General features: G+C 37.0%; 2 pseudogenes across 2 annotated transcripts; both read left to right on the forward strand.

Annotated features, from left to right (window-relative positions):
- Positions 1–736: 736 nt before the first annotated feature.
- On the forward strand, positions 737–23,817 carry LOC306652069 (flavin-containing monooxygenase 5-like; annotated as a pseudogene). Its single transcript has 7 exons — positions 737–820; positions 13,460–13,647; positions 15,553–15,715; positions 16,959–17,098; positions 18,295–18,497; positions 21,410–21,737; positions 23,767–23,817. The product of its transcript is annotated as a flavin-containing monooxygenase 5-like (transcript).
- Positions 23,818–35,118: 11,301 nt separating this feature from the next.
- On the forward strand, positions 35,119–48,595 carry LOC306652070 (5'-AMP-activated protein kinase subunit beta-2-like; annotated as a pseudogene). Its single transcript has 6 exons — positions 35,119–35,273; positions 39,008–39,174; positions 41,141–41,235; positions 41,466–41,586; positions 47,689–47,817; positions 48,479–48,595. The product of its transcript is annotated as a 5'-AMP-activated protein kinase subunit beta-2-like (transcript).
- Positions 48,596–72,089: the final 23,494 nt, after the last annotated feature.

A 72,089-nucleotide genomic window follows, 5' to 3' on the forward strand; every position in this document is an offset into this window, starting at 1 on the left:
ATTATCTAAGGAACAAGCTAGAACTATTGTCAAAAATTGTCAACATGTGTCACTTATCTCCTAGTACCTCAAAATGGTGTTAACCCTAGAGGATTACAAGCCAATCATATATGGCAAATGGATGTTACTCATATCCCAGAATTTGGAAAGATTAGATACATGCATGTGTCCATAGATAGTTATGCAGGATTTATTATGGCCTCCTTACAGTCAGGTAAAAAAACAAAAGATATTATAAATCACTGCCTATATACCTTTTCAATTCTGGGCATTCCAAAAACAATAAAAACAGACAATGGTCCAGGCTATACATCCTTAACACTTAAACAGTTTTGTTCTATATTTGGTATATATCATGTCACAGGTATTCCTTATAACCCCTAGGGACAAGGAATTATAGAAAGATATCATCTAACTATTAAGACCTTATTAATAAAACAAAAAGGGGGAATAGGGGATTTATATACACCTAAGAACAGATTAACCATAGCCCTTTTTACCTTAAATTTTTTGAATTTGAATAAATCAGGAAAATCAGCAGTGGATTGACATGCTACAGTTGACACTGACATAAAGCCACAAGCTTTATGGAAAGATGTTGTAACAGGAGAATGGAAAGTACCTTCCCCGGTCTTGATTTGGGGAAGAGGGCATGTGTGTGTATTTCCACAGGAAGAAAAGATGCCAGTTTGGATTCCAGAAAGGTTAGTCCAAGCAGTTAAGATGGTTCGTCAAGATGCAGCAGAGACCTCTGGGTATCCTGCTGCTACTGATGATGGTGAATTTCATCCAGGGTGAACAGTTCTGGACAACAGTCAGGGTACTGCCTTGACTGGTTCCAGACTCTCAAGGTGGTGCAGTCTTTCCTCAGTTCTTTTCCACATATGAATCTACTGGGCAAGTTACCCTTAAGTACACACCACCATTGGACTTCAAGTTTACCCTGAATTTATCACTAGAGAATGCATTATGCCTCAGCTTTGGCAGTGGCACAACTTGTGTGCAGTTGATCGATCATACTTTGGCAGATATTACCTTAAATAAATAAAAAAACTCCAATATAAATGTCACTGGTTACATGCCCAAAGCTATTAATAATATCCATTTGGTCCTTAAGAGGGCCTAAGGCATGTGTGCATATAAGCCCCCTGGATTTGTAAAAGGAGGGTCTATAAGTAAAGGAAAGTGCACTAATCAAAAGGTTAATGGAGTTAATACTGAAATATGTAGAGAGAGTGAAACAATTACTCTTTCATATGCTCCTGTGTGCCTAGCTCTCCCTTTCCTTTTTGTGACTTCTAATCAGAACTTCTCTAGAGAGTTATTTTCCCAGATCACACAACAATGGACAGATAGATTCGACAAGCTGGTAACAAGGCTTCGAGGGCAGATCCTCACCATGAATTCCACTAATGTGGAGGTCAAACCGGGAGGGCTTATCACAGGAGCATTAGATAAACTAACACAATTTAGCAGCCAATTTGGGGGACTCTTAAGTCCCACAATAATAAGCTTGGGTATGCTTGTGTTAATTCTATTCTACATCTACAAACACCTCAAAGCCAGTCAACAGGCTTATAATGTGATCATAAAATAGGCCATGGCCACCCTTGAAGCATGACAATCTCCCAGTATATGGCTTAGTATGCTGGATCGGTAGTCAAGGACGGGTAACCATGGGAAAACACTGTACCAACCTAAGACAGAAAGACCAACCCCGCTTTGGTATCCTTTGATGATGGGTAAGGACAGGATGTTGATTCCCGGGACCTAAGCGAGACATGATCCCTGCCAGCTTCCTTTTCATTTCATATAAGGAAGGGGGAGATATTGGGGGCTATGCCATAGGGACTGCACTGATATTTCACCTGGCAGCCAATCACAGGTTGCTTTGACCACATCGGTGGTGAGGAGTTTGAATAGCATAAACACACCCAGGTGATTTGTCATTGGCCATATCCAATTAAGTCCACACACACAACATGGGCACAGGTGTTCCTGAGTGCTCCTGATCGGTCCTGCTCATTTTGACCTTTACCATTATTGGGAAGCTAGCTCCTCACCTAATATTTGCATAATTGGCATCAGCCCTAACCTTCACCTCCTGGAGGGGATATAAGCCAGTGCTACTCAAGCGCCGGGGGTTCGAGGTTCGAGGCCCTAGGTTTGAGGTTGCAGGATCCAGGTTGGAGGTTCCAGTTCCCGAGTTTCCTGATTCATCAATAAACCATTCCGAATTCAAGAGCCTCACTACTCTTCTGTCCCCCACACCAAATTGACTCCACTGGATGGTGCCAATCCAACCCAAAGTTTAATAAGGTAATAAAAGAGAAACACTAAATGAAGACAAAGATGCCAAATTTATCCTGCTGTTAGTTACCAATTGGGCATCAGCAAGTCCAAAAGAAGAGACAGGACTTTTAGCAAAGGCAGCCTAAGTTCCTGTTTTACTCCCCTATTTCGGTGTTTTCTCAAAACCTTATGTTTTACATCCTTTGGTGGCTTCTCTGGAAGATTCTCTATTCTATGAAACTGCTACTGAGTGTTTTTTGCATCCTATTCTCTGTTTGACTTATTTCCTCCAATCCAGATTCTAATGCACTATATTTATCTATCTGGTAAAGCAATGATATCAAACACCTGCCACTTAAACAAGAGGATGCTGATTATTTTTAACTTAAACATTTCAGAGATGGGGTCCTAGCTATAAGCAAAGTAGAGCATTGATATATTGAGTCTGACATTTAAAATATAGTTGGGAAAGGCTAGCTGAGAGACTCCAGGTGTGCAAGTCACATACAACATTCAGAAGTTTTACTCTGAATGCTATATAAAATGAGCCTAAAGGGGAGAAGCAGAGACTTCAGTTAGGAGTATATTGCAATAGTCTGGGGAAAATAAGATAATTTGGGGCTCAGCATGGTAATAGTGTTGTAGTGAGTAGATATATTGAACAGGTAATGCCTAGAAGATTCACAAATTGATAATTGGGGAGAAATAGGAGAATAAAAGGTTATTTCAAGGATTTGACATTAGCATGTGGTAGAATGGAGTTGCCATATGGAAGGAGGAAGAAAGAATGAAGAGTTTGGGGAACATGATGAGTTCCTTTTTGTGCTGACAAGTATGCAGACATAGAAGGACTCTCATACATTGCTAGTGGGAATGTAAATTAGTACAGCCATAATGAAAATTGTTATGGGGAACCTCAAAAACAACTAACAAAGGCTAAAAATAGAAATACCATATGATCCAGAAACTCCATTACTGAGTGTGTATCCAAAGGAAATGAAATCAGTATGTCAAAGAGATATCACTTCCATGTTTTGTACAGCACTTTTTATAATAGCCAAGATATGGAATCAACCTAGGTGCCCTTTTGTGAATGAATGAATAAAGAAAATGTGGCATGTATATACAATGGATTATTTTTAAGCCAAAAAGGATGAAATTCTATCACTTAGAGCAACATGGATGAGCCTGTGGGACATTAAGTGAAATAAGTCATGCATAAGAAAACACTGCATATTTTCACTTCAATGTGGAAACTGAAAAAGTTGATATCATAAAAGTGGAGAGTAGAATAATGATTACCAGTCTAGGAAGAGTGAGAAGAAGAGGGGAATGGAGAAAGGAAGGTTAGTGGGCACAGAGGTGCAGCTGGATAGGAGGAACTTCTAATGCTCCCTAACACAATGGAGTTCTTATGGTTGATGATAATTAATTGAATATTTTAAAATAGTATAGAGGATAGTGAACGTTTCTAACAATAAAATGATAAATATTTGAGGTAATCGATAAATCAAATACCTGGATCTGATTATTTAACATTGTATACACATAATGAAATGTCACTGTATTCCATAGATATGTACAATTATTATGTCCATTAAAATTTGTAAAATATATGTATTGAAAGCTTTTTTCTAAAGGAATTCATGTTGAGAAAAAAAATTCAATTTTGGACAGAGTATAATGAGACAGTAATACAGATCCAAGTACAGGTTTTGTATAGTTTACTGGATAGACTATTAAAGAGTTCAGGGGAAAGGGTTAGAACTGAGCACAGATAAGGAAGTCATAATTTTAGGATGGAGCTAAGTTATAATATCCCCAAGACCATGACTGGAACTATAAAAAAAATACTAATCCTTGGTCAACTCATATTTCGAAATTGAGAAGAGGACGCAGCTTAAGAGACTAAGATCAGCCAGTGAAATAGTATGAGAACTAAGAATATAGTACTTCTAAGACCAAATAAAATAGGGTTTCAAGAGTGATGGTCTGCATCTAATGCAGTTAAGATGTGGAGTAAAGTTAGAATAGAAAGTAACCACTAAATTGATCAACATTATGTTTTTGAATGGTCTTGGCAAGGAGTCCAGTGCCTGACTGGAGTGATTACATAAAGAGAATGAGAGGAAAGAAGGTGGAGACAGCCTATATCACCCCTTTTGAAGAGTTTTGATGTAAAAGGAAGCAAAAAATTGGCAGCAGTAGCTACCAGTTCAAAGGCAGTTTATTTTGTTTTAAGATTGTGATGTTAGAGCATATTGAATGCTTATGGAAATGTTCCAGTGGGGATATAATCAAATGATAGCAGGGTAATGTTCTTCAGTGAGAGAAGATGGGATCTAATAATGCACAAGTAGAGGGTTTGGCCTAGACAGTAAAAGGCAGAGTATGAAAACAGATTTGGTAGTGACAGCACCTGATCTCTCCTGACTCTATTTTCTAAATGAAATGAGAAAAGATGGCATCTGGTGAGCTTGTGTGGGAGGGGTGTTGGGGGTTTGAGGACAGAAAGATGTGAAATAGTTGTCTAGGAAAATGGAGCGTGAAAGCACGAGAGGAATATGGTACCATTGCCAAGCAGTAGTGAGGGCCACTTGAAGTTGATGGTCAGAAAACCAGGCAGCATGGTGTGTGTTGGCTTCAGGTGGGGAAGAGTTAGGGAATTGAGTCTTACCAGGGTTGGATATTGGCCAGATGAATAGAGTAGAGAGTGATAATAAAGTTGGTCATATCCCCAGTGTCTAGAATAGAAGTGAACATGAGAGATAATGTCCCTGTAATTGTGGAGCTCAGGTTCTAGTGATGAAGAAATATAAAAAGTAAAGAAAGTACAAATAAACTGTCAGGTAGAATAGTGCTAAGAAGGTAATGATATTGAGAATAGGACTGCGGAGGAGCTGAGTGGGTGAAGAGGATGTCACTGGAAAAATGACATTCAAATTAAGGTCAGAATGATGGGAAGCCAGCTATATAAAATAATAGAAAGAAAGTTTAGGTCAGAGGGATCGCAAAGGCAAAGCTATTGAGACAATATTTATAAGGGATAATAAATATATCTAAAAATTGGTGACAGAGCTGTGTACAGTGGAGCACACCTGTAATCCCAGCTACTTGGGAGGCTGAGATAGAAGGATGGCAAGTTCAGAGTAACCCCGGGAAACTTAGAGAGACAGTCTCAAAGTAAAAATTACTGTAAAATGAAATAAAAGGTATGTAAAATGAAAAGCTATGTAGCTCAATGGTAGAACAATATCCTATCATGTGTGGGGCCCTGGGTTCAATCTCTAATGCTGAAAGAAAAAGAAAAAAAAAAACAGTGAAGATGCATTTGAAGGTATTTGGCCATTGATAAGCATATGGTTGAAAGTGAGAGAAACAGATTCCAGGAGGATTACCACAGGTGTTTACCCTGGGATATGGATGTTTGTGCTGCCTCTGAGGGATTATAAGAGAAAAACTCTGGTTTGAGGGAAGGAGGATAATAAATTCATGATTATGATGTATTGGATTTGTACCTAGAACAGTGTCTGGCCCATAGGTAGCACTGAGAAAGTATTCTTAAATACTTGAGTGAGGGGCCTTTAGAACAATTTGAAAATATAGGACCTATGATTGTTATAACCCTGAGGAAAAGAGAGGGCATTTAACAAATGGGCAAACTAAGGCACAGAAAGTTTAGGAAACTTGTTCAATATTTTCTAGTGAGTCAGTATTAACTGCCAGAATGAAGGCTAGCTCAATTCCTTTTTCATTCATTGCTCAGGCCATATAGTCATAATGCTTTTATTCTGTTTTATTCCTCCACAAAAGGGAATGCCCTTTGACAACAGCAACCCAGTAACATTAACAGTAACCAAATCATGCGTTTGATAGATCTCAGCATCAACCCCAACCAAAGCAACATGATTAAAGCTCAGGTTAGTGTACAGGTTATATTTGCTGCCCAGTATGTTCTTGATCTACTGGGTTACAGTAGGATACTGGTTGGCAGCATCTACTGCATCAGATATGGAGCTTCAATAAAAGATGTGACCATACAGAAAAATGTTTCAGACCTCTTCTTGCATTCATGAACTTGGATTTTTGGGCTAAGGTTAGGATTAGGTCAGTGCCCTACACTGAGTTGAAAGCAATTTGGGTTTTCTTTCTCCCAAGCAAGGAAATACTACACTTGACTTTGATGTAATTATATATCTCAGGCATCAGATTTATATAATAAATGTAAAACCCACAGAGCCCAAGAGCCTGAGAAGATATACCAATGAGACTGTGCATTTAAGTATGGCAGGAAATGTTTTACAGAAATCTTGCCCAGTCACCTCTGAGAATTGTCACTTCCTTTCAATACCAAAGGTAAGGCATACACTAAAAAAGTATCAAAAATTTATTGAGAACATAGGTCAGAGATTGTAGATAACTTTGCACTGAAACTTGTCTGTATCTTTTGTTTGACAGAGCAGTTCTTGTTTTCCTATTTCATTTATTTAAAGTATAGGAATTTAACCCAAAGTTTTATGTGTGTTAGACAAGCACTGTCCTACTGAGCTACATCCCCATTCCTTTTTATTTTATTTTATTTTATTTGGGGCATGGGTAGTCTGGCTAAGTTGCCAAGGCTGGCTTCAAACTGTGATCTTCCTGCATTAGCCTCCTGAATAATTATGATGACAAGCTTGTGCCATTTTACCCCAATTTTTTTCATTCTAATTTAATACTTTTTTCAAATTTGTTACAAGTAATTTCACTCTTTTTGGTCCAGCAGGAAAACATTTATGCAATCTACCTAGCTGGTCCCTGAAGGCTTTGAGTGTACTACTGTTGGAGTTCAACTTTGCTGACAGATTTTCATGTAAGGAGCAAATCATCTCAGCAGTAAAATTGAATAAAACCAAATGTTCCTCCTGATTCGGCCTATGCTGAAATCCTAAGAACACTCTGTTACCTTCCTCTTCCTCTGGGTTTATAAGATCCCAAAGCCATCTTATACCCTAACTGCACAAAGCCTTGGTCTTAGGTTTGAAAAATGAACATACATGTTGCACATATATCTGTATTCCTGAGGTACAGTTGTAAAATTTAGCCAAGGGAGTTTCCCATTTTGATACCCATAATGCTCAAAAATGGAATGTAAAATAATCTTCAACCTTATCAGACTTAAATAATCTGAGAGTGCTTCCAAAAGGTCCATGATCCATAGTAATTCATAGTGAGGACAATAATCGTAGTCCTATAGCATTGTTTAGAACTAAATAGACCACTTTTTTAAAAATTATATTTTAGATGTTGATAGACCTTTATTTATTTATTTATTTTTATATGCCATGCTGAGAAATGAACCTAGTGACTCACACATGCTAGGCAAGGGCTCTACCAGGGAGCCATAACCCCAGTCCCAACTTTTTTTAAAAAATAAGAAACAAAATACAAATTTGAATCTCCAGGGTATTGTTAAAGACCAAAATACTTTAGCTGGAAATATATCTGGAGATCACCCAACTGTCTGCATCTCACCAGTAAAGACACAAGAGATGAGAAGTTATTCTTCAGGGTTGAGGTTCCATGGTAATCTCATTAGCTTGTGAAGTCCACAGGCATAGTGTTTTCCCCATTTTCACGACCCATAGATGTGGTGTCTGAAAGCAAACAGAATCACAGAGGTTTTAGAAAATGTAGAGTGGTTGCTTCTAATATGTCTTAAAGGTAAATGAGCTAGAATTACCTGCTAACAACTCCTTCCAGGAAAACCAACCTATAATCTTCAACATTACTTTTTCTATTAAAACTCCAGGTATTTTTCTGACATGTCTTATCCTTGCATAAGATATAAAATTTGATAGTATGGTTTGCTGTAAACTTCTTGCTTTGAGAAATTCAAAGTCCTTTGTCTTCTAGAAGAGGGTAGAGGGCACATGCAAAGTGGTTTTCTTGCCTTTACACATACTCAGTTTTATAGTTAAATTGTATTAATATGCACATCTAAATCTGCCACTTGTTAGCAACCATTAACAATTTTATCTATTTAAATGGTATGCTTATTAAGTGCCAAAAAGTATCAGTCACCTTCATTGATCTCTAACTTGGTTTACTTTTAAAATCATTTTCTGAACAATCTAATGGAATTGAGGTGTCACAGGTGTATTTCACATCATAAAAACTAACACAGTGTTGGCCAGCTACTTAAAAGTGGCCTTATGACATTTCTTAGTTGAACAAATGTGTTGTTTCTTGACTCCATTTTGGGAACTAATTCTGACTATAGTCTTATTCAGATATAAAATGCATACCCTCAGCAAATCCCTATACATTTATCATAATCAGGTGTGGTCTGAAACCCCTGTTAATTTGTTTTTAGTAACATAAAATTCTACTCTTGAAATCCAGTCACACCCTAGTGTAGAGGATAAGAGCACCGTTTATATTCAAAGACTGTCATTTACAAGAAGTATGCCCTTGGGCAAATAATTAAACCTCTCTGCCCACTGTTCTTTAATCTTTAGAAAGGGATAATTGCAATACCCCCTTTGTACAGTGATCATAGGGAGTAAGTGAAAGAAAAATTACATCAATCACTTATAAAAGTGACAGCTCCATATATGGTTACATGTCAGTTATTATTCATGCCTAGAGTGAGACCCCCACATTTTGAGTCTCCTTAAGCATCCTAGCCAGGTTTGGCAATTACTGAACAGCAGTGAAATGAATTGAGGCAGGGATGATTTTGGGAGGGTAGCCATTATTCTGCCTGATTATCAGTTTTATGGTTTTTAACCTCTAAATGGTTTTGAAGTTAAAATCTGCTGAATATACAGCATGGGGATTTCTTTTTTATTATCCTCTGGGCAAAATTTCAATACCTTATGAATTGCTTCCACAAGAAAAATAAACTTTCATCATAATGCTCTGATTTCTCTGACTTTTCTTAACACAGACATACCTACATGATTCACTATTATGTTCTAGAACCAAGAATGATACCTGGTATATATTTTCTACCCAATATATTTGTTTAATAAGTGGATTTCTGAAAACGAAGCTGTCCTGAGTGGCTGCTAAGAATGTTTATGGAGCTATAGACCCTCCTTTTCACATTTTTTAGTTATATAGCTGTGGAGACTAAGATATTATAAACATCCTGTAATGGACTGAATATATTTTGCATGTTGCTGATGGCTACCTTGAGAACTTTTTCCTGAGATATACTTCTCTATCAGTCCCATGATCATTATTTGGAGTCTAGTTGTCCTTCCATCCCCCAAAACATTTTTTATAATTTTTTAGAGGTTTCATATGTAGAATTGATCTAAGAACTTTGAAATTCCACCTCCACTGGTAGGTGTCCAATAAGAACACTGGGAATTCAGCGTTTCTACTTTCTCATTTCTTGTGACATTTTTCTGGGATTCAGTATATTTTTATTTTCTCCTCAGGTAGTGCCACTTGCACTTTCCTATCGTGGTTCTTCTTTCATTTTTCTATCTGCCAAACAAGTGTTTTCTCAGACACCACCATTTCTATTTTCTGATCATGTTCCACCTACCAAACTGGTATTGTCTCCTCCTTGTACAGCTGAAAACATTCTAATAATAATTACATTAGCTTTCAAGACATTCATTTCAATCAATTCTTGATCTCTTCATTAACATTAAATAAGATTGATGGTAAAAGTAGTTTGTGATATGATATATATATATATCAGTTTACTTTGCTGTTACCTTATGAATGAAGTTACGTGAAAGTTAATAAATTTCTTTTAAAATGACAAGGATTTAATACGTACTCAATGCTATAAAATAATCTTGATATTTTTTAGTCAAACTGCATATCTAAAAATTATTAAACCATGCTAAACTGTGCTTTTTAAACTTTAATGTACACATGAATTACTGGAGTTTCTCATGAATTAATTTGGATTATATCAAAATTCTCCATTTCTACCAAGCCCTAAGTGATATTTATGCTGATGATCAGATAACTATTTCACATAGTAAAGTTTTAAAGTATAGACAGATAGACAAATTGATGCCATGTGGGCACAATATAATATAAAATGTTACTGTTACTCTTTAATCAGAAAATTAAATAATATACAACAATAAATGAAATGTTTTTTAAAAAAACATAAATTTCATAACTCTTCCTTTGTCAAAAAATGGCAAAAAAAGAGAATAAGACAATAAATGTATTAAAAAACAGTTTAAAGGGTGTAGTTGTCCACTTTTGCTAAATATTTAAGAATTAATCACTGGGAGAACATTAACAAAAAATGATGTAAACCCATTCATGAGATTCTGGTTGTGTTGATCTGGAGTCCCAATAAAGTTCTCTGCTAGGTAATATAGGAAATATAAAGTGCTAAAATGTTAATTAGGGCAGAGATATAGTCACAACCACACCTTAAATGAATACTTTTGTTGAAATACATAAAATAAATAAGAAAAGACTTGAAAGGAGACTCCTGAAAATCTTAATACCAGTCAAAAAGAAATAATTATGGGGCAGACAAATGAGTATGATTAATTTTGGATTCCTACACTAAATAATTCCTTAATAAGAATTGGGAGAAAAATGAACCTGAAAGTGGACAAATCCAACATTCTGTTTTGTGGATATTTAATGCTTTGTAATACCTGCTTTCCTAATATTTATTCATTTCTGTAATACAAAGGAAGGAGAGGGTCTAAATTGGTTAAGGTGATTTTCTATAATCAGAAAGAATTTAAATGTAATAGATTTGAAAACCTGTGGTGTGTGACATTTCAGTGACAGAATAATAGGCTGGATTCATATTGCATTATTTTATTGGATTACCACCTTAACCCCTTGAAGTAATTAACTGGAACTTTTTGAGGAAGCAAAAAGTTTGTGGTAGGAAGGAAGACACTGAGTTAGGGACAAATGTCATCTGAATCAGTGCTTCTCAGTTTTCATGTGCATCTGAATCAGTTGAGGATTTTGTTATGTTAGTTCTGATTCAGTAAGTCTAGGGAGGGGCCTAAAATTCTGCATTTCTAACAATGCCCCTAGTGAACCCCTTTGTTCTGGTCCACAGACCATACTCGTTGGGGGCGGTGCCATGTTGACAGCGCCAGGGCGGCATCTGATCACATCGGCAGCGAGGAAGTTAATTGACATAAGCACACTCAGGTGATTTATCGTCCACGTACACAAGGTATGCACATGTGTTCTTGAGTGCTCCTAATTGTGCCTGCTGGGATATCTAGCATCTTGCTAATCTTTGCGTAAGAGGCGTGGCCCTGCTCTCCACCTCCTGGAGGTGATATAAGTGTAGGCGGAGTGAGACAGAGACACAGCAGCCATTTGCAGAAAAGCAGTAGAAGAAGACACGCATGGAAGCAGCTAGATATGCAACAGCAGCCAGAAGAAAGGAAAAACATGCATGGCAGCAGTGAGTAGGGGCAGTGGCGGAAGGCAGATGGCAGAGCAGAGAACTGAGAATGCATCACTGAAGCACCTTAGGTAGACACACCCTAAGTTCACAGGATGCAGGACGCACCAGTAAGAAGTAGCAGGCCTTAAGTGAGGCATAGAAGTCTCTCTTCCTCTAAGCTCTAAACAAAGTCTGTCCTTCTCTCAGTGTCTCTCTTAAGCAAAGTCTCTCTCTCCTCTCAAAGCAAGTAAACCTCATTTCCTCTATCCTCTATGAACAAACAAGCAAGAAAGCAGTGCACTAAAGAGAAAGATGGAAGTAGCTCAGTTTCCAGTCCACCACCCATAAGACTCGTGCAAGTTGTTGCTGCAAGCAGTGACAAATATCCACGGACTTTTTACCATAAAGAGTCAGTAACAATACTTTGGGTAGCAAGGATCTAGAACAGTGGTTCTCAAATTTCAGTTATTTTTCTTAAGCATTTAATGTGTTTTCTTTTTATTTTAGGAATAATGCTGACAGTAACATCCTTTAATAATAATCTTTGTTTGAAAGTCTGAATATTTCCTTAAAAGGCTATGTAAATTTCAAGGATTTTTATATATATTGCAAAATTACTCAGAAAATATTATACTAACTTATACTCTTCCTTGTATGTTTTGATCTAACCCATTTTTACTCATTTAAATGACTGTTACCCAGCAATAGTAACAATGGGGTAAATAACAACTTATACTAAAAAGAGACTTAGTACATTTTCTGAGAGCAATGTCTCAATATATATGAAAATTTTTGAGACTTATTGATTCATCTGGGAAGTTCTCACTTGGAGTTTCCTGTGATTGCCATCCAATGAGTGCTAAGACTGAATTTAATGTGACTACATTGTTCACATTTTTAGAAATTTAGTTGGGATAGATAGAATTTCTGGGGGCTATTTGAATATTTCTCTATCATAGATATTTCCTTCCATGTGCCTAGGTTGGGCTTCCTAACAGTATTGTGGTCTCAATGTATTTGGAGTTTTTATAGTAAAGATTTAGAATTTCCCCCAAAAGCCCAGGTGTTCAAGTCTTGGTTTCCAATGCTGCATTGTCCAGAGGTGGGTCTTTTGGAAAGTGATTCATTCCTTAGTTTCTGACATCATCAATGAATTCATTCATTGACAACTGAATGGATTACTAGGCAGTGGTAGAAACTGTAGGCAGGTGGGACATGGTTGAAAAACAGATCACGGGTTCAGGGGTGGTTACCTTTGGGGACTCTATCTTGTCCTGGGCCTCTTCCTCCAACCCCTGCTTTCTGGCTACCATGAGCTGAGAAGATTTCCTCTGCCATACCCTTCCACCATGATTTTCTGCCTTGCCTGAAGCCAAAAGCAGTGGAGCTGAATCCTCTGAATCCATGAGCCAAAATAATTCTTTCTCATTGGGTTTCAGCTACAAAAGCTAACTTCTTACATGGCTGCTAGGTTCCACCAAAGTAAGTCTTCTAAAACACCTTAGAAGCTACAAGGCTACTTATTACTTAGTATTGAAAATCATTCAGTGGCATTTCAACTGTATACTTTTGGTCAAAAGCAAGTCATAAAGATACTGAGATTCAAGGGGAAGGAACTACACAGAGGCACAAGTACTGAAAGATGTATGGAGGCGGTGTATGTGTGTATTTGTTTGAATTGGCATTTATTTCAGGAAATTTTCAACTGTTCACAGGCTATTCGTAAGTCAGGAAATTAGTTCTCAAGTTGTCATGAATACTTCCAATTTACTGCAGGAAAATCCTGAAGGAGGGAGACTCAGTATTTAAAATTGGTGATCATCAATTCTTCTAAGGAGATTATGTGCTTCAGTGACTACAGCATCCCAGATCATTATCTTAACTTCATGCACAATTCCTAGGTCCTTTAGTATTTCAGGATGTATGCAAAAGACTTCAAACTTTTAAAGTTTATCCAGTTCAAGGAAGGCAGTTTTGTGGGTGTCTTTGTGTTGAAGTTCTTCATCATGTAAATGAATAATATGGCTTCATTTACCAGTGGTTATGTGTAAATATTAGGTTGAAATGCTCAAGTACAAAGACTCCACTCTTTGTTCTCTCTCTAAAATACCCCTGGAAAAGTCTCTCATATATTTTGGCTGCAGATACAGAAAGATACCTGCCACCAGTATTTTCATTGTCTTCACTTCACTCTCTGCTTATAATAAAGGAGATGAGGGGAATGAGTAGGTATGAGAATTTTAAATCTTTCTGGTTCTAAAATTTTTCCACTATTGCTTTATTCTTTTATACATTCTGAGGCATTTTTCAATATATTATTTTATGTGATCACCAAAACCACCTGGTGAATTACTTAGTGATTGGGAAGTTATTGAGGAAGCAAATAAGTTAAATCTGGTGGAGAGAGTAGAACACTGAATTAGGAAAAAAAACCCTGAATTCCGGCCCTTGTTCTTACTACTAATTAACTTGTGACCTGAGATGAGTTAGTTTCTCAACTTGAATTTATTGTAATTTTCTTTTTATGTAAAAGAAGATGATTGTACTGTATGACTTTTGGTTCCTTTCTTCTCTAATGTCTGCTGTGATTTTTCCATAGTTTATAATCATGACCATAAACAGATATATCATCTGGCTTAAAGCCCAAACCTTTCACCTTTTTCTGTTTAGCAACAATAATAAAATGGTATTATCTGGTGACAATTTCCAAAGGGAGTCATTTACAGCACAGTGGTGAATCTCTGACCTGTTTAAGTGACAGTTCTTGAACAAGTTTCTTACTGTCCTAAGTAGTGATGATGCAAAGAGAAAAATTAAGTAACTTAACCAAGTAACTGTGTTTAAAGACACAAAAAAATGAAAAAGAAAATTATTATTATACATATAAGTAATAAACCAAGTAATAAGTACTATAGAGATCTATACATTGTGGCTCAGAAGAGGGATGATTAACCCATCAGGGAAGAGGAATCAAGTTCCAGGAAAGATTTTTAGAGAAGATAATGTCCAGGCTGAGTCTTGAGTAGAACGAAGTCTGCCAAATGAAAAGGAATAAATGGATGATCCAATAGAAGCACAAGCTTGTGTAAAAACACATGACGGAACTGTAAATAATACAGGATGGTTAAGTATTTGTGTCTCTATTATTCCACTAAGACATTATAGCCAAGGCCCTGGAAGCTCATTGGAATGCATTCTTGATGTTTCCTTAGGCTGGCAGAGTAACCCATATTTATTGTTTTTTTTTTTAACTAAAAATTATACCACTATTTTCCTATATCACAGCCTCTTTCTCTACAGTTACTTGTAAAGTGGGCATATTTAAAAGACAAAGAGAGATTCCTTTAAAGAAATAAGAGCCACTGAAAATTTTACCTACTCTAACATGAAAGAGAGCCTCTTAGTCACATGTGTGAGGTTAGTCAAAGAGAACAGTATTTTAGTGTCAGAAGACATCAGGCAACTTGGGGATGTCCGGGGATAGTGGAGGAATAGATGTTTAGTGCACAGAGTGTCACAGAATTACAGGAGAAATTCAAGATTTATTCAGGTGCTACAATGCCTTAAGGCAGAGACTAAAAATTCTTTCAAATCTTACTTCTTTAGAGGCACAGGAGAGTACATTCATCTGTCAACTCCATTTTACTTTATCTGCCTTATAGAAGTCTTCTCATTTGGACCACAACCTCAAACAAAACTGTTCTTTATGGACTATGAAAATCAAATATTCTTACAAGGACCCTAATGATGTGATGGTATCTGTAGTATCAACCTTTTGTGTAAAATTTTGCAAGATAAGTCATGTCTGGGAAGATATACATTGTACTGGCTATGGTTACAGTCCCCTTTGTATGTTACTTTGCTTTCAGACCACTGTGTACAGTGGGAAGAAGAGGCCTGATTTCTGTACTTCAGGAAAATGGGAGATGGTCACTAAGTGAGATGGGAAAAAGAAGGTTAATGTCTTTGATGGAGTCATGCCATGCACTGGCCATCACACTAATGCTCACTTACCCCTGAAAATCTTTCCAGGTGCATGACCTACCAGAAAGGAGGTTGACCCTCAAGCCATGCCATTGACACTGAGGAATAGAAGGTTGTGGTCTGAGTGATTTTTACTATGGGGTAAAATAAGGCTTACCCTAATTGTGCTTGTTCCCTTGAAAATGGGATAATTTGTTTTATTGCCATTTGGGCAATGGTAATTTTAGAGTTTAGAGGTCTGTGAACAATCATATCACCACATTATGCCATTTCAGTCAAGGCTGGAAAACATACAGAATGGTGATCACATAAGATTATAATGTGAACTGAAAAATTTCCATTGGCTGAGTAGTATCATAGCCATTATAATATCATGGTGATGTTGATGTATAAACCCATCTGCACTGTCAGTTGTATAATATTATAGCTCACACAATTATGTATGTGGTACATAATAAAAATAAACCCCCATGTTACTCTTTTATTTATTTACTGTACTACATTAGCATAGAGTGTACCATTTCTACTTACAGAATCATTTACTGTAAAGCAAACTGCCATGTTACACCAACTAGCCTCACATGTCTCATGTTTATTATGGGTCTTGATAGCATCAGGAGGTGAATCGAGTGACTGGCCTAAACAATCTATTCTTGTGTAAGTACTTCTGTCATGTTTTCACAATAATGAAACCAACTGACAGCAAATTTTTGGGGACGTACTTCTGACAAGTAGAACATGATTAAATTTAGTTTCACAATGACTTTGGTCTTCTTAAGGATCAAAAAGGAAGACTGTGGATCTCTTACACAGCATTGGTTCAGATGTGGAATTTTTCAGTGATCTAGGAAACAAACATTGAGTTTCTTAGGGTTAAATGAAAGCTTGAATAATTTAGTTTCACTTTGGGGCCTGAACTTTCTTTTTCTAAAAAATGCACTTTATGTATACTCTAGAGTATACAGAAACATATATACTCTAATTGAAATGGGACTATTATCTAAAGGAATGAAAAGACAAAAGAGAATGGCAGTTTTCTGAGGCAATTTGGATTTGTGAGTCTGCAAATACAAAATAAATACAAAAAAAATACAAAATAAATACAAAATAAAAAGTACTTACAATAAAGGAATCACAAGTTACTATTCTGGAACTATGGAAGAAACAAATAAGCAAAAGTATTCAGAATGACAAGAATAGCTGAATAAAGGGAGAACAAATGGATATGTTATTCAACTTTAAATTCTACAAAAGAATGATTATACATTGATACCCATCACATAAACTATCCTCAATGAGAAGTTCAAAGGACAGTACTTCCATAGTCAAGACTATAAAAACCCAGAGTCATTTGCTGGAAACAGAGTCTTTATAATTTTGGGGAATTCTGGAGGAGATCTGACTGTAGAGATGAGCTAAACAGCCAAGAAGGTTTGAGTGAATGATTTAGTTTGCTTCATTCTATCTTCAGTCTTATCAAGAAGGTAGGCCCAACAGCTTATGGATGGCTGCACATTGCCCATCAGTGCCAGTGGCAAATAGGGGATTTGGTTTCATTGCCTCAATTGGCATCACGATTGATGCTAATGGAGAGGCAAGATGACTGGTTAGAGTTCCACTATTCAGTTGGCTTTATGATAAGGAATAAGTTCACTGCTTCAGACTGCACTCAGAATCCCAGTTAGGGCTGGGGCTGTAGCTCAGTGGCAAGGCCTGGCATGTGTGAGGCACTGGGTTTCATCTTTAGCACCACAGAAAAATAAACAAATAAAACAAAGTCATACTGTGCATCTACAACTACAAAAAACTTTTTTAAAAGATTCCTAATTAGCCTCTCCCTGGTTTTGATGAAGACGAGGTATTTGCTGGAAGAGTTTGTGTAAATGCAATATTGAGAGTGTGAATTGTCCATTGACCAGAAGAAATGCCATGTTCTCATATAATGGAAGGCACATTTTGGTAAGTAAATCTTTTACTTAACAGGATGGTGGGTGAGTTTCCTTTTTGCCACTCAAATGGAATAAAAAGAAGCAATCTAATCTTTCCAAAAACATATGGATATCAGCATTTACCCACTGAGCCACTTCCCCAGCCCTTTTTATATTTATTTAGAGACAGGGTCTCACTGAGTTGATTAGGGCTTTGCTAAATTGCTGAGGCTGGCTTTGAGCTCATAATCCTGCAGCCTTAAGCACTTGAGACACTGGGATTATAGGAATGAACCACTGAGCCCAGCCTATGCCATGATTTTTTAATGAGTCCTATAAGTGGTAAGTGGTATTGAAGTTCAGAGGGTGGAGAGAGAATTCTCAGCCTGAAAGGTCAGTGATGTTCTCATAGAGGAAGCCAACTTGATCTAGATCTTAAAAATGAATGGGCTGAGGAGAATTTAAAAGAGGAGAAATTTTCAAGCACATTAACTTTAAACAGAAACATAGTGGTGTATCACAGTGAGATATATTCTTGGACAGTGTTTGGGAAGGAAAATGGCAGGAAAATTTTTTAAAAAGATTGTACAGAACTAAAATGCCACACTAGTGAGTTTGAACTTCATCTTGAATAAAGTGGGAGTGCTTTCAGATTGTAAGCCAGTATGATAAAAGTAAATGGTATTTTCCATGCCTTAGGTATTCCTCAGTACCAGGAGTGGGGTTTGGATCCTGAATTGTGAAGGGGACCATGGATATCCTTTAGATGCGGTACACTTTTCTGAACTTAAACATCTTATATCAAAGATATGTGGCCAAGCATTAACAAATACATTTTTGGAAAAAAAGTATGAGTCAAAGATTTGATTATGAAATGTTTGGCCTGAAGCCAAAACACAGGTATGTTCTCAAGATGGGAATGGAGTTGATAATGGCTAAGTACAAGATCAAGGATTGTTCACACAGGCTAACAGAGCTATCTCTACCCATACATTAAGAAAATCCAGAGAATTTAAAATTCAATTTTTACCTTATCAACCACAGAAGAACAAGATCTGCTGATCTAAAGGATTTCTGTAAATTGTTCTCATTGGCATTAACCATTTTCTTGTTCTTTCAGGTATCAATTCATTGTATATTGTGCCCAACAACAACAAAAAGGTAGTACAGGGCAGTGCATCATTCAGTCAGTCAACAAATATGGGGCACCTGTTGTGAGCAAGGCATTATATTGGGCATGAAAAACAGAGAGAAAAGGCATGATAATACAAATAATACCTTACCTTTTTTGAAGAGTTTTTAAAGACAAGCACAGTGATGAGTTTTTATGTATTATCTCATTTAAACCTTACAAAAGGCCCTGGGGGTCCATACATTTTTATGTCCATTTTACAGAATTAAAAAATTGAAACTAAGAGAAACTAAGTAATTTGCAGAAGGAAAACATGAGTAACAAATGGAAGACTTCAGAATGGATCTTACCTTAAAAATATAAATGAGAAGACAGACAACAGGACATGACAAAGAAATGCATAGGATTCAGAGTTTAAAGAATGAGGTTCTCATACAGCCAGGAGGACCATTGTGAAATCATTTCTATATACTGACTTTAAATATTTTTTTCTGTCTAATTTCTCATTTTTGAAAATGTTCAGATCTGCAGAAAAGCAGTTCAATAATAAATACATTGAACATTCATATATCTTTTACCTAGATTCACCTATCAAATATGGCCATATTTGCTTTTTCTGTTTTCTCTTTTAGAAGATAGGAAGATCCAAAAAATATGTAATATACATATATACTTAAGTTCATTTTTTTTAAAGTAAGTCAAAGTCATTAATATATACCTAAGAAAAAGGGCACTCTGCTATATACCATAATACAATTATCACATTTGGGAAATTTAACATTGATAAAATACATTATCTACAATGTTGGCATATTTAAATTTTCACAGATGTCCCAATAATATTCTTTTTTTTTTCCTTTGGGTACTAGGGATTGAAACCAGAGTCACTTTACCACAGAGTTATATTCCCAGCCCTTTGTATTATTTGAGATAGGGTCTCACTAAGTTGCTTAGGTCCTTGCTAAATTACATCAGCAATTTGAAATTAATTAGTAAGATGATACTTGGATGCTGTGTTCCCCAACAACTTTTTCATTGAGTTATTTAAGTATGAATATCTTTTGTAATTGCAAAACAAATTGAGGTGTTATGGAATAATAAGAGGTAGGTAAATAGAGTTACCATGTATCATTCTAATTATAATATCTTAGAATAGCAAAAGGAACATTATAGCCTGAGACCTGCTCATAGTCTGATATATCTAGGCTATATTGCAAAATTAGAAGAGTAGTTGAATATATCTCTAGGTCTATCGGGTAAGAAACATTTTGTACGCTCTGCTAAATAAAAAGTTTGGGGTATTTAGCTGAGTGGCAGAGCACTTGCCTAGAATTAAAGCAAATGAGTAATATAATAATAAATCTGTAATAAAGGTATTGTAGAATGACCACAGATCCTGACCAGATAATATTCTTTCTAGCTTTTTATTTTCTTTTCTACATTGAGTATCCTAAAATCATGTTTACTTGCCTTTCTATTCCATGGCAAATGGTATAGAAGGCAGATAGGAAGGGAGGCCTAAAGACAACTATAATAGTTCAGGAGAGATAGGGAGGAAACAAAACTCTTCTGGGTAATCTTCCTTTTTAAGGGATAAAGAGCATAGGCTTGGTAAGCACATATGAGACAGTTTTGTGACTTGGCCATCTATGTAAATGGTTGTAGTGCTAGTGAAAGGGATTAGGTTTAGAGAGAAAAATGAAATCATGAGGTTGGATGCAGAAAATAATCTTCCAAAAGGTAAGAATCAAAGCAAATTAAATTCAACAAATCAAGGATAGCTGTAAACCATATAATATTTCTGAGGCTCGATCAGGAAGATAATAGAATGAAGACTGTCACAACCTACTGACTTAAAATTCAGAAATTAAGACTGTTTTAAAACTGAATTAAGACTTTTTTTTTTTAAAGACACAAGATACTGGAAGCCTGGCTTCATTATTCTGACACCCTTATTCCATGCTGTCTCTAGAAAACACTACTTAATAGGTCCAAAGTATCCTAACAGAGTTTATAGAAAGCTATTTTAATAGAAATTCTAAAATACTAGGCTGTATACCATTGGTCAAGTCACTTCACTTCTCTTGACTTCAGTTTTCACATCTATACAACCTAGATAATTACCCCTATCCTATCTCCTTCATAGAGTTTGTGACTGTCAAGATAATGCATGGAAATGTAATTTAAATTCTAAATTGCTATATGGATGTAATTTATTACACAGTTTGGGAAATGAAATTCTAAATCTACCTCTTGGGCCTTTGGAACTAGAAATGGAAATGAACAGAATAATAACAGACAAGTTCTGCCAGAGTTAATGATATGTGGACAGATACTATTAGCCTATGGCCTTATGATACCACATAGGGTTAGTATTACTTAAGAAACGACATATGCATTCCTCAAATAAGACTCTTCTTCCTTCACTTCTTCAGTACTTTTCCACTTTCAGTGACTTTTAGGGTTCAGCTTTTGCCCTGAAAAGCTGATGTAAAGTAGAACTGGTATAAAGTAGAACTTTTCCAAATTTCATTGGTAGACTGAGTGGAAACCATTGCTGTTGTTTAACCACCTCCACAAAAGCAAAAATTTACTTACATAATTTTTTCTCTCTTTCCCCTTCTTTCTCTCTCTCTTGGTTACTCTCATTTCTCCTCTTCACCTTTATTGGCACTCATAAAGCTCTGAGCCAGCATCCAACAATAAATGATGATCTGCCAAATATATAATTTCTGGCTTGGTAAATGTGAAAGGAAATGTGAAGAAATTCACAGAGACAGCTGCCATATTTGAGGATGGCTCCAGAGAGGATGACATTGATACTGTTATCTTTGCCACAGGCTGTAGGTTTGCCTTTGCTTTTCTTGAAGTTTCCATCAAAGTGGTCAAAAACAAGATATCTCCATATCAAACGTCTTCCCCCAACCGAGAAAAGTCAATTCTTGCTATCATAGGCCTGATTCAACACTTAGGAGCCATTATGTCCATTGTAGAGCTCAAGTATTTAAAGGTAAGTGACTGTACAAATTGACTACTTAATTACTTGATTATGTTTCATTGCATTTATGTACTTGCTTTTAAATAGCAGTATGTATGACTGAAATCTTGAGGGTTGCATAATATCTGGCATAAAGTTATTACTAGAACATTTATTTTTAAGTGATTCTAAAGTAGTAATTGATCACCATAAACTTATATTACAATCACCTGGGATATTTTCCAAACTTAGAGATGCTTTGATCTCATCCCTGGTGATACTTATTCAGTACATCTGGGTGGGAGAGGCATAAGATTTTTTGACAAAATTGTTCCCCAGATGATTCCACTCATCTAAATTTTGGACAACTGGCATGTATTTGTGAAGTAAAAGAATGCCATCTTTCATTATAGAAAATGTCTAATATAGAAATGGTGTGACTTAATTTCAGACAGCAAGTTAACACCTGGTAGGAGACTAGTCCAGAATGTAGAATATTCAGCTTTCAAATCCTCACACCCTCTTTACATACCTTCTTTCAGTTTTGACTAGGAGACTAGAAAAAAACTTTGAGGTTTGGGATAGTAGGTTCAACATGAGTCGGCAGAGGATAAGGATTCTAAAAGGCATGATTAAATCTAGCATCATCAAAAAATTATGTCCCAGAACACATAATTGTTCTCTAAACTGATCAGACTACCACCTGAAACACTATAAAATTGAAACTGGAATTCAATGAATAAGGAGAGAGATAAGAATGATTTAAGGAATGTGAAAACATATCATTTGAAATGCAGATGAATTTTCTAGAGAAGTTTAGGCAAAATAAGTTAAGATCTGGAGGAGATCTGAGAGTTCCCTTCAAATATTTGAAGGAATAACCTACTTAGTAGGTCAAAGTAGGTTAATACTTCTCCAGTATCCAATTCTTCCATGGCTACATACTAAAAGAAAAAAGGAAATTTTGATATATGAGTGGGAAAATCACCAATATTTATATAAAGTTAGGGGAAAATGACAGTAAATTGAGTTCTGAGTATTACAAGTAATTGAGAATGTTGGGAAATAATGTTATAGGAATTAAGGAAAATGAAGTCAGGGTTATTCATAGAGGTGATATCTATCTATCTATCGAGAAAGTTCTTCGCTGCCATGCAAGAAGTTTTTTTTTTTTTTTTTTTTTTTTAATGTACGCTCTAGAGAGCGACTGAAAGATTTTAACTGGGAGAGGAGAACTCAAATAAGATTTGCAATTTAGAATTAGAGGGAGTAAAATTGGATTGTCAGTCCAAGTAAGACCTCTTGAAGCCTTTAAACCAAAGCAATGGCAATGTAAAAGCATGGACAAATTTGAATGAAACTTCATAGGAGCTTTTAAAAGGATTTGGTGGCAGAATACATGTTGAGGATAAGAGAGAAAAGAATCTGCCCAGGTGCTGTGGCCATTATTGTAAACTAGGACTATAAAACGGGGAGCAAGATTGGGAGGGAGATAAGAAATATGATGCAATATGTGTCTAAACAAGATAATACTGAAAGTTAATGAATTCAAAGAGAACTGCATCATGGAATGTTGTAAATATCTTTGTCCATCAAATCTTAACAGATTTTTGTTAATGTTCATGAACTGACTCCCTGTCACCACCAAGAAATAGATCTCCACCCCCTCCTCCTCCATAAAGTTTCAAGCTAATAAATGCAAGTAAATCTGCATTTATTTACTCACTCTGACATGTATTCTAAATTGCAAATCTGATTTGAGTTCTCTTCCAGTCAAAATTCTTCAGTGGTTCTCTATAGCCTACATTAAATGCAAATTTCTTCCATGGCAGCCAAGAACTTTCTTGATATCACCTCTATGAATACCCTGTAAGAAGTAATTAGAAATAAGCTCTCAAAATGTATTTCTTGAGCATCCTAAAAGACCTGTGATTAATTTCAAAGGAAATATTCCCATTCTTCCTTATTGGTTTATAATTAATAATCTCTGTAGCTAAAATGAGAAAAGACATCAAAAACACAGTAAGCTCTGAGTATTGAATTTCTGACTTCTGTGTTTCAGGATAAGCATATCAGGATAGATAATTCAGTGTGCCCAGAAAAGGGCAACTAGAATGGTAGAGAACATGAAACCTGTTATATAAGGAACCTGTGCTGGTTAACCAGATAATGAGATGGTTAAAGTAGTTATGACAAGTGCTTTTCACATATTTTAAGATCTGTCAGGTGTTAAGATTCAATTCTGTGGCTCCAGAAGGAAGAGCTAGTTCCCATGATGCAAGTAGAAGAGAAATACATTTGGGGATCAGTACAAAAAATAATGTTCCATCAACTACAGCAATCAATTTTATCATCTTAGATGGCAATGAGATCTCCAAGACCAGAGACTTTAAAGGAGGAATGAGATGATCACTTGATATTGTATTATAGAAAGAAGGATTGGACTGAGTAAGAAACATTCCTGTACTGAAATTCTACATTCCAGAATTTTATAGAGTAACAATTTAGGATTGTGGCTTAAATTTTCTACATGGCATAGTGTCTACATATCTGGTCATAAGGCTATATATATTGGCAAAAGGCTAATTGTTTGAACTATAGTTGTTTATATAAACTTAAATGTGATTCTGCCTTTGTCTAGCCATGTCCTTGGTGTTAGATCCTAGTACAGGAACTGTTTGTATATTAATGCTTAAATTTATTTGTCAAAGTTGGGTATTATGAGTTACCCTTGGCCTTACCCCCCACACAAACTCCTATCTAATAAAAGAGTACAGAAGGTGAGGCTTATCTTCCATAGGACTTTAGCATAAAATGTGATTGAGAATTTATGTTTACTTCCTTTAATCTCCATTGCATAAAATACATTTGATTTTAAGATACCTGTGTAGGTGCATTTCTCCAGTCCCCTCCTTTTTTGAGATGGTCTTTTATTACATTGCTCAGACTGATTGAACCCCTGGACTCAAATTATCGTCTTACTTTATCCTCCCAAGTGCTGGGATTGCAGGTTGTGTCACCACACCCAACTTTCCTTTGTCCTTGTATCTCATTTTCCATGTGATTTTTGAGACCATTTGTCATTTCCATGTGCCCATATTTCATTTACCAACTCAAAGACTATGTTAGGGAGGAGGCAGGTATTTGTTGGAAAGCAGAGTACAGTAAACATGTTAAGACAAAGCAGAATAAAGCTACACATATTGATAAAGTTGAATATTCTTTATCCAAAAATGCTTAGGACTACAGGTGTTTTGAACTTCATGTATTTTCAGAGTTTGAAATATTTCCATATATATAATGGCCTATCTTGGAGATGGAACCCAAATCTAAAACTGAAATTCACTTATTTTTATATGTACCTTATAAATACACACATAAGATAATTTTATTCAATAGTTTTAATGTGCCTGTTTTTTGACTGTGAGCTATCACATGAGGTCAAGTGCTGAATTTTCTACTTGTGGCATCTTGTCAACATTCAAAGAGTATTGAGGTTTGGAACATTTCAGATTACTGTTTTTCCAATTAGGCATGCTCTAATTATTATATTTTGATGGTGGCCAGATTGGGTAATCAAGCAAACTATGATCTCTTTGAGTACAGAAAATTATTCTATATTTCTTTGAATTTCTCATAACACAGTAATTGTTAATAGGATCATTGTTTTTACTGAGGTAAATTACACTCAAATTTTAATTTTTTTTTTCTTTAGGGCTAAAAACTTTTCCTCACAAAGTGAAATGATGGCAGGTATAACTAAAATTCAAGAGTAAATGCCAGAAGGATAAGAAATTCTCCCAGGATGATATATGGTAACTTTTTCTACATATTTCCTAATTAAAACAACATTTTACCACATTTCAGTTTCCTCTTGTTAATTTGAGAATTCTGATTAAAAAGGGAACAATATTGGTGACAACTGAATGGGGAAATATCACTAACAGTTTCAATGTGAATGAGAAAGGAGAGAAAACTCAAGAAAAGTGTATAAAGACTATGTTTAGGACTTAAAAGAAAAGTTAGATAGAAAAAAACTCATGGAGAAAAAAGTTAGATATGTTATTTTAGGAGGAATTACTTGAAGCAGTAATAGAGCTGCCAAAGGAAGGAAGAATATGTTGAATTAATGATAATTTCATATCTGTTAAGTAGATTTACAAATCTGAAGCGACTGCTTTGCTGGCTATCATCAGGTGAATAGCACATGCAGGTTAGACTGATTTGGAGCCTGAAAAGTCAATGTGACATGGTAAGGCAATAATATCAGCTGGCTGCTTTGTACTTTGGTGATCACAGTGATTCAGAAGTCTGAACTTGAGCTCAATCCTAGGGTTATTTTTATTCAGAAAAAGTGAAAATTGATTGTTGAAGTCCCCAAAATGGTGGTTTTCTGCAACTGACTTTATTAGCATAACTCCCCTATATTGGAGGAAGAGAAAGTAATTTTTTATTTAATCTTCTTATCCTTACCAGGTGCTCTCCTATTTTCTTCTCCTCTTTGTTTCCCAAAACATCTAAAGTTTCTACATCCTATGCTCTCAGGCCTCTCCCTTTGTTCCCCAGAGTCCCTGTGTTTAAACTCACCTCCTTACTCCTGACACTGTTCCCTTGAAAGTCATCCATGACCAGGTTCCACTCTCACTACTTGGCATTTTTAAACATTTTCCCTTGGAGTGCTTTCCTTCCCTTCTTTTCTGGCACTAAAATTTTTTATTTGGACTTTTCTGCTGTCGTTCCTTTGACTTATTTTTGTCCCACCACCTTCTTACTATTAGCAGTCCCCAAGGATATAATTTGAACTTTATTAAGGATTGACAGTTACATTCAACATTTCATGTACATGGAGGTTATTTAATCCTCATAACAATCCTGCAAGGCTGGAACTAGAGAAGCCTTTTGTGAAACCTTCATGAAACCTCCAGCTCTTGACCTACTGCTGTAAGATAAATAAAAGCACGCATACAAACACCTGAGTTAATATCATCTCCAGAAAGCAAAGCTCTCAAATTCTCTCCTATTTAATCTCTTCAAAACTCCACCCCAATTTATAAAGTACTACTTGATCATCTATCAGTTCCTTCGGAATTCCATCTCAAGAATTCTACCTAAAATTTATTTTCTAATCATTTTTTTCCAGTTCTTGTTTTTGGATCCCTCAATCAGCTTAATTTGACTTTCCTCTTCTTTCCTTTGTGTTCTGTTGTTCCTTCTTTTTATTACAGAAAGTAGCAAGTGAACGTCTCCTTGTCACACTTCTTCCACACATTTTACTGTTCACCACATTTTCCCACTAAAAAATCTCTTTAGCTCTCCAAAATCACTTGGTATAATAATTTCATCTGGTTCCATCTGGAAGGCCAATTCCTTTTGTAGGATAAGTCACCCTCCCTCATCCTTTCAGGATTCCAAGTTAACATTTTCCTGGGAAGCCATGATCTGTGGACACCCACCATCCCACCACCATTGCCCTCATAAAATAATTGAGAATCCCATGTTTGAGGATTTTTGTGGTGATTTTCCTCTTTTTCATCAGTCTTATGAATCTGGATTGCTGTCCATTCTTGTTTTCTACTAATTTAGGCATTGACCATAAATATTCTTTGACCCATTCCTGCTTTATTCTTTCACTTAGCTGTTGTTCCCTGATTTTTAATACTTTTCTTTGTTCTCATCTTATCTATATCTTTCACATCCTTCAAGGGCCTAGTATAACTCTCTCTTAAGTGCCCTTTTTTACATTTCTCTTATCAGCCAAACCCACAATATTTAGCAAAACCCTTGAGTTCTGTGATGTGTGTACATATCTTAATTCTTACTAGTAGATTTGTAAGATTTTTAAGGATGGTGAAAATATATTTTTTCACTATTTACTACACCTAATAGTCCAATATAAAATCAATACCAGCATTCATAAATCACTGATTGATTGATCATATAATTGATTGCCTTGTTGATAGGCCATGGCTTCTATCTTCTCTACTTTTATGTACATGGAGAGCCAATATCATACCATTCAGGGAGACTACATTGATAGCATGGAAGGGATTACTGTTTTGGTGGCAGTCAAGCCTAATCTGTCTCTGGCTTCACTGACCCCAAGCTAGCATTACAGTTATTTTTTGGACCCTGTACTCCACTCCAGTTTTATCTACATGTCCCTGGAAAGTGGAATGGGGTTAGAAAAACCATCTTAACCACAGATCATTATATCTGGAAGCCCATGAAGACAGGAGTAATTGAAAAGAGTAATTCCATAGCTTCAACAAAGACAATGGGCAGGTATATGTTAGCTGTTATTTTCTTTGAGGTGATTCTGGTTTATTTTAAGATGTCCCATTGTGAATTCCCTGGCTTTCATTGGGAAGCTCAATCTAGAGGTGGCTTCCAAACCTAACAAGATGGAACAACTCTCAGCTTCAAATTTCTCAGAAAATACTTCAATTTCTCTTTCAGAATTATTGATCCTCTTTCTGCTTTTTTTCCACAATGAAATCCTGGGTTTTCATTTGTGTTGATTAATCCCCCCTTATGCTTGTAATCTGTCACATTTTTCCTCCAATAATTTCTAGACTATGAGCTCAGGGTCTTCTTTAGTCATTTTTATATTATGTCCTTAGGCATATTGATTACCAAATATGATGGTGGGGACCCTAAATCAGCATCTCTAAAAAATGGCTGACTCCATGTAATTTTTCTGATAGGATTTGATTTTCTATTAAAAGCTCAATTTTTGTTTGTTTTTAATATTATAACTATATGTTTTCTGAGAGATAACATAAATAATGGTCTTAACATAGTTGTCTATGATAAGACATTGCTTTACTTACTATTTACTAATGTACCGTATAACTGGTCATTTATGCTCCTCTCCCAAAGCAACATGTCTTTATTTTCTTAATAAAGAAATTACTTTCAAATTTCGAGGCTCATAGGTTGTTTTAATAATTTAGCATCAACCCATGGGTTCTACTTGGTTTAGACTATTAGGATTTTTTTAAACTAGTTGTCCTATGTTTTTTGATCTCTTAGTTCCTAGATTGAATCTAATCAGAGTTTTACTTTAGGAAGTAAGTAGCTGCCAACTATTGTAAGGTGAACTACAAATGTGTTCTTTCTCCTCCTACTCTAATTTTCTCCCATTCCTTCAAGTAGATTCTAAGAAATAAGAATTTAAAGAGGTTATGTCTAAAACATAGGAATATTTTTCTAATACCTCCTTTTCTTATGTCATACCATGTATTTCTCAAAAACAGAGCAAAGAAATAGAAAGCAGAATCTTGGGTTTACATCCAGTGCTGCTGCTGATATTTTTTTTCTTGTTTGTTGAAATTTTGCTTTGTTTTAATTCATGAGAAATTGCCAGCTGTCAAGCACAATGAACTCCATAGGGAAAGGTGCTGAAAGTACCAGTCAAGTGTATATTCATTAATAGCTGTTGCACAATATGTTTATAAGTTTGGATTGCTGCCAATTTTTTAAGGATAGGATAAATTTGAACAACTAAAAGGACATCCAACAAACACAAATGTACATACAATTAGAAATGTGAGAGTTCAACCTTCTTAATCACATAATTATTTGTTTTTTGTTTTTTTTTTGTTTTGTTTTTTGTTTTTGTTGTGCTGGGGATTGAATCCAGGGCCTTGTGCTTTCAAGGCAAGCACTGTACCAACTGAGCTATAGCCCCAGTCCTCACATAATTATTTGAACAGCTGCCTGTCATTTCACTTTTTCAAGAACTAAAGTACTGAAATTTGATATTATTTCTTAGGTCTTTTTCCTTCTCTAATATTTATGATACAGGGGATTTGTCATCTATTAAAGTAGAACTAGTATGTCTTTGATCTGCAGATTATTCTTGTTCAAAAGTAAATTGAAGTTCTCCTCTTAAATTTTTCCTTTTATAATATAAACTTACCTCTGTTTTAGAAAGTAAATGCATTCAATTAATAATCCTCTAATAATTCCTAATTATTACTAATAACATCCAATTTCCTCTTTAAAGTGTTTATTATTAAATTGATTTGATTTCTATTATGTGAGGCTACCAAAAATGAAACCATTGCTCATTTTCTCAACCAAGCTGAAAGCAAGATGTGAATAGAATATTGCACTCACAACAACTCAAGATGCAAAGCCTTAGTTATTGATGCATATGTACTAATATTCTACTTACATATTTTGCTCTTTATATTAAGATCATGTACATGTATTCATATATATTTATGTAAAATTTTTCCAATTGTGTTAAATCTGGTTACCAAAGAAAAATGCATTCTTGTAATGGCAGAGAGTAAGAAAATGCTCAAAACAGCAACTGAATAAGCATATGTCAAAGGGACACCAGAGCCATCATATAGTGGAAAATGTGAACAATAAAATAGATAACCTAGTATTAGAATATAAGACATAAAAATACATGAGTCTTTAGTGATACAAATAAATGAATAGATTAATAAATGATATGAAACAGAGAACTCTCCCATAGAAAATAATTCTAAATTTATATAGTTTCTTCTGAAGGAGATGGAACACAATTTTCTACTTCTAAAATGGGCTGCATAGATTAACTTCTTTCCAAAAATTACAGTATGGAAAGGAAGAAAAGGTGACTGCAGTGGAAAAATTTGAAAAATACCACTGCAACTAGGTGATCAAGATTAACATCAACTTGATAAGTCATGCTGACAGTATGTACCCTTGAAATGATATGATAAGAAGGTCACTTACTTCTGTGGTATTCCTCCCCTAAACCATAACCCAGTTTAACCATGATAAAAGTATCAATAATCTCAAGTTGATGAATATTCTACAAACTACCTTACCACCTCAAAACTTTCAAGGTCATCAAAAACAAGGAAATTTTTAGCAACTGTCAGAGTATAGAGGAGCCTAAGGAGATCTGTCATAAAAATGTAATAGATATTCTGGAATAAAGAGAGGTTCAATTTTAAAAATAGGTGAATATAAATAAAGTAGGCATTTTGATTAATAATGTGTCAATGTTGGTTTATGAGTTGTGACAAATGTACCATAATAATGTGTAAACAATAAGGAAAACTAGGTGTGGTATATCCAAGAACTTTGAAATATTTTTGCAACCTTTCTTAAATCAAAAACTATTTCAAAATTAAAAATTACTTTAAAAAATGTATTTATTTGATTCAGGATTTGACCCAGAGCTACAGTCTAGTGAAATTTTCTTAGAGGAAGAACATTAACTATACCATTCATTTCTATTACTATGTGTTTACCTGATTACTCTCAAATTAAGTTGATCTAATAAAACATAATCTAACTGAGCAGGTGGATTTGATACAGTAAAGAGAAACGGCAATGAGGAACTCTAGGCAGCATGAAGAATGAAGAAGATATATACCCCACTTTGCTTTTTATGTTGATCCTACTCCTTTGAAGTACTGGCCACCACCTCTCCTCATTGTAATTATTTTCAGACCCATTTACTCCCCTTCATTCTGTAAATATTTTAGTATTAAGCTTTGTGCCTTTCTCTGTAAACATAACTACTCCTGCATTTGACTTTAGTATCTAGGTTATAACTTTCATCAATCCAACATATTAGTCAGGATTAGGTTTGGCTATATATAATAAAAAAGCCCCATAAATTGATGTAAACAAGACTGAGGCTTAGTTTCCTCTCATATAAAAAAGTCCAGAGGTAGACAGACCAGATATATAACAGCTCCATAGTTCTTTTTTCTGCTGTACTATTCTCAGCTACCTCATGGTCCAAGGTGACTGCTGGACTTCAGCCATCCAATGAAGAGTCAAACAGAAGGGAGGAGAAATATAAGGACATACCCTTTCTTTTAAGGATATTTAACAGAAGTTCCATATAGAATTTCCACTTAGATCTCACTGGAAGAATGTAATCACATATCTAGGTACCAGGGAAGCTAAGAAATGTGTCTGCATACAGAAAGACAACATACCAAGGTTATTGAAAAGGAAGAGGGAATGAATATTAAAGTGGGTCTTTACTGCTCTCTGTCATCTCATTTTTTCAGTTCTGTAACCTTATTCCAAGGATTTTATGATCATCTCACTAACCTACACCTATGTTCATATCTAAGACCATGCTAATAAATGCAACATCACCAAAATCTCAATGTCAAACGTCTTATTCTCCAAACCATCTCTTACCTACTAAGCTCATCCTCTCTGGTACTTACTGCCATCAGCCAGTTCTTTGACTCCAGTGGGTCCTCCATCAATCTCCTCTTCATTTCCAAGACCAACACTTTTAAAATCCACCACCCAGAGTGCTGTGCACTCTCAACTCCTTTGTTGCCCTTCTCCATATCTGCTTGGATAAACTATACCTTGGTATATGCCTGCACCCAAAAAACTAAATATGGTAAGACAAAAATACCACTATGGTGAATTGGCTTGTCTTAAATTCATAACCACCAAACATACTTAGAACATTTAGTACAATCTGCCATTAACACTTAGGTTTTCTAGTCAATTATCTATCCACTATTCTAGTTATTTCACACCTCCTACCTGTTCAAACATCAAATACTTGTCTCCTGTCCTCAGTCAACTAATCACCTTGCTGCTGCTTTTCTTCCTCTAAGAGAACAGAAGCAAGGCTCAGAATATAGCTCAGTTGATAGTGTGCTTGCCTCACATGCACATAAGCCCTGGGTTCAGTCCCCAGTCAGTCCCCAGGGAAAGACAAAGTAATTGGAGGTGAGAGGGGGAAAAGTAAGTATAACCAAAAGGAGGTATTCAGGCAGGCAAGAATTTGGAGGGGTGAGCACGCAGTTGTGGTAAAATTGTACCTCTTCCCTTAAACTGTCTTTGAACAACAGAAAGAAGATGAGTTCATAAAGAAACAGAGCAAAGAATGGGGGGTGCAGTGTATATTAAGTAGATTTTTCAACTTCATAATATAAGAATGGACTTTACAACAAACAGTGCCGCTGACTCAGAAACCATGGCCTGTGTGACTTGGAGTTCCCCAGCTTTAGCTGTCTTTGCCATCACTTCGCTTAAGTGGCATATCTTGTTAGAAATGTAGTGAGCAGTATTCCTGTACTCTTCACTCAGCAAATGTTTACTGAAATCTTGCTCTCTACATAGTGTGTGCAGAATATGAAAAGGGATCAAATCAGGATCTATGCTGTTATCAGCTGTCAAAGCAGTGATTCTCACACTTTAAAATACACTTGTTAAAATGCAGATTCTACAAAATCTATACACAAAGAATATAAATAATCCAACCAACAAATGGGCAAAGAAAATGAACAGACACTTCACAGAAGATCTACTAGCAATCCACAGATATATGAAAAAATATTCAACATCTCTAGTAATAAAAGAAATGCAAATCAAAACTACACTAAGATTTCATCACACCCCAATTAGAATGGTGATTATCAAGAATACAAGCAACAATAGTTGTTGGCGAGAATGTGGGGAAAAAGGTACACTTATACATTGCTGGTGGGGCTTCAAATTAGTGCGGTCACTCTGGAAAGCAGTGTGGAGATTTCTTAGAGAACTTGGAATGGAACCACCATTTGATCCTGCTATATGACTCCTTGGCCTATACCCAAAGGACTTAAAATCAGCATACTACAGAGACACAGCCACATCAATGTTCATACCTGCTCAATTCACAATGGCCAGATTGTGGAACAAACCTACATGCCCCTCAAATGACGAATGGATAAAGAAACTGTGGTATATGTGTATATACAAAGGAATATTTATATACACAATGGAATATAGTTTTATATATACACAATGGAATTTTTTTTATTGTAAACAAATGGGATACATGTTGTTTCTCTGTTTGTACATGGCATAAAGTCATACCAATATTTTGAAGCCATAAAGTATAATAAAATTATGGCATATGTAGGCAAATGGATGAAGTTGGAGAATATCATGCTAAATGAAATGAGCCAATCTCAAAAAACCAAAGGACGAATATGCAGATGATGATACATTTTGGGGGCGGGAGAGGGGCAAGAATGGAGGAAGGAGGGACTGTATAGAGGAAAAAGAGGGATGGGAGGGGTGGGGGGAAGGAAAAAAATAACAATGTGTCAAAAACTATTACCCTATGTAAATGAATTATTACACAATTGGTATGCCTCTACTTCATATATAGAGAAACAAGATGTATCCCATTTTTTTACAGTAAAAAATAAAAAAGCAGATTATGCAGATGGGACCTCTGATCCTGCTTAGATTGTAGCAAGCTCCCAGGTGACACATGAATGCTGCTGGTCTGCATATATAACACATATTGAGTAATAAAGGTTCTCATAGGGAGCCATAAGTCCCATTATCATAAAATCTTGGGCTCCTCCCAACCCTAGAATTGTCTGTGACATTTTTATACATTTTGTGTGCCTTCTAATGGTATTTATTTATTTTTTATTGCTCTTTCTCTTGGAGTTTATTTTTTCTGGAGCTAATCGTTGCAAACATAGTATTTCTTAGCTTATATGTGCATTCTCCTTCTAACAATTCACTAATTTGTCAGGGTCTATCTACTATTAGACACTCTACCTCAAATTATTCCTGAGAACACCAATTCAGGCTGACTAGTCCTTCCTGTGGCTCTGCACAGTATCAGCCTCAAACCTTGACCTCTAATTCCCTCTGCCTGTAAATGAAGTCCATGGTATTATTTCCTCTTGGTTAGCGCTCAGAGAGACATGGCTCACAAAATGTTTTGGCACACCTGAGGCCGCGTGAGGTGACCATAGAGAAAGCTGCACTGGTCTGAGTCCCTGGCATCCTCTTAGCTGTCCACTCGCCAGGCAGCGTGGGGCCCACAGCTCTGGTGCTTCAGGCATGGCGTCCCCATGGGGCGGTCCCTGTCCAGCGCTCCCAGGAGGAGCTTGAGGCTGTTCATGCCCACCATTGAGGTGGTGGCAGCTAGAGAGGCCGGCAGGTTGAGGAGCCAGGGTAGCAGGCAGCAGGAGTGCACAGAAGTGGCCTCTGAGCCATGGGCCTTGTAGCCATTTTAGGAGGAAACTCAGATCCCTGGCCAGGGGTGTGGCTTCAATTTCAATAACTTTATTGGTGGCCTTGCCTGCCCACCAGCTAACAGGCCCATGGTCCCAGGGAGAGGGAGCGCATCACTGGAGGTGAGGTGATAGGGGTGCGGGAGTGGGCGCAGTACTGTGGGGGAGTCAGGAGGGCGGGTTTCCAGAGTGGGGGTGGCGGGAGACCCGGAGGGCTTGTGGTTGTCCCTGTAGGCTGGGAGTTTGGGGAACCCGGGGCATGGTTTTCTGCAGCAGGGATTCCCTTCCTGGGTCCCCAGGCACAAATGTGGGGCCGGTGTGCCCCTGACATGCCACTGGGGTGTTTGTTCCCCACCAGTATAGATCTCCGCAAGAAGTGGCCCCCTAATCGAGCTGCAACCATGGAAATCACCACCAGTGAACAGGTGTCTGGTGAGCATCACAGTACCAAGGCTGCATGCATGGAGGGCATTGTGGCCATGCCCCGGGAAAGGAGCACATGATCATGGTGGGGAGCATCATCAACCCAGGCGTCTTCAGCCTGCCAGACTCCAAGGTACTCGTCTCTGCGCCCCCTACTGTGGCGGTGCAGCTGCTGCTTGGCTTCCAGACTCCTCCTCCTTTCCTTGGCTCCTTTTCATCACACTAAACTCGGTTAGGAGAATTTTTTTTTTCTTAATTACAGGGATATTCCGGGTAAAGGTGTTGGATCATAAATTCTTCTTGTGGTGCTGCCTCAATATAAAGCACACGTGAAATTCTTGTTTTCTTGGTGGTTTGACCAAGGCTTGAGCCACATATTTAGGGCAGAAACCATAGACATCTCCCCCGCCCTCACCATTCTTGGTTCTTCTAACAATTTATAGATTGTAAGCGTTGGTGGAAAACTTGAGGGTTTAGATTGCTTGAGCCATTGGCCCTAGCTCAGTTGCTTACATTTTCCTTGAAATGGCTGTGATTTTTTTTTCCTAGAATTTTCTGTTCGGATCCTTTTTGCTTTTTTTAGGAACTCTGCACTTTAGGTTCTTTTCCCCTTTGTCATGGTTGTGAGCACCCACTACTTGTTAATTAGAATATTTGTGCCTTGACTTGGAAATCAATAAAGGGCATCATTTAGTTGACTGTTCAGTTTTTGTGCTATATTTTGTAGTTGTGATGACTGTGCTTTTCAGGCCAGCTGTGCTTTCAGGCCAACTTCTCAAGTGGGAGAGCCTGTGATTCCCAGATTGCTCCACTCCACAGTAGTCCTTCAAGATGTTTCCTTAGCCTAAAATCAACAATTTATTACTTCTCTGAAAACCTTGCTTTCAATTGAAGGAGTTCCAGAGAGAGGTCAATTTTGTTCCCCCCTAACAGAAAAGACAGATGGAGCTGACAACAATGTGATTACCATCCTAATGTTTCTAATAACTTAGGAGTATCAGCATAAATATATTTAATTCTTTCTGGTAGGCTGTTCAGGGGTGAAATAGAAAAATGGAGGGATTGAGGCAATTGGGGGATATATTTAAGGCTTTAGAGAGAAATTAGCTTTATTTGCAATAGCAGTAGTACATGGAATTTGGATGCTATGGTTTATTTTTTTGGATACCAATTGAGAACATCATCATAGAGGGAGAAATAAGAGTGGTTGAAAGGGGCATTTCATGGGGCTTTTACTCCATTCCTTTCTTTCCTCTCCCACTTCAGAACTACTTCATCATGTGGTCTGTCTACTCAGCCATCTGTATTTACTTCATTAAAGCTTTTCCAAAGTGATTGGCCTCCTTGTATTTTTACTCCTTTTTCTATATCAATGACTAAGGATTTAAGTACATTGTATTTGTCAAACCATGAATGAAGCTGTTGTTGTCCTGAATTAAAGCCAAATTTTCTGTGTGAATTTGGGCCTGTTCTGGGTCATTCTTTCCCTCACACCAATCTTGCCATTTGGCAAAAAAGAAAATGGTTCATGTAATTCTTATGGTCCCACCCAAATCTAAGGGTTTTTGATTTACCCTTTTCTTCCCTCCATATTTTACTGAAGCCTCTTCAAACTATAATTTTAATTGTTGTTTTGCCTCTTTTATCAGTGGTTCCGCTGTTTTACTTAAAGCAATCGACCTTTTTTCTAGTCATCTGCATTAGAATCCTACCACAGAAATGTCATGTCATAAGCGGAAGGCCGTTGCTTGAAATGTTGGAGCATTAGTAGCTTGTGGCTTTCAGTTACTAAATGAAAAATCCTAAGTTGTAAAATAATTTATAGAAACAGTGGCAGTGGGGCCTCCATTGGATGCCAGCCTTTTTCAGCACACTAATTCAATGGTTCTCAATCTTTTTTATGTATTGAAATCACCTGAGATTTGTTTAAGTACTTGATGGAAAATTTGCATCATTTACAATGTAGGGAGAACAGTATAATAAACTCTGTGTACCTCTCACCAAGTTTAGATATTGATCCAAGCATGAATGAATGTATATCATCCATACCCTAATCTACTAAACCTCTACCAATTTTTTGAAACAAATTCCAGATATTGTAACAAATTATGATGTACCTCAAAAGATGAGGTTTTTTTCTCTATTTTAACATAATCACAGTCTTATCTGGGATGATTTTAAAAATAGATTCCCAGATCCTAGGCCTGAATCAGAATATCAGGTTATTCTTAAGCATATGCAAAAATTCCTGTCTAATGCAGCCAGTCAGACAGAGTACATTGCTTTTAGAATATGGATACTAGGTTTTCTCTTATGCTAATTCCTTGTAATATTATAAAAGCCTCTTCAGTTTTCTATTTTCAGATTTTTTCTTTCTTTTAGTGAATTAAGTAATTAATCTGTGCTTCTGTGGCTGGAACCCAAGGTCTCTTGCGTTATAGGCAAGTGCTCTACCACCGAGCTACATTCCCAGACTTTGAATTTTATTTTAGATTATGTGCCTTGTTTCTCAGACTGTAGTTTTGAGGAATAGTGAGAGATAGTAGAGAAACTACACTTTTCCATTTCCCACAACCACCACACACAAAAAATCCTAAGCAAATAAGCTAGTCTCTTTTTAATGCACTTTATTTTGTTTGGTAATATCTTTACTTAACAGTGTAAACTCATTTTTATCTGTTATCAGTTTAAGAAAGGGCTTAGCAAATATTTTCTGTAAGGGACCACATGGTAAATAATTTAGACTATGTGGATAATACAGTCTTTCACAACTGCTTCCACGGTGGTGTGAAAACAGCTGTAGATAATAGGCATACAAATGAGTATAGCTATTTTTCCATAAAACTTTATAAAATCACCTGGCTTACTGGCTGCTATTTGCCAACTATTGTTCTAAAGGGTTAGCAATAAAAAAATAAAATAAAATAAGGAGCTAATATTTTTCAGAATCCTGCAAACTTTATTTGATTGTATAATTGTTTTTGTTATAGGAAAATATTTTTTATTGTCTTTTGCTGTTTGAGGTGCCAAAATTTGCATTCCTATACTTCAAATAGAATAAACCTGTCATAGTTGAGCAAGTAAGATTTCATAACCACTTTTTTGTTCTAGTACTGCCTCTCACTAGCTAGGCCAACTCCTCTACCACTAAGCTACATTCCCACCCACTATTTCTCCATTTTATAAAATCAATGATCAGTTTTTTTATTTTAATTAATTAACTGATTAATCTGGGGCTTGAACACAGGGCCTTGCATAGGCAACAAAAGTGCTCTGGAACTGAGCTACTTTCCCAGACCTTTAATATTAAATTTTTAATGTCCCTTCTTTTTTATAAATTATTAGCTAAAATAGAGTTTATGAATTTTTTATGAAGTTTGGTATCTTTAACTTTTTTTATAGTTGATAACTGAGTGCTATTTATAGTTGCTTGTGAAAGATATATACCTGACTTAATTTTTTAAAATATAGCCATCTTTGACTTTCATTTTTTTCTCTCTCTTAAGAGGTACTCAGAAGCATGTAATAATTGCATGCTTATGAATTTACCTGGCAGTAGGGAGTAGGGTTTTCTTTTTCTTTTCTTTTTTTTAAAGGGCAATTTTGAGGCTCTGAAAGGGTAAGTAATATATGCAAACTCAAAAGGTAGACTATGATTTATGCAGCACTTGCACATAAACCATTTGAACATTTTTAATTCCAAATGAGTTCTTTTTCTATGGCTTGTAAAAATCTGATTTATTCTAATTTTAAGGCTTATTTCCTGAGCTAAAGCCTGGCACCCACCCCTCTCTACTTTAAGAAGGAGAATGATCTTTTTAAGAATTCTTGGGTCACAATTTATTCTAGGAATAACCTACTCTACAGCTCCATGAGGATAAAGAGTTTGTATCATGGCAGCAGGATTTGGTCAACTCCATAAAACCCACACAACAGGCCCAGTCTACTGTAATCCACTGGTCCAAAGGAGGCAAGAAGGTCTTCATTTCTGGGTCTTTCAACAACTGGAGCACCAAGATTCTACTGATTAAGAGGTGAAGGTAAGTGCTTTGGTTGAGACTGAGGGGTCCATGAATAGAACCTTTCTAATAAGAGTGAACAGGCTGGACTTCCCACCTCTTACCACTAGATGCTTTCTTTGGAATATGTCCTATTCTGTGAACACTTAGTATCTATGGCATTTTTTTTTAACCTCATTGTGTGTCAGATACTTTACCACTTAGAATATCATTACCTCAAGGGAATTTATAATAGCTTTGTGGATGTATCCTTTCGGATGGTGTTACACAGGTCTTTTCTATGCTTGGGGGAAGCCTGTAACTGACAGAATCTGTTGCTGTGACTTCTGCACTAAAGCAAAATGCACCATAAAATTTGAGGTGGTAGTGTTATGTGGTACTTGCAGAGCAATGATGAATTAAATGATTACTAGAATGTTCCAGATAACCAGATAGATCATTGTACAGTAATGGCTCACCAAAATATGGAAAGTACCTTAAGGACTCTTATATCCCAAATCTGTTAAGGTACTTATACTTATGAGGGATCAGTTCTGCTAGAGCAAAATATTTATACCAAGATGAACCATTTTGGGAGATCATTGACTATTTTTTTTCTAGGCATTGGCTTAAGAACCAAAGTTGTTGTAAGGGTTGGAAACACATGTCCAAGATAATATAGATAAAGAGATTGAATGTATACATTATTGCTGGGGTCCAGCCCTAGCAGGGATCGTAGTGGTCACAGGTGATGGAGTAGGTGTCCGTGAGGTGGAGAACAAAGCAACACAAACTCAAGGAATGGATGCTAAGTTCTAAATTTTATTTTTTCCCAGCCAGCTTTTTATACATTAAATGGTTGATAGTTACACATGTTTTTCCAGAACAGGAAAAGATCACAGATCACAAGGAAAAATAATAAAAATATCTTGTATAATCATTACTAGGCAAGGCAATGAAGTATTCTAATTATTTTTAGTAATTGCTTACTTGTGATAACTTATAACTAAACAATAAGACATTAATATTGCTTAACTAATCATAAAGGTTCAATAAGACATATTAATATTGCTTAACTAATCATAAAGGTTAAAGCAAATTCAGCAAGGTTGAGTAAATGTCAGTTGTTTGGCTACTGCTGTGGTTAATAAGTGCTAGATAGTTTAAGCTAACCATAATATGACATAATCTTCTACTGTGTAAACTTAACATTGAGGAACTTTTTCTCCGTGGGAGAGGTGGCCAAAAATATTTACAGCATTTAGTAAATCGTAATCTTTAAAAATGGAATATTTTGCACTCTTGTATGTATACTTTCAAACCAGATTATATTTAGAGTTTACATCTAAATATCCCATGGGAGATAATGGAGGGTCTAAATCCAGGGGCTTAAGAGGAATCCTTCTGTAAGGATGTCATGGCTTTCCATTAATAAATAAGCATTGTCATAAGGTGTTTTAACTGTAGGAACTCTATTTTCTTTATTTCTTCTGTTCCTGTTAATCTTTTCTGATGAGGTTGGAGTTATTTCCCTACATACTTCCGGTCATCTGAGAGTAGTCAACAGGGGATCAGCAGCTAGAATCTATTTTTGTATTTTCTCATAACGTTCTTGGTTACTCAAAGTTTCATTACAGATGACTAAATCTGAAATCATTGTTCCATTAGAAGTCTGGTTTTTATGTTTTAACCCTTGTTCTGTTAAGACCCCTGTTTTCAGGGAAAACACATAAAATATTAATAGTAAATCTACACATATTAAGCAAGGAAGGAAAGTCTGCAACCGAATTCCCAATACGATCAGACTTTGCAAACAACTTCATTACTCAGCGGAATTCTTGTCAAGCACTGAGGCAGGTGGCGTAACACATTATTTTTCACACAAGGGACACAGTGGCTTAGGGATATGGGAAGTCATTGGTATAATACTATAATTACCACTTGGTTTTCTATATTCTGTCTTCTTAAAGGAACTTGATTGACCTTCTGTTTTCTACTACAGCCATAATGACCTCATTGCCATCTTAGGTCTCCCTGTGGGGAGAGAACCAATACAAGTTCTTTATAGGTGGACAGTGGGTTCATGATCCATCAGAGGTAAGGCATTGACCCCCAAAAGTCACCCGGACTTAGCAGCCTCATTTTAACTATCATTGCTCTCTGAATTGATGGTAGCAGTTCCTTTACCCTAAAGGATTACTCTGGATAAAAGATGGAGATGCTGAGCATTATCATTTGTAACTTTTAGTAGACACTGAGAGGAGACTGGGTGGAAAAGAGAGATTTGAAAAGGGAATTCAAGAATTTTTTTCTGCTTATTGTTTCACCCTATGGTTACCAGTCAGCTTGGCATGATTAGCAATTTGACCCATGTCAAGAAATCTGATTTTGAGGTGTTTGATGCTTTACAACTAGATTCTATGGAAAACTCTGAGACATCTTGTCCAGGTAATTTTATAATATTTGCTCTCTTTTGCCTAGTCTTTCTTTAACCCAGAAGTGGTTTTTACATTTCCATCTTTTTTTTTGTCAGTCTTTTATTAATCTCTGTCTTTCTAGAATTCTTTAATTAGTGCATGATAATTATACATAGTACACTATGGTACATATACATAACACAATTTGATCAACTTAATATCCTTCCCTGCCTCCCTCCCCTGATCCCCTTTCTTTATTCTACTGGTCTTCCTTTTCTTTTCATGATTTCTTCTTTAATTTTTTTCAGTCTTCCACATCAATTTTTTTTTTTAAATTAAGACCTAAAATGTCCAGAACAAAGCCCCCTTTATTTCAAACCTCCTCAAAGACCACCTGTACTCAGGCATGCATTTCTTCTCAACTTGTTTCATATTTGGAGACTGTACTTAAAACCAAATGGCTAACTCCTCAAAAGCATGTTTTTAGAAAACAACAGACTAAAAGTGTAAAAATGGTAAGACAACAATGGATGACTTTTGGTTTTCCATAGTGGAAAAAATCCCATCTTTGAAAAGAAAAAATAACCCAGACACTCATTGTGGAAAGTGTTATTTATGCTTGAGAAAATGGTGTCCCTAGAGAGGAAACTCTGTTGTGACTCTGGAGAAAAATGTAAGTTGACGCCAAACTTGTTTCTTCATTGAGAGTTCTAGCAAATAATTATTTCACTAAATGTGACTGTGGTATTGGCCATTTGAAACAAATTGGTTTTAAATTATCAGAATTTATCAGAAATTGTCAAATGAATATAAGTACTTTGGCAAAGCATCTCTGTTTTTTAACTTCCAAGGACTCAAACTGATCAGAGACCATTTATAAGCACTGAAAGTAGCAAAATTGATGTAGCAAAATTCTTGGGAGAGAGAATTTATATACAAAGATAAAATACTGAAAATATTATAAGTTATAGTTACCTTTCCCCTCTCAATAAGCAGGAAAGAAGTCATCGTGGAGTGAAAAATCAATGAATGTAATCAGTGCTTTAAAGTCTTCAGTACCAAATCTAATCTTACTCAGCACAAGAGAATTCACACTGGAGAAAAATCCTACGACTGTAATCAGTGTGGAAAATCCTTCAGCAGCAGGTCTTACCTTACCATTCTTGGGAGGATCCGTAATGGGGAGAAGCCCTACAAATGCAATCACTGTGGAAAAGCCGTTAGTGATCCCTCATCCCTCAGACTGCATGTAAGAATTCACACCAGAGAAAAGCCCTACGAATGTAACCAGTGTTTCCACATCTTCCGTACCAGTTGTCACTTCAAAAGCCACAAGAGAATACATACAGGGGAGAACCACCATGAATGTAATCAGTGTGGGAAGGCCTTCAGCACAAGGTTCTCTCTCACTGGACACAACAGCATTCACATAGGGGAGAAACCGTACAAGTGCCATAACTGTAGGAAAACCTTCAGGAGGAGCTCCTGACTCAGCACGTGAGGACTCATATGGGAGAGAAACCCTATGAATGCAATGAGTGTGGGAAAGCCTTCAGCAGAAGCTTTTCTCTAACTGTGCACAAGAGAATACATACTGGAGAGAAACCTTACGAGTGCAGTGACTGTGGGAAAGTCTTTAATAATCTCTCTGCTGTTAAGAAGCACTTAAGAACTCACACTGGAGAAAAACCCTATGCATGTAACCATTGTGGGAAATCTTTCACCAGCAACTCCTACCTCTCTGTGCACAAGAGAATACATAACAGGTGGATATGAGTTGCCATGAGAAATTACTGTGGAAATTATTACAAGAAAGCACTTGACCTCTTCACCCTAAGACAGCCCGAGAGAAACTCACACCAGATAAACAAGTTATCTGTTTCTGCCTGACAAATCATTCCCCAAAACTTTTGACTTATAACAAGAAGCATTTATTATTTCACAGTTCCCATAAGGAATTCAGGAACAGTTTAGCTTTGTAGTTCTGGCTCAGGATCTCATGGAGTTTCAGTCCAGATGTCAGGCAGGCTGTGATCAATAGGTCAAGATGGCTCACACATGCCTGGAAATTCATTGCTGGATGTTGACAGGAGACTTTCAGGTCCTGACCACATAGGCCTCTCCACGTGGCTAAGTAGCTTTACAGTGTGGCAGCAGGTTCCCCTCAAAGCAAGTGATGCAAGAGAGGGCCACAGAAGACACCATGTCTTTTACAATGTAGGTGCAGAAAGATATGTTTTCACCTCTTATGTGGAATTGATTACACAGACCAGTTTTGATGTAGTGTGGGAGAAGATCACAGAACAGGGTACCTGCAAGTTCTTTCCCCTCAGCGGCATCTTCCATTCCCATCTAGTTGTTGGACCAGCTGTCTTGGCTCCGAGTCCTCTCTGCTTCCCTGGAGAGCCTGTCTGCCATCAAGGTCTCACCCAGTTTCTTCTTCAGTTTTTTCATATTCCACATCTGTCTCTGGATGTCTGCACAAGTTACTGGTTGGCACCAAAGGTCGGCTGGGAACTGAGGTTGCCACAGGCTCCTCCATGGCTGTAGAGTTCATCCTGTTGGCTCCACTCCCGTGACCCAGACAGGCTGTGGCTTGCTGGGAAATGAAATCTAAATTTCCTTCTTGAAAGTAATGTTTTAATTTTGTTTTTTATTTCCATTTATTCTCAGGAATCTTCTGAATCTTTATATATGTGCACATTTCTTATAAAAAACATTTAGATCCTATTCTTTATACCAAATAGTCTGTCTAGTGTACTTTAACTTTTTAACCAAGTACCTACAGTAAGACATTTATTTTGCCTTGCAGCCCAATACACACATACACATATATACAGTAATGTAATATGTGGTATAATGTTTGACGTTATTCCCTGTGATGTATTCTTTTCTGTTTTTTAAAAATATTTATTTATTTATTTATTTATTTTGGTACTGAAATTGAACTCAGACCCTCTACCAACTGAGCCATAACCACAACCCCTTTTATTTTGAAACAGGGTCTCACTAACTTGCTGTGACTGTCCTTGAACTTGAGATCCTCCTGCCTCAGCCTTTTGGGTCACTGGGAGTACAGGTCTCTGTCACAGCACATGACTGCTACTGTATTTTTTACAGCCCATTAGTGGGCTATAGCCTATTGTTTGAAAACTCATTCTACTAATATTTCAAGTTTTCCATTGATCTTTGGTGGTATCACCAAGCAGAGATGTGCCTTGATTCTCTTACTGCTACCTCATCTTAACCTGCCAGTTTGATAAATCGTTTGGCAATTCTATAGTTTTATGAGACTCTACAAGTATAGTAGTCAGTGGGTAAAAGTAGCTTGAAAAACAACCACACACAAAATATCAGGCAATTATTTTGCATATAATCAAAATTTTGTAAATTTTTGATTTAAAAAATTCCCTGGTATGGGAAAAGATTTCTATATAGTTTTTTTTTTTTTTTTTTTTTTTTTTCAGTTCTGAGTATTGAACCGAGGGCCCTGTGCTTGCAAGGCCACTCTACCAGCTGAGCTATGTCCCCAGCCCCTTTTGTTTCCTAAATATTGTTTTCTCCAAGACCTTCATCTCTACTTAATTTACTATGTCAGTAATACAAATATTCTCCAAACCACATTCATAATTACTGTTTTGCAACTTTACAGTAAGCTATGACTGTCTAAGGAACTGTGCACTGTATACACTGAGTATTCTTCTCACTTTGAGTTCAAAACCCGCCTCTGCTACTAAGTAGTTTTACCATTGTGGACAAGGCCCTCAATTCTTTTGGTTCTGTATTCAATAACAGTAAAATCAGGGGTTGGACACATAGTTTCTCAGCAATCACAAGTCCTGAAGTGGAACATATTAATAATCACAGGGCATAAGGGTGATGTGTTGTTTCTAAAACTGCATGGTATAATAATTGTTTATGAAATTTTGGATAATAAATTTTTCATTATATAAGCTCTCAAAGTTAAGGTAGATATTTTTTTGACTGGTGGACAGAGATTTAAAAGAGTTTAAAGATACCAAATTAAATTATGGGGCCACTGGTAACTACATTTTTGCATTATATGATTCTGGCAAAGCAACCAATGAATAATAGTCAATCATAGATCTACAAAGAGAAGACCAGCATACTTTTGATATTTCTTACTTCCCTCTTTCATGTGATTTCCCAATCCATTCTGGTAAGCCTTAGAAAACAGTATTATTAGGTTTAAATTTGCACTAAGTTTAATGTAGCCAGTCACTTAACCAATTTGTATTTTTTTTGGATGATGATGATGATGATAAAGTAATTAAAAAAAAATCTGTGTACTTCCCAGCAGTGTTTTGTGGATTACATGACATAATAACTGGATGTGCTTTGGAAAGTTTTTAAGATATTTTAAAATATCACCATATTTATTAATTTTGCTTTTGCTTCATATATGTTTGACTGAAATTGGTTCTTTAAATTAACTATTATAATTGTCCAATGGATACTATAAAACATTTTTTTAAATCTAAAAAAAAATCAGGTTTCTTTATTGTTAAATTTTTTCTTCTAGGATGCATTTATTTTTATTTTTGAAGTATAATTTACATACCATAATATTCATCCTTTTAAATTGTATAGTTTTATAAGTTTTTGTACATTCAGGGTTGTGTTACATTACCACTAGTTCCAGAGCATTTTTATCATCCCCAGAAGAAACCCTGTACCCATTTGCACTCACTTTCCATTCCTTCCTCTCTCATATGCCTATCAACCACAAGTCTACTTTCTGTCTTTATGGATTTGTCTATTCATGGTGCTTTTTGTGAGACTCTTTCACTTAGCTTAATGTTTTCAGGGTTCATTCATATTGAAACATGTATCTATTTATGACATAATAATATTCCATGGTATCGACATACCATTTCATTTATTTGTTATTATTAGACATTTGTATTGTGTCTGTTTCTTGGTATGGTAAACATTAACATACAAGTTTTCATGTGGGCACATATATCGTGGATATATACCTGGGAATGTAATTGTTGGGTCACTTGTCAACTTTTTGTTTAACTCTTTGAAGTGGCTATGCTATTGTAGATTCCCACTGGCAATGGAAATATTGTCATTTGAAAGTTCCAACTTCTCCATCTTTGCCAGTATTTGACAACGTCCAGCGAAGTCAATTTGGCACGGGAGACAAAAGGGGAGCAAGACTCTTGAATTTGAAGCAGTTTATTGATGATTGAGGAACCCGGACACTGGCACTTGAGGAGAGCTGGTTTATATTCCCTTCAGGAGGTGAAGGGTATGGCCAATGCTAGTTATGCCAAGATCAGGCGAGGAGCTAGCTGTCCAATCATGGTAAAGGTCAAACAGGCATGAGCAGAAGCACTCGGGAATACATGTGCATGCCTTGTGTTCATGGACTTATTTGAATATGGCCAATGATAAAGCACTTGGGTGTGTCTATGTTAACCGACTTCCTCACCACTCATGTGATCAAAACAACTTCTGGCTGGTTGCCAGGTGCCATCTTGGCGTAGTCCACCTGGCATAGCTCCCAACAAGTATTCATTAGATTTTCATTTTAATTATAGCCGTCCTAGTGAGAATTATAATTATAGCCATCCTAATAAGATGAAATTGCATCTTATTGTGGATTTGATTTGCATTTCCCTACGTACTATTACATAGCTCTTGTTCCTATTGCTGCAGTCATTTTAGTATCAGAAATCTTAGAATTTGTAAATTTGTTATGTGTTGCTTGAGTGCAGGGAAAATGAAATCTAATTTCTTCACATTGTTTCAAAGTTTGCAAGGCCTCTTCATATCCATTATCTCTTTAGATTCTTCAATAACATTGGAAATAGAGCAAGGATTCTTTTTATTTTTAAGGATGAGGAAACTAATTGTGGTAAAGGTTGTAAAGCTGATAAATAGGGTAGCTCTTTCCTTAGCTCAAGTCTATGACCCCTCTCCGCTTCATGGAATCTTGTTGCCATGTTCGGCAGCTTTTTCCTTGCACTACTTGACACTTGTAGACCCAATGGGTTAAAAGTTTTGATCCATGACTTCTATACTTAATATTATGGCCATGTATTTTTCTATGCTTTGTCCTAATTTTTGTACTTTTCCTCATATTTGTGGAAATATCTTTTAGATCTTTCCAGCTCACCCCTGAGCCTTATGGTCAAGAAATGTATTTTGATCTGAAGATAATTTAAAATCCCCACCCATCCTTCCTCCTCACCTACTCGAAGTTATTCTTAACAAGGACACTAATATTTCTGTAAGTATCCTGAGAATATTGCTGGAGGATCTGGGGAACTGTAGGATTAATTTGGCCAAAATTCAGTAATCCTAGATGTTGGGATTACTATAAAGGTATATTGAGATTATAAATCATATACATAGCAATAGCACTATAGACTCCTTTTATCAAGGCTGGTTTGTTAGCTTATTCAGGAACTAAAATCAAAGCTTATAGTTGTCTCTGTTCCTAAAAAAAAAATCAGGAACACAGTGTATTCTAGAACCAATTTCTGAGATTTCTATTCCAACATGAGATAAGGAATACTTATCATTTGGGGATATACAAAATAGTTACAATTTTTGCTTACATATAATTGACTTCTGTATTTATTCTCCTTGATTCTCACTAAGATTACTTTTGCCATTTAATATGAATCTTCCATAGTTGATGTAGGTAAGATTTTTTTTTAGCTCCATTAAGATTAGCAGATCTTGATGCTCAGGGTTTCTGCCATGAATTGAGAATTTTCCAAATTTTCTGTAATAAGAATGTATTATTGACACATACAGGAGTGGACACTATTGAAAGGAGATAAAGATAAGGTGTTCTTAACAGTCCCACAAAGCTCTGAGAAAGAGTAATTGGATGGTTTGTTCCATACAACTAATGTTATTCTTTTAATTTTTTTGTCTCTTAATGTGATCCAACCTTACTTTCTGATCCCACCCATATTATGCTGAACTATCTCTATGCTTTATCTATTAAGGCAAGTGCTGTCCGTGGTTCTTCATATCTCAGCTATATGAAAGGTTAGGGGTAACATGTTGTACAGTGGTTACTTGCTCAGCTACTTCATTTTACCTGAAATTGACAGTAATGGTTAAGAAGAACTTACTTTTTAGCTAGTGGGTCATTTGTTTATAATTTCATTCTCTGTGTCTGTGTTCTGGCTAACTGACTTGTCCAGTGATTGAACGGTCTATTTTATTTCCCAGTTTCATTTTGGGTGACTAGAACCTTTATACCACCTACTTATTTGAGTTCATAGCAGTAAGACTTCATTAGCAGAAGTCAGGATTAGCTTCTAATTCAAAGAATACTTGAATGTGATAGTAAGACTTCTTTCTCCCATTTTAAATGTGGAATTGAGCTACTTTTAGGTGCCACTATTGTATATACCCAAATGCTTGCTTCTGTCCTGTACAGTAGGTAAAGGAGAAATATGACCAGATTTGCCTTGTCCCCTCTAGCTCTAGAGTCCTCCTTGCTTTCTCTGCTCTTTTAGATTCTGGGATGAAAATTTCTGTTCTGTTCTATCTTGTCATGTTTGTGGTTAGGCTGTTAGAATAAACATATATCTCTGTGACTGTCAAACTAAGCTGTGATCAGAATAACCTGGAAAGTTTCTGAGCATACAGATTCAGTGGCTTCATCTGCAAAGATTTCAAATAAGAGCATTGAGATCCAGTAACATCCCCAACCCTTTTTGGGTTATTTTTTACTTTGAAACAGGATCTCACTAAGTTTCTGAGGCTGTCTTTGAACTTGTGATCCTCCTGCCTCAGCCTCCCAAGTCACTGAGATTATAGCCATGCAGCATCATGCATTGCACACTACTTTTATTTTTCAGATGTGTGTAGTTAGATTATGGAATTTGTTGGTAGAACGACTGTAATAGATTATGTGGTAATGTAGAAAGTTTAAAAATATATATTTGAATTTCACTTTTATAATTACCTTGTGAGCTATTTTTTTAAAACCAGTTTTATAAACAGTAATTAACAGAAAGGACTGAGGTTCAATCTCCTTATCCTAATTCCATGTTATATCCTCTGTGTCATCATGTCAGGTTTACCAAATAGGTCTTTCTTTGACCTGTTTCTCATTTCTACAAAATTTTTGCTGGGATTGTGTGTGCTGGTGTGTTTTACTAGGGTTCAAATCCAGGACATGTGCATGCTAGGCATGTACAGAGCTCCAATCAGCATTTTTATTTAATTTTGAGACAGGATCTTACTAAGTTGTCCAGGTTGACTTTGAATTTGCCTTAGCCCACTGAGTAACTACTATTACAGTTGTACACCACCATGACCAACTGAATTTGTATTTTTACCCACCTTCTGTCATATTTAGGCTATGTGCCAGCATACTCTGGTCAAAGTTTTAACCTGATATGCATTTATTATGGATAATACAGTATGGGGTGGAAGGTAGGAAAATATATTTGTTTCTAAATTAGATTGACTTGGGTACTTTGGCTAATGAATAAAAAAAGACACCATGATTCCATCAAGGTCAAAATTCAATTGGCTTGTGCTCTCTAAAGCATCTTTTTCTGGTCTACTTGACTTGTGGACTTTTGCTTTATGCCTTCTAAACCCACCCCACCTCTCTAGCAGTGACAAGGACCAATGACAGAGGTGGTTCAGGAACATTCTGAATCTCTCCTCACCATTCCCTCTGGCCTCTTTGGTAACCATCCAGCATCACATATGCAGTTCTGGAGTTCCACCTGCCTTTGCCTAACATCTCCTTTCTCCTTGTGCACTTCAATTGATTGAAGATGAACTGCTTCATGTTTCATGTCCAGTTAGCACTTTTCATGCACTCATTCATATTCTGAAAGAAGCTCCTGTCTTGAGTTTTCCTTTTGTCAGAAATCAGAAGGCCTAAGGTAATACACTATGTATTTTAAAACCCTCCAGTAGTTTTTCACATATTTCTATACTACATGGGATCTAATTTCCTTTCACTACTGCTTCCAAAATCCTTAATAGTGACAGTTTTTGAGAAGATCAAGTAGAGATATTAAGTATCTGAAGGAGTCAAGATTACTGCAGGCCTGTGTACCTGGATCTTAAGGGGGAAACTCTGACTTCCATTCCCATTGATAAGTCAGAACTGTGACCCTACACCTCTTCTTATTTTCAGAGATTTCTGTTATCAATTACAAATTTGAAGTTCTGGGTCACAACTACAAGTTGGGGTTTAGAACTGAATAGTTCCATGGGTGTTGCCCTTAACAGGGCCTTATAAAATAAGAGAAAGGGAATTTGGACGGGCTAAGGACATTTTAAATACACAAATGTTTGGAAATGTTTGTTATAACCTGAAGGTGGTGTTTCTCTTCCCCAATTAGTAGAGTTGCATTCTGTAGATTGTCTGGGAGAGTGATTTACAGTTAGAGTATCTATAGATGAAATAAAAGGAATTGACAATCCAGAGATCCACCAGATCAAGAGCTAGTCTGGACTGAGAGGATTCTTAGGGTAGCATCATATTTTCAGATGCAGCAGAGAATGTGGTAGCAACTACAACTAGATGAACTAAAAGTTTAGGAGAAAAGGTAGAACTGTCCAAGGTGAACTGAGATCAATAGACATTTATCCTCTGGGGCCATTTGCTGATTATGGGTCGGAATGTGTATGACCTTTGCCTATTCAGAGAATATCTGTTAAGGTAATAAATCTCCTAGCAGTTTGAGCTAATAGAGTGTGAGTTGGAAACTTGAGGGACTTCAGACATGCAGCCGGTTTTCCCCCAAAGGATACTTACTATATGAAACGTGTAAAGAGACATCACAAAATCTTATAAGAAGCAGAGTAAAATCTCTTAAAGAGGTATGATGCTAAGGTCATAAAGACTAACTAAAGCAAGGGGACTCAACTGAAGCACATGGTTCCAAAACATTTTCCAAGTATTAAAGTAAGGTAGAGTATTATAACCAAAGAGCTTCCCAAAATGTGCTTGAGGAAGCAAACTGAATACCAGAACAAAACACAAGGATATCTGTCAGAATCAACAATATCTATCTCTCACCATGGTAAAAAGCTACCGTGATTGACAGCCAATCAAAAATTACTAGGAAGACTTCTAAGCAAGATGGAATGTCAGTAACCTTTTTTTTTTTTTTTAATATACTGTGGATTGAACCCCAGGGTCTTGCTCATATGCATTATACTAAGCTACATCCCTTTTTTAATCTTTTTGTGCTCAAAATAATAGTATATTTAAAACAAAATGTTTTTACTGTTGTGTGTATCAGTAGTTGGTTACTTTTTTATTACAGAGTAGAATTCCATAGTATAGATGCAACAGTTTGATTATTTGATACTTACCAGTTGAAGGATTCAAATTCATTTAAATTAAAAACATAAACAATGCACCTCATGTGGCTGCCAGAATTACTCTCTGGCTGTCTGTCCCACGATTGACAAATTAAATTAAGAGGCAAGGCTTTGACTCAAGGAAGGTGTCTTTATTTGGAAAGCCAGCTCAATGAGAGGAAAGGGGAACTTTTGTCACAATGTCCTACAGCCAGGAAGCTGATCCAAGATGGTTTATATAGGTGGCCTTTGGTTTTTCCCCAGACTGGTGAGGGTCTTCCTGCAGCAGGAGGCCTGGATGACGCACATCCTACCAGTTTACTTAGTTATGAGGTATTTTCACTTTCAGCAAGTCTCAAAAACATTATCAGGGCTGGGGTTGTAGCACAGTGGAGCTCAGGTGTAGAATGTGTGGGGCACTGGGTTCAATTGTCAGCATCACATGTAACTAAACAAATAAAGGTACCTTGACAACTAAAAAAAACTTCAGCAACAAAAGAATATCCTCTCTCTATTGGTACATACTACAAACTCCCCCACAATGAATGTACATCATCCTTCCTCAGTTAATTGCAAATCCAGTTAAGCCCCAAAACATCCTCATGCGTGGTTTCACTCGTTTGAATGAAGCCATGTTGGTGGGGCTCTGCATGGCTGCCATTTGTTCCCAGGCCTTCTCCTTGAAGGATGGTAAATGGTGTAGGTGGGATCAAGGCCTTAGCTCTCAGTCCCAACTTAGACACAGCCATCTCATGTGGGGGAGAGTGTGTGTGAAGGAGGGTAGGGTGTAGCCACTGAGGGAAGGTGTGATGTGTGGGTGAAGATTGAGTGCTTGGCTTTAGGAAAGGACTGAACTAGAGAGTACCTGCTTCTTATAGTAGAGCAAGCCAGAGTTTGTGAGTGTTTAAAAGCAAACACCCTCACAAGCTAATCCTTTCCTGAACCTGGGGAGGTCAATGAATGGTTGGTGCCCAAGAGGCTGCAGCTCTTTCAGCTGATACATGCAGGTGTTGTACTACGTCTGGGTTCTGCTTCCTCAATCACCCCATTCAACATCCCCGAAAGACACATTTGCCTCTGTTTTCTGATGGAGAGGGACAATAGATACCACCATCCATGTTCCTGTAGCAATGTCTCCAGAACAGTGAGTTCAAACTAGTTTTCCCAATTCCTAACCTTGGGAAGCCTCCATCTCTAGAGAAATGAGTTTCTTGAAGCTTCAGCCTTAAGAGAGTGGTCCAAATGTGGAGGAACAGCTAGCCATGATCACTAGGGGGCTGGTTTCTGATCCTGCGATCAATTTACTGATGACATCAGTCCATTTGCCTTTCCCTGAGGTCCTTTGCATAATAAAATTCCAATTTTCTAGCTTTAAAATACTTGTTACTAGAGGTATTAAATTAAAAGAGACACACAAGGTCCCATTCTGCTGGAGAGCTTCAAATTATAAATAACTAATCCTTCTAGGCAAAGCAGACCAGAGTGGAGACAGGGTGACCCAGAGGATGGTTGTATGTGCTACTAAAATATTGAAATGCTTCTCTTCTTGTTGGTAAATACCTGTTGACCCACCACTAGCTTTGCCAAATCAAATACAGAGAGAACCCCATTAAACTTGAATTTCAGATAAACCACAGGTAATATTTAAGTATGTTCCTTTTTTAATTAATTTTTTTTTAATTTTTACAGCCTGCATTTTGATTCATTGTACACAAATGGGGTAAAACTTTTTATTTCTATGATTGTACACAACATAGATTCACACCATTCATGTAATCATAAATATACATAGGGTGTTACTGTTTCATTCTACTATATCAAATCCCCTCCCACCACACCCCATTTTTCTCTACACCATCCAAAGTTCCTTCATTCTTCTCTTTCTCCCACCAGCAACCCTCCTTGTTATATATCATCATCCACTTATCACAGAAAATATTTGACCTTTGGTTTTTTGGGATTAACCTATTTCACTTAGCATGATCTTTTCTAACTTCATCCATTTACCAATGAATGCCATAATTGTATTATTTTCTAGGGCTGAGTATTATTCCATTCTGTACTACAGTTGTACTACAGTTTCTTTATCCATTGAACCATTGAAGGGCATCTTGGTTGGTTCCACAATCTAGCTATGGTGAATTGAGCTGCTAGAACACTGATGTGGCTGTGTCACTGTAGTCTGCTGATTTTTAGTCCTTTGGGTATAAACCAAGGAGTGGGATAGCTCTGTCAAATGTTGGGTAAATTCCAAGTTTTCTGAGGAATCTCCATACTGCTTTCCAGAGTGGCTGCAACAATTTGCACCCCACCAGCAATGATTGAATGTGCCTTTTCCCCCACATCCATGCCAACACTTATTATTGCTTGTATTCTTGAGAATAGCAATTCTAATTGGTGTTAGATGAAATCTTAGGGTGGTTTTATTTTCATTTCTCTATTTAATTGGGATGATGAGCCCTTTTTCATATATTTGTTGATCACCTGTATATGTTTTGTGAAATGTCTGTCCAGTTTCTTAGCCCATTTATTGATTGTTTCTTTGTATTTTGGGTGTAGAATTTTTTAAGTTTTTTATAAACTTTGGAGATTAGTGCTCTCTGTCTGAAGTATGTGTGGAAAAGATTTTCTCCCACTCTTTAGGCTCCCTTATCAAATTATTGATTTTTTCCTTTGCTGAGAAAAAAGGTTTTTAGTTTGAGTCTATTCCACTAATTGATTCTTCCATTTATTTCTTGCATTATGATGGTCATGTTAAGGAATTCTGGTCCTAATCCAATGTGATGCAGATTCAGGCCTACTTTTCTATTTGGTGAAGGGTCTTAAGCCTAATTCCTAGATCCTTGATCCATTTTTTGTTGAGTTCTGCACAGGGTGAGAGAGAGGGGTTTAATTTCATTTTACTTCATAGAGATTTCCAGTTTTGCTAGCACAATTTGTTGAAGAGACTATCTTTTCTCATAGTTTGTTTTTGGCACCTTTGTCTAGTATGAGATAACTGTACTTATGTGGGTATGTCTCTGTGTCTTCTATCCTGTACCATTGCTCCACCTGTTTGTTTCAGTCCCAATACCATGCCATTTGTGTTACTATTGCTCTATAGTAGAGTTTAAGGTCTGATATTGTGATACCACCTGCATCAATATTCCTGCCCAGGATTGCTTTGCCTCTTCTGGGTCTTTTGTTCTTCCAGATGAATTTCATGATTGCTTTTTCTGTTTCTATGAGAAATGTAATTGGGGTTTTAATTGGAATTGCATTAAATTTGTGTAGCACCTTTGGATGTATGGCCATTTTAATAATATTAATTCTGCTTATCCAAGAACATGCAAGATCTTTCCATTTTATAGGGTCTTCTTCAATTTCTTTCTTTAATGTTCTGTAGTTTTCATTGTAGAGATCTTTCACCTCTTTGGTTAAATTGATTCCCAAGTATTTTATTTTAGACCGATATCTATGATGAATATAGACACAAAAATCCTTAACAAAATCCTGGTAAATCACATACAAAAACCACTTCCCAGTATAATAGAGCATCATTGTTTCAGATACTTGTTAGATTATATATAACTGATGATATCAAAATTTCTCCAACTTCTTTTAATTCAACAGCTGAAGCCATTATGAAGTAGACCACCTACACCAAGATCAACAAAATATAAATTAATTACTAAGCTAAATGGAACAAAATAATTAATCAAACTGTGACTAATGTTTTTTTTGTGTATACAAGAAACTCCCTTTTTAAAATGTTCCAAGTGTTTAATTTAGATGAATTTGTACAAATTAGAAAGAAACATTTTTTAATGGCATCTGTGTTAACTGATCCTTTGAGTTTGTGAAAAAACCAAAGATGTTAATATAGGTTATAAACTAACTAATCACCATGAATTATTCTTAAATAACTGATTGATCTAAAATTTGGCTCAGAATAATTTAACAATGATTAAACATAATGCAAAGTGCATTTGCTAATATTTTTTTTTAACTTTTCATGGTCCTATAGTTATTTACAAATATACAGTAAGAATTCTTACTCTTCCTGTCATAACTATTACACTTTTGACCTGGAATGTCCCTCAAAGACTCATATGTTAATGGTTGGGTTCCTGACACAGCAGTATTCAGAGATGGACCTTCTGTGAAGTGGTTGGATCAGGAGGCTCTAACTTCATGAGTGAGTCCATCCATTGATGGATTTGGAAGTGGTAGAAACTGTAGGAGGTGGGGTCTAGTAGGAGGGAGTAGGTGACTGGGTGTATGCCATGGAAGGGTATATCTTTTCCTAGGCCCTTTCGTGACTCTTCCACTCTGCTTCCCAGCCACCATGAGGTGGGCTGCCTTCTTTGTTAGACACTTCTGCCACCATATTTTTCCTTACCTCAGGCCTAGAAACAATGGAGCCATCAACCATAGATTGAAACCTTTGAAACAAATAGCCAAAACAAGTCTTTCCTCTTCTAATTTATTTTCTCAGGTATTTAGTCACAGCAACAGAAGACTAAAACAATAACATAATTAAATATATTATATCCATAACCAAGGCACAAGTCTTATTTAATTTGTCATAAAAGCTTACTATGAAGGAAAAAGAGCTATGCTTCATCTATAGAAATGATGCCAGCCAGGTCCTGTCACAGAATTGGTCTCTTACCTGGTGTATTTCATACAGAATCCCAGACTCTGTTATAGGTAGTAAAAGATATTTCTTCCTATTGGATTGCAATTTGAAAGAATGTGAATGGGGAGGGCGGAAGGAGCCTTATGGTTTTAGATAAAACAGATAAATCCTGGTAAATACTTGATAAATACTGATTCTGAAAACTTAATCTTAGTAAAACTGAAAGGAAAATACTGCTTGCACACAAAACAGTAAATTACAACCTATAGACTTTATGAAGTTTCCAAAAAGAAGTTAATTCTCAGTCTTTAGTATCTAGTTATATTGCCTATATATTAACAAGAATATTTATATACATAATTAGCACTTCTGTTTTAAATTACTTTTTAATTGTAGATGCACACAATACCTTTATTTTATTTTATGTGGTGCTGAGGATTGAACCGAGTGCCTCACACCTAGGCAGGCAGTCTACCACTGAACTGCAACCCAGCCCCATAATTAGCACTTCTATAAATATATATATAAATAAAATTTGTCGAATAAAAATTCAGAGTAATTATGTAGAACCAGAAAGTTGCTAGGAACTCAGGTAAATGAAACTATGTCTCAGGAGTAAAATTTTGGCTACACACAGGGACTAGGGTAGCAAAACTAACCCTTTGGACTACCATTACTATGAATGATCATGTAAACCATGCTCTACAGAAAAAAAAATAAACATAGTTACTAAAAAAGATTCAGTGCATCCTGTTTATCACTGGGCTTCTAAAATAAATTAGAACTTGAACATTACTTATAAGCTTGGATTCTTGAACAAAGAGAGTCTTATTAGTTACTTCATGATCTAACTGTTATTCTTCTATTTAATAGTTTTCCCTCTTTTCTGTAAGAATGCTACATGAATTCCACTATGTGTATATAGCATGAATATTATATGGAATAATTTTTTATTCAGCATGTTGCAATACCTTATACTTATTATATTTTTGATGTTCCAGTGGTCTTTGATTTCACTAGAGGGACTTCTAGTTGGCATTTGTGACACTAGAAAATGACCCTATTAATCTTTGGGCACAAGAAAGTGTTTGAAGTTCATCTTGCAGTTTTATTTCCACAACCCCAAAGCAGATTTTTTTTTAGACAAGAAATCTGACTTTCCTTTACTAGGAAATGGTATTCAGAAACAAAGCCATGGACACTATATATGCTCACTGCTTCTTGGATACCATTGCTTCAAGGCTCTAATAGTGGGTATCATAAATTGACATAGCTATCTACAATGCCAACCCAACACCATAGGGTTCTTCTCTAACTTTTCCCATTTCATCCTTCTCTGCCAAAGTTGATAACCTTGTTCCAGAGAAAATTCAAAGCATTTACTGATTTGCTGTATCCTCTAAGGCTTACAAAACAAATTCAGAATTATTATACAATTCCTCTCCCACCAATAAACCTACTAAATACAGTTCAAGATGTCCTCAGGATATACTCAAGTATAGAAAGACAACCACTGACTTCTAAATTTACTTGAACTATTATTACTATTATGATCATTAACCCATATGATCAAATAGTATATGAAATATATTATTATTTGATATGTTGTTCATTTGTTCTGCTTTTGTTTTTAAGGTTAGCCTTTCCACTCTTTTTGGATACATAAAATATTGATGTGGTTGTAAAAATACCTAGATTAAGATATACTTATAAAAGTCATTTTTAAAAAATGCTCTTAGAGGTAGTTGAATACAATGTCTGCATTTTGCATATTTTTCATGTGGTGCTGAGAACAGAATCCACTCACTGCCTTGCACATGCTAGGTGAGTGCTCTACCTCTGAGCCACAATTCCAGCCCTGAAAGTTCTTCTTACTTCTATGCCTTAGATCCATTCCCATGTACCCTTAGATTAAAAATAAACACTCCATTTTCTGCAAAATATTGTTCCTGAAGAAACAATATATCTAATTAATATAATATAACCCCCTTTTCCCTTAACACACTCCTTTGTACTTTGCTTTTTTCCCCTCTCACATAAAACGCCATATCCATACCAGTTCCAAGAGAAGCTCCTCACATTTAAAGCTGAAAATTGCTCCCTTGTGTTTATATGTGACTGGGTCATTCTTAATGTGGGAAATAGGGTCAGGTTATCATTAAATCATTAACCCATAAGATCAAATAGTATTTCCACAAATACAGACCAGTGTTACAAAGAGGAAGTTGTTTTTGAGAGCCATTTAGAGAAGAAGAGGGTGGGGACGGATTCCAGAAAAAGACACTTGCAGGAGGAGGTCACTTAATCCAGGGCCCAAATCACCTTCCTCTACACCAGTTGTGTGTTTAGAGCTCCAGGTTTATTTCCTAGGATCTTATCAGGACTTTGGCTGCCTCTCAGTATTGTCTCTCTAAATAAATTCTTCACCCTCCCCAATTAAATTACCTTTAATAGGCATCTGAGTCATCTTTCTTTTTTCTTATTTTCTTCCTTTATCTTTTTAAACACAAAGAACACATAGATGTGTAATTTTTGTAAGTTATTCACATGATACAAGAAAATACATAGAAAAAAATTAAATCTTCTTCTTCATACTCATTTCTCTTAGAACAACCACTGCTAATCATATATGAACTTCTACTCTTGGATCACTAATTCCCCACTGAACAGACTAGGGGATCTCTCCAAGATCTCAGTCTCCACTCAAGAGTTAGGAATGTCCAAATGCTCTGATGTTGGGTTTGCGCAAAGGTACTGGCCATACAATTAAAAGTTTAAAGGTAGAAGGGCTAGCAGCAAGATAGAAATTCTTGTAAGTCTGTATTTCTTCTGGCTGCCAATGACTACAGAGACTCATATTCTAAAACCTAAAATGCCAGATTGTTGCTTTCTCAACACTGCTTGTAGGAATAGGAGCATTCCTATTTCTGTATTTCCTCGGTCTTTTTGGGCTTGCTTGATGTAGCCACAAGGGGGCGATGAGGTGAAATATTGCCATTTCTCAATTGGGGTATTAAAGGAGCATTATTCAAGGTGGATCAATTTTGCTGGACTTGGTGAGTCAGCCTTAAGCTGTGTGAAGCAGAATTTAATTTTTTATATGTATTTTCTTGCATCATGTGAGTAACTTACAATAAGTACACATCCATGTGTTCTGAGGTTCTTCCCTTTTGAATCACCTTAACTCCAGGTTCGTTCTGTACTGGCCTAAGGCCTGCACTGACCAGGGGAGGACTGCCTGGGGATGCTCAGTCACTCAGCTGGGACTGCCTCATTCTATCTTCCCAGCAAAGACCTGCACAGGGTTCTGCCCTTAGAAGCAGTAGGGCCACTTGCGTTGGTTAACAGCAATTTCTCACCTTCCTTTCAGACCATGGCACCCTTCCCAATGTTCTCATAATCTGTGCTGAACAGAGATCAAGAAGCAGGTAAAAGTGAGTAGTAGTAGCGAGGGAGGTGGAGGAAGAGGAAAATGGGGAATAAGATGAAAAGTGAAAAAGGAATCAGGGAAAAAGGAGAGGAAAAGGAGAAACCACAGTGAATCCCAAATCCACTTCTGAAGGTCATCAATGCTCTCTGGATAATTAATGGGAAGAATACAATTACAAAGAAGAGTAAAGAAAAACTTTTAAGGGGATGGGGCAGGAATTTTATGTCATGGTAGGAAATTCTAGCAAACTAGGAGGAACGGGTGTATCTGGCGGGGGCCTAAAACACTCTTGCGTGTCCTTAATCTCAAAGTGGATTTAATTTCATTCTCTAAAGTATAATCCTAAAGGAATGAGCAGGGAGAAGTGGAGAAGTGGGGGACACAACTCCTCCTCCCATTGTAGAGTGAAGGTACCTGGATCCTGTCTGACAAGAAAAAGCACCAGGGGAAGGAATTCTAGAGTACAATGGAAGCTGAAGAAAGGATTTTCAAACCTATAGTGAGGCAAGCAGGTGAGGTTGTTTTGGTTCCATGGTGTAATGGTGAGCACTCTGTACTCCGAATCCAGTGATCTGAGTTCAAGTCTCTGTGGGGCCTTTCCAGTTGGTTGGGATAAAAGCCATTTTCTTTTATTCTGTAAGCAAGACACAGTTTCTACTTCCACATCCTGCTTTACTGAACAGAAGGGTTTTTGTTTAGGGAAGGAAGGAGCTGAGGGTAGCAGATATTCCAGTTTCCTGTGTCCTTTACACCAGACAGCCTTTGTCCCCTGCCCTGTTCCTTAGCTCATTAATTTGGATACCTGAGGACCATCCTTAGGCAGCAACCACTGTGAAATTAGGACACATCAATTCTGGGTGTCCTACTTTCAGCAATTCTGCCGCCCCATGCTCACAGATTTTGGAAGTCCCCAAACCTTGGCCAAAGGGCTCAGCGACCCAGAAAACCTCTCCCCTCCCACCCGGGGTCCTCAGATGACCTTCAGCCTCTAACCACCAAATCCATCGCCCCCGGTTTTCTCTTACCCCAACTCCTCCTAATATTTGGAACTATTTTCCTGTTTCTGAACAAGTAGAAATTACTTGAAATATGAAATACCATTCCTTCCTTAGCTTAGTGGTGGGGTGATGAGACTCCATTTCCTGTGCTGGGTTTGAGCAAGTTGGGCGCATTTCAGTTGGTTTCATTGGATTCTTATCTGTCACCATTTTTTTCTGAAAAATCCCAAGCATCCTAGTCCCTATTGAGGCCAGTAGGGGCCGCAGTTGCCCAGAAATTTGCACCCCAATGTGTAGAATCCACTGAAGCCTTGTACTCCTCCAAGTAGAAACCTAGGCCATGATTTGTATGTCCCAGGGGTTGAGTCCCAGGGGATTTCATCTTGGGCGGAGGTGAAAGGAGCCTGAGCAACTGGAGTTGCATGCCTCAGAACTGCAGGACTCCCCTTGCTTTTCCCAGGCCCTGTACCCAAGACAACACTGCAGAAGATCATGAAAATCCTTTGCAATTCCTTCCTCTTCACAGAGAAAGTTGGATAATTTTAAAGATCTTCCTACCTAGTTAAGATGTTCTTCACCACATGCTTCAGAGAAGTTTTGATGTTTTTCTTCTGTTTTTAAAACTTTCCATGGTTACAAAAGACTGGAAAATATAAACCCCTCAAAATAGTGTGAGAGGAGGAGCTCATTTTGGAGTGTTTGAAAAGAAAGTCAGAGGCCAAAAAAGGTCACAAAAGGAGAAAGGAGCAAGGGAAAGAGAAAAAGAAAAGGACCAGCAAGGAGCCAAAAGGGTAGTTTTCAGTTGCAGGGTTGGAGATACTGCATGTGTCTACTGTGGAATCTCTCTTTCATGCTGTTTGAACCCTGACAGATCCACCCAAGTATGTTGTCCACCCAGAAAGCCTGAAGCTGTTTGCTTTTCTTGTTTTTGCTAATTTGCTTTTCGGGCTTCTTAGTGGCATGGAGAAATCCCTTATAATATGTGTAGTTGAAAAATCAGAGACCTCCTTTCCTTATCCCACTATGTTTTTCCATCTCATTTATGAAACAGCAAAAATTTTACATTGAACTACAATTATAGAACTTACATAACTGAAATAAATATTTGTGTTCTTAGAGTTCTAATATTCTGAGAAATGTAATAGGCAAATGATCATTGATATTTAAAAATATTAACATTATTAATGATAATAAATTATATAATAAGCTTTAGAATAAACTTTCCAAACTATATAAACACACCTGTGTCAATTTCATTAAAATACTGGCAGAATTGAAAACTTGGAATTTAATGGTTTAATGGCAGGTACATATTTTCCTCCTCCCCTCATCATCTTCCCTTTCAGACAGGCTGCCTGCTGGGCTTGGAGAGGTTAGAATGAGGGGAGAGGTTCAGGAATTGAGACCATCAAATCAAGTACTAGTTGTAGCTGAAGATTCAAGGACTGGAGTCCTTTCAGTAGACAGTACACCAGGTAAAGAAATGTTTCTTTTCTTTAGGTTTCTTTTAAGAGTATACATTCCTACTCTTAAGCCTTCATGGCAGGTCGCCCTCTTAAACTCCTTGAGAATTATTTAGTCCTCATTTAATTTTTTAATGCAATTGCAAGTTTGTAGTCATAAAATGAAACTCTTACAATTTTTGAGACTCCTTTTACAATTGTTTTAGTCAAAAACTAGTTAAGAAAACAAAAATCTATGAATTTAGAGAAAAACATATAAAGCACAAATACGACAAAGGACTTTTGACTAGAATATATAAAGAACTATAACATTTAACTGGAAACACACAGCAACAACAACAAAAAGGCAAAAGACATGAGCAGACATTTCAGCAGATGAGCACATGTTAAGAAGTTCCACATCATGAGACAGAAGGAAAATGCAAATTAAAATCACAGTGAAACACCTCTGCACTTCCATTAGAAATATCAAAAGATGAGCTGTTCAGAGTAGCAAGCAACTTTCACACATGGGTTGTATGAGTACAAAATGGTACATTCATTCTGGAAAATATTTAGTAGTTTCTTATCAATTTAAGGATACTTGTATGATCCAGAAGACCCACTCCTGGACATCTGTACCTTAGCAAAATAAAGACATGTTCACACAAAATCCTCTACAGGGATGTTCACAGCAGTTCTAATAGTAGTAGCCTCACACTAAAGTCAACACAACAGTCTTTCAACTGATTAATAGAAAACAGTGATATTTCCACTGAATGAAACCCTGAGCAAAAAATAAAGGAATGAGCCAGGCATGGTGGCCAACACCTGTAATCGCAGTGTCTCTGCAGACTAAAACAGGAGCTTCACAGACTCAGCAACAGTGAGGCAATAAGAAAGTAAGTGAGACACTGTTTCTAAATAAAATAAAAAATAGCACTGGGTATGTGGCTCAATGGTTGAGTGCCCCTGCGTTCAATCCCCAATACCCAAAAATAAAAAAAAGAAGAGAACTATTGATATGTGGAACAATTTTGAAGAATCTCAAAGTCATGTATTAAGTGAAAGAAGCCAGTCCTTAATAGTTAGGTATTATAAGATTCTGTTCCTATGACATTGTCAGTAAGACAAAACTATGGTGATGAATAGATTGGCAGGTGCCAGCCTTGTTTTGGGGAAAGAAGTAATGGTAAATAGAGAGCATGAGAAAGGTTTTGGAAGAGACAAAACTTGTGTTCTGATTATAGTGATGACTACACTAACCTTAACATGTTAGTAGTCACAGAGTTTTTACCAGAAGGAAACAGAAGTTTCACTTTACAATAATTAAATAATCAACAAAAGTCCAAGGACTGAGCAAACTGGATGATGAAAAACAGGGGTTCTGTTGTTTCCTAGCAGAAGGAAGTCAGTTGCTCAAACTTTTAGCAACAATCTGCTTTCCACGGAAATGCAGGATTCTTTTCTTCAGTCTTATGCATACATTACAGTTAGAAGTGTCAGGTACATAGTCCCTCTGTTTGCCTTTCCCTGCTCACAGTCTATCCCTGATGCTTTCTCCCTCAGTACTGGAAAGAACAAGACTTCTCTGCAGAATTGTGAACTGAGTGACTTACAGAATTTTCCGCACATTAAGGGATGAACAAAGGCTGGAATTCCCCTACAATGCCACCATGAGAAGCCATGATATGTTTATGCTCCTATTCAGTGTCTTCATATCAAAATGGGAAAATTCCATGATATTGTTGGCTTAATTGAAGACTGTTAAGAAAAACAGCACTGAGTTTGTTAATTCAGTTTGTTTGGATTCAAGCCAAGGCTGCTATGGCCACAACTAACCATTCATAACATGATCACAGAGCAAGGTAGCTCATCTTCTGTGTTTGGAGGTTTAGAACTGAGGAAAATCTGCCTTTCCCAGCCTGGGGACACTGGTGGAGGGACTGCTATCCTCATCAGACAGAGATACCTTAAGCTAGGGTAGTTCTGGTGGGAAAAGAGAGGAAGGGGCATCTTTTAGACAAAAGTTCTAAAATTTCAGTCTTCAAAAGGAGTGAAGCCTTGCCATTGGCAGCTGAGGATAGTTGGCCTCATAAAGGGACCCAAATTCTATGCAAAAACTTGCAGATTCACTAAAATAATAGCTCTAAGATAAAGGCTCTTTATGCGGAGGAGGTGAAAACTTGACCTGGGGCCTTCAAAGAGGAAAGTCTTCATGATGATGCAGAAGCCCACTGGTTAACCTGACTACCACTACCCCCAGTGTGGCTGTCCTGCAAGTTGACAGTGGGATCCACCCTAGCATCTCTATCTGGATTAGTCCCTGAGGATCTTCAGGACTTTCGTGCCCATGTCCTCTGAAGTTCTGTCCTGCAAGCAGTTGCCCTGCAATGGAGAGAAGTGAAAAGGAGTGTAATTGCTAGGAAAGTCCAAGGAATCCAGCAACATCCTGGCTTCACTCTCAGTCACTAACAAACCTATTCCATTCTCCCAATAATGACAAGAAAGCTCACAAGAACAAATGCCTGAAGGTTAGGTAAAGTCAGGTCACCTAGCATGCTCAAGGCTCTGGGTTCTGCCTCCACACTATAAAGGAGGGAGAGAGCGAGAAAGGGGTTGGGGCATTAAAATCAAGCACAGAAATATTGCAGAATTAGGACAGGAAAAGGCAGTCAAATTATCTTGTGAATGCCTGGTTTCTCTATATTTCTATCTCACCCAATCTCCCCTTTGATTTTGGGGGCATCTTTCCTCTCTCCCTAAGACACCTTCCTTCCATCTTCATCACCATTTCAGACTTTCCAAAGAGTTGTGATAGCCACTTGTATTTTTTAGTCTTGTAGGTGCTGAAAGTTTCAAGATGAGTGAGATTTGGTGGTGATCATTTTTAGCTATATGTAAAGGATAAAAGTGTTTATATTTGGTCATATACTAAAGCTTCTTCCACAATTAGGAGATAAAATGTTGCACCAATTGATGAAGGGATTTAGGAGCCTGAGAAATAGCATTGCTTACATGGTTTATTTTCTGTCTAGAGAATCACAGGAAAATGACTATATTACAAGATGTGTGAGTGTGTGTGTGTGTGTGAGAGAGAGAGAGAGAGAGAGAGAGAGAGAGAGAGAGAGAGAGAAATCTCTGAGTATAGGATTTAATGGCCACAGCTTTTTTCAGTGCTGCAGACATTTCATGTCCAATGTGTAAATTCTTGGTCCATTCCCCACCAGGACATTGTGGCAGAATGCTTTTTCATGTAGCATTTACTGGGTGCTCTTTGGTGCCAGGTCCTGCAGTTGGTGAGGGGTGGCATGGGGAACAAAGCCCAGTTGCCTACCTCATGGACTCCACCTCTGGAGGCAGAGAGGCAGCACATAGAGGTACAACCATATCCATCCTACAAGCTATACTACTGGGTCCTTGGAGACTGACAGTGAATTTAAAAAGTGAAGTGTACTGATGAATGGCAGATGGGTTATATCAGACCAAGGTGCTATGGCTGCCTCCTGCAGTGAGGCAGTTTCTGAGGGAAGAGGAATAGTTGGAGAAGTTCATGGATTATCATTTGGGTGTCAAGTGACTCAACCAATCATGTCCAAAACTAAATTTGACCAAAGACAAGTCTGTAGTAACAGTGGGTTTTGAATGTGTTTTCAGAGTAGAATAAGTAGCTGTGGAGCATCTTCTCCCCCAATGGTAACAGCCTATGACTCCACAGTGTTTTTTCCTCTGTGCTATAACCAGCACATGGCTGTTAATGGAAAAGATAGGTGGTTCAAGGCCACACTAGGATGCTTTAGTCTTCTTCTAGATTCTCATTCAACTTCTGATTCTCTCTCAAAATTTGCTGTTCTCTGAAGTTTCTTTTATCTTTCATACTGTAACCCTCTATTCCTCCTGGTCTCCTTATCCTTTGACTGTGGTTGCTGCTGGGATGTTGTGAGGACTCAATGGTTATATTCACTGAGTTATGCCCTGAGAAGTGGTTTCTTCCTGTCCTACCAGATGCCACTGGTCTCTCTTCCCTGTTCAGAGCACAGAGGCTACCTCAACCTCTCTGGATTCCAGGGGACACTCAGGACTCAAGCATGGAAATAAGAAATGACTCTGAATCCAGGTTGCTACACCCCTAAAATGAGTATTGACTTTGCCCTCACAGGATGCCAACACTTTGATTTGGGGCTGTCCCTCCTGACATTTGTTTAAGAATACTTGTAGGTTTATATACAAATTGAGCAGAAAGTACAGTTTCCATATATTCCTCTCCATGCACACATTTCCCTGTTATTACTGTCTTGTTTTAAAGTGTATATTTGTTACAATTGATGAAAAAATATTGATATACCTTTTTACTAGTTTAAATTAGAATTTAATTTTTGTGCTGAATTGTTCTGTGGGTTATGATAAATGTGGATTGCCTATAACCCCATTACAGTTTCACACAGGATATTTTTACTACTGAAAACTTCTTTGTGCTTCACAAGTTTATCCTCCCTCCTCTCTCATCCTTGGCAACTGCTGATCACTTTACTATCTCTATGGTTTTGACTTTTCCAGAATGTTCTAGAGTTGGAATGGTATATCAGATAGTATATAAATTTTCACACTGACTTCTTTCTCACATTAGATAAAGTTCCTCCATGTACTCTCATGGTTCCATAGCTCACTTCCTTCTGTTTCTTAATATTCTTCCATTGTAGGGATACACCACAGTTTGTTCATCTATCACTTAGTGGAGGACATCTTGGTTACTTCTAGTGTTTTGAAAGTTATGAATAAAATTATTGAAAGCACTCATGTAAAGTTTTCTTGTGCATATACATTTTCATTACATTTTAATGACTCAGTCTATAATCACTTTATTATATGGTAAGATTACACTTAATGTTCTAATAAACTGATGAATTGTTTTCCAAAGTGACTCCATAATTTTACATTTCTACCAGCAATGACTGAAAGTTCCTATGTTTCACATCTTTGGCAGCATTTGGTACTGTTAGTTTTTAAAATTTTAGCTATTATGATAGGTATGCAGAAGCTATCTCATATTTGTTAAATTTTCAATGTCATAATGAAAAATGATTTTTAAAAAAATTTAGTTGTCAATGGACCTTTATTTTATTTATTTATGTATGGTGTTGAGAATCAAACAGAGTGCCTCACACATGCTAGGCAAGCACTCTATCACTGTGCTACAACCCCAGAGCGTGAAAATTGATTTTGGACATCCTTTTATATGCTTATTTGACATCATCTCTATACCCTTTTTTGGCGAGGTGTCAGATCTTTTAACCATTTCTAATTGGATTGCTTACTTTAATATCATTGAGTTTTAAGAGCTTTTTTATATATTTTGTATACCAGTCCTTCATGAAATTTGTATTTTGCAAATATTTTCTCCAAGTCTGTGTACTGTTTGTTCTGTTTCTTAACAGCACCTTTCATGGAGCATAAGTTTTTTTTTTTTTTTTTTTCAGTGAATTTCAACTTACCAATATTTTTCCTTCATGGATAGTGTTTTTGGTATTGTATCTAAAATATATCACCAAATCAAAATTTACTTAGATTTTTTCATTGTATCTTTAGTTGCATCTTAGACCATTTTGTGCTCCTTTAACAAAATATTAAAGTCTGGGTAGTATATAAAGGAAAAAGTTTATTTTGGCTCACTGTTATAGAGGCTAGTTGTGCACCTGGCTGAGGCTATGGTTTGTCACAACATGGAAGATGGCAGCACAGAGTGGAAGTGTGTGCTAGAGATGTCATAAGGTAAGAAGAGGGAGACAGAGGAGGCTCCTCTTTTACAACAACCTAATCTCACAGGAACAGACCCAGGCCTCTCATCCTTGGAGAACTACATTAATCATTTTTGAAGGTGGTGCCCCCTGATCTAACCATAAATTAAAACCACCATCACCTCCATACTGGTATGGTGGGCAGCAAGCTTTCATCACAAGCATTTTGGGGGACATATTCAAAATACATCCACACCATAACAAGGAGTCTTATAGTTTCACACCTCACACATTTATCTGTGATCCAATTTATGAAAGGTTTAAAATCTCGGTATAGATTTTTTTAAATGTGGATGTCTAGTTGTTCTAGCACCATTGATTATAGTGACTGTTCTTTCTTCATTAAATTAACTTTTTACCTTTGTTAAAGATTGTTGACTTATTTCTATAGAACGTTTTCTGGCCTCTGTATTCTTTTCCATTGATGTTTCTGTTGATATTTTCCAAATATTTTATAATGTTTTGCTTCCTGTAGCTTTATAACAAATCCTAATATTAGAGTATCAATCCTCTGGGGATTTTTCTGATCTTTGTCATGAGATCCTGATTTGATTCTCATAGTTGGGACTTGAAATGTCCCCCAAAGACTGGTTTCATGAAGGCTGGTCCCCAGGGCAGCAACGTCAGAAGTGAGACTTTTAGGAAGTGATTGTACTATGAGGGTTCTAATCTCACTAGTGGATTAATCTGTTGGTAGCTGAATGGACTATGGGAAAATGAGTGAATTGTAGACAGTGGGACAGCATTGAAGGAAAGAGGTCATGGGAGGCACACCCTGTAATAGTATTTCTTGTCCCTGCCCTCTGTGTATTTCTCCTTCCTTCTTCATTATTGCTATGAACTGAATATCTTTACTCCATCACACCTTTCCACCATGATGTTCTGCCTTACCTCCAGCCCAAACCAGTGGAGTCAGCGAACCATGGAATGAAACTTCATAAACCATAATCCAAAATAAATCTTAACTCCTTTGAGTTGTTTTTTTTTAATATATTTGTGACAAAAAGGTGAATAAGATTCCCAGAGGTTAAAGTTAGAAAAGTGTGGGGATTCTCTCCGTTCTCAGAGCAATCCATAATGTCAAGTTCTGAAGATAAGACTGATGACATCAGTAGCTACCTATGTTCTAACAAACTGGAGAAAGAGGCAAATTAAGATGTATGAGTTCATCTTTGTGAAAATTATCACAATGTGCTCTAAACCTCACTATTCTCTCCTCTCCACACATCAATGCAAACTAATATTGACCATATTCCTAAATGGGTAACTTTTTACTCTTTTCTCATCCTTCTTTTCAAATGGGGAGAAGGGATCAAAGTACTCTTTAGGTTTGCAGCAAAAAGGGCTGGAGAAATGGGCTAAAATCCTGGCCTTCTGATATTCAAGTGGATAATAATTGATGACTCTCGTTCTAAGTAAATAATAAACATCCTGAGAGATCCAAGATGGTGGACTAGAGGGTGTCTGCATCTCCTGTGTCTCCAGAACCAAGGATTTAAGAATGGGAGGTATTGAGAGTCTCAGAGCAACATAGAGCCATGAGGTGCGTGTCTCCCACCAGGTGAAGCTCAGCCCAGGCGACAGCCCGGGACCAGGGCAATCTTCTTGGAGCAGGGTAGGGCAGCTAGTGTCTTCCCCAAGCAGCCCTGCTTTCTCTGGCAGGAGACTCGATCCACAGCCAGCTTCTTAGGAGGAGTCCAAGCCCAGTGAGAGCTTTTCCCCACAGAAGCCAACCCCAAGCCCTGGACCCAGCGGTGGGCCCCAGCCCACAGGCGGCTTCTGGGACCAGGGCAGGGCAGACAGAGACTTCTCCAAGCAGCTCTGCATTCTCCCAATGAAAGGCTCGACCTACAGCCAGCTTCATGGAGCAGCCAGCCCAGTGAGAGCTTTTCCACACAGAGCCAACCCCAAGCCCTGAAACCGTGGTGGTCCCTGGCCAACAGGCAGCTTATGGGACCAAGGCAAGACAGGGAGAGGCTTTCCACTTGCAGAATGACTCCCCCAGGCAGGGGTAGGCCATGACTATAGCCAGATTCTAGGAGCAGGACTGCCCAGTGAGAGGATTTCCACACAGAACAAGCCCCCCGCCCTGGACCCAGAGGCAGGCTAGGGGAAGCTTTCTTCAGAAGCACTGCATTATCAAATTCCTCCAAAACTTCAGGCGACTGAAGGCTGGAAGGTGATATACTGGAAATCCACAGGGACACTATAAGGCAAAGAGGAAATCTGCAATATTTCAGAGTCCCACTGGTATCTGAACAATATGAGAAAACAAGGGAAGAAAATGGTCCAAAAAAAAGCTAGATACTATATCAATAAAAACCAAAGAGAGCACAGCAGAAGAAATGTCAGAAAGGGAGTTCAGAAGTACATAATAAAACAATCAGGGAAGTGAACGAGGAGAGGAAAGAGCAAATGCAGGCATTGAAGGAAGAGTTGTAAGAGCAAATGCAGGCATTAAATGATTGCATCAATCAACAGTTAAAAGAGCAAATATGGGAAGCAAGAGATCATTTCAATAAAGAGTTAGAGATACTGAAAAAAAAAACAGAAATCCTTGAAATGAAGGAAAAAAATAAACCAAGTTAAAACTCCATGGAAAGCATAAATAATAGGATAGAACAATTGGAAGACAGAACCTCAGACATTGAAGACAAAATATTTAATCTTGAAAAGAAAGTTGACCAAACAGAGAAGATGGTAAGAAATCATGAATAGAATCTACAGAATTATGGGATATCATGAAAAGGCCAAATTTAAGAATTATTGGGATTGAGGAAGTCTTAGAGAAACAAATGAAAGAAATGAACAATCTATTCAATGAAATAATCTCAGAAAATTTCCCAAATCTGAAGAATGAATTGGAAAACCAGGTACAAGAGGCTTATAGGATTCCAAATATACAAAATTACAACAGACCCACACCAAGGCACATTATTGTGAAAATGCATAACATACAATATAAAGACAGACTTTTAATGGCTACAAGAGAAAAGAATCAAATTACATTGAGGGGAAAACCAATAAGAATATCAGCAGATTTTTCAATTCATAACCTAAAAGCTAGAAGGGCCAGGAACAACATTTACCAGCCCTGAAAGAAAACAGATGCCAACCAAGAATCTTATACCCTGCAAAACTTACTTTCAGATTTGATGATGAAATAAAATCCTTCCATTATAAACAAAAGCTAAAAGAATTTACAAAAAGAAAGCTGGCATTACAGAACATTCTCAGCAAAATATTCCATGAGGATGAGATGAAAAACAACATTGCAAATCAGCAACGGGAGGAGAGATAGCCTAAAGAATAGCCAAATAAAGGAGAAACTGAATCATGTCGAGAAACAAAATGAGTCAATTGACTGGGAATACAAATCATAGCACATTAATATCCCTGAATGTTAATGGCCTGAACTCATCAATCAAAAGACATAGACTGGCAGATTGGATTAAAAAGAAAAATCCAACAATATGCTGCCTGGAAGAGACTAATCTCATAGAAAGAGATACCCACAGACAAAAGGTGAAAGGATGGGTAAAAACATACCATGCACACGGACACAGGAAGAAAGCTGGAGTATCCATCCTCATTTCAGATAATGTGGACTTCAAGCCAAATTTAGTCAGAAGGGATAAAGAAGGATATTACATACTGCTTAAGGGAAGCATAAATCAGCAAGACATAACAATCATAAATATCTATGACCCGAACATTGGCTCATCCATGTACATCAAACAAATCCTTCTCAATTGCAGAAATCAAATAGACCACAACACAATTATACTAGGTGATTTAAACACCTCTCTCACCACTGGATAGATCCTCCAAGCAAAAATTGGATAAAAAACCATAGACCTCAAATACACAGTCAAACATTTAGACTTAACTGACACATATAAACATACCATCCAAC

The sequence above is a fragment of the Sciurus vulgaris genome (genome assembly GCF_902686455.1).
Source record: "Sciurus vulgaris genome assembly, contig: HiC_scaffold_632_arrow_ctg1, whole genome shotgun sequence".
Classification (NCBI taxonomy): Eukaryota; Metazoa; Chordata; class Mammalia; order Rodentia; family Sciuridae; genus Sciurus; species Sciurus vulgaris.